The sequence below is a fragment of the Panicum virgatum genome, chromosome 2N (assembly GCF_016808335.1).
Source record: "Panicum virgatum strain AP13 chromosome 2N, P.virgatum_v5, whole genome shotgun sequence".
Lineage (NCBI taxonomy): Eukaryota > Viridiplantae > Streptophyta > Magnoliopsida > Poales > Poaceae > Panicum > Panicum virgatum.
The window spans coordinates 52,075,144-52,144,286 of NC_053146.1; the positions used below are offsets into that span (position 1 = coordinate 52,075,144).

The 69,143-nt window shown below is 47.1% G+C and overlaps 6 protein-coding genes and 4 long non-coding RNA genes across 13 annotated transcripts in view; 5 read left to right on the forward strand and 5 right to left on the reverse strand.

Moving 5' to 3' along the window:
* Positions 1-2,664: 2,664 nt before the first annotated feature.
* On the reverse strand, positions 2,665-3,403 carry LOC120662747. Its single transcript, XM_039941828.1, has 3 exons — positions 3,050-3,403; positions 2,747-2,968; positions 2,665-2,673 (listed from the first exon to the last, which is right to left on the reverse strand). The coding sequence occupies exons 1-3, from the start codon at positions 3,401-3,403 to the stop codon at positions 2,665-2,667; spliced, it is 585 nt and encodes a 194-aa protein (XP_039797762.1).
* A 19,599-nt stretch (positions 3,404-23,002) lies between these two features.
* Positions 23,003-24,279, forward strand: LOC120662748 (ricin B-like lectin R40C1). Its single transcript, XM_039941829.1, has 3 exons — positions 23,003-23,164; positions 23,260-23,376; positions 23,890-24,279. Exons 1-3 carry the CDS (start codon positions 23,060-23,062, stop codon positions 24,277-24,279), a joined length of 612 nt encoding a protein of 203 aa, XP_039797763.1. The 5' UTR covers positions 23,003-23,059.
* Positions 24,280-24,367: 88 nt separating this feature from the next.
* Positions 24,368-25,060, forward strand: LOC120658906. The gene is made up of 2 exons (XR_005668878.1): positions 24,368-24,498; positions 24,679-25,060. It is a non-coding gene; the product is annotated as an uncharacterized LOC120658906 (long non-coding RNA).
* Positions 25,061-27,310: 2,250 nt separating this feature from the next.
* Positions 27,311-28,679, reverse strand: LOC120658907. The gene is made up of 3 exons (XR_005668879.1): positions 28,482-28,679; positions 28,011-28,112; positions 27,311-27,480 (listed from the first exon to the last, which is right to left on the reverse strand). It is a non-coding gene; the product is annotated as an uncharacterized LOC120658907 (long non-coding RNA).
* A 107-nt stretch (positions 28,680-28,786) lies between these two features.
* On the reverse strand, positions 28,787-30,256 carry LOC120658908. The gene is made up of 4 exons (XR_005668880.1): positions 30,188-30,256; positions 29,892-29,951; positions 29,761-29,792; positions 28,787-29,077 (listed from the first exon to the last, which is right to left on the reverse strand). It is a non-coding gene; the product is annotated as an uncharacterized LOC120658908 (long non-coding RNA).
* A 2,868-nt stretch (positions 30,257-33,124) lies between these two features.
* Positions 33,125-44,103, forward strand: LOC120661146 (DNA topoisomerase 3-beta). Of its 4 annotated transcripts, XR_005669815.1 has the most exons (16): positions 33,125-33,284; positions 33,409-33,465; positions 34,141-34,244; positions 34,479-34,572; positions 35,686-35,785; positions 36,406-36,649; positions 36,897-37,059; positions 37,135-37,254; positions 39,148-39,227; positions 40,116-40,391; positions 40,661-40,829; positions 40,914-41,042; positions 41,162-41,374; positions 41,673-41,852; positions 42,240-42,998; positions 43,608-44,103. XR_005669815.1 is itself a non-coding variant. In XM_039939868.1 (15 exons), the coding sequence occupies exons 1-15, from the start codon at positions 33,264-33,266 to the stop codon at positions 42,891-42,893; spliced, it is 2,604 nt and encodes an 867-aa protein (XP_039795802.1). In that variant the 5' UTR covers positions 33,125-33,263; the 3' UTR covers positions 42,894-43,270. The 4 variants fall into 4 exon arrangements, 3 of the variants coding, with proteins under 3 accessions (XP_039795802.1, XP_039795804.1, XP_039795803.1); XM_039939868.1 differs by lacking the exon at positions 43,608-44,103 and having other exon boundaries at positions 42,240-43,270; XM_039939870.1 differs by lacking the exon at positions 43,608-44,103 and having other exon boundaries at positions 33,226-33,284; positions 34,484-35,785; positions 42,240-43,270.
* A 6,610-nt stretch (positions 44,104-50,713) lies between these two features.
* Positions 50,714-52,871, reverse strand: LOC120661147 (cytochrome b561 and DOMON domain-containing protein At3g25290-like). The gene is made up of 3 exons (XM_039939871.1): positions 51,719-52,871; positions 51,361-51,615; positions 50,714-51,258 (listed from the first exon to the last, which is right to left on the reverse strand). The coding sequence occupies exons 1-3, from the start codon at positions 52,349-52,351 to the stop codon at positions 50,962-50,964; spliced, it is 1,185 nt and encodes a 394-aa protein (XP_039795805.1). The 5' UTR covers positions 52,352-52,871; the 3' UTR covers positions 50,714-50,961.
* Positions 52,872-56,197: 3,326 nt separating this feature from the next.
* LOC120659147 lies at positions 56,198-58,099 on the reverse strand. Its single transcript, XR_005668916.1, has 3 exons — positions 57,911-58,099; positions 56,432-56,518; positions 56,198-56,323 (listed from the first exon to the last, which is right to left on the reverse strand). It is a non-coding gene; the product is annotated as an uncharacterized LOC120659147 (long non-coding RNA).
* A 7,369-nt stretch (positions 58,100-65,468) lies between these two features.
* On the forward strand, positions 65,469-66,659 carry LOC120658909 (auxin-induced in root cultures protein 12-like). Its single transcript, XM_039937032.1, has one exon. The coding sequence runs from the start codon at positions 65,560-65,562 to the stop codon at positions 66,349-66,351; it is 792 nt and encodes a 263-aa protein (XP_039792966.1). The 5' UTR covers positions 65,469-65,559; the 3' UTR covers positions 66,352-66,659.
* Positions 66,660-68,978: 2,319 nt separating this feature from the next.
* Positions 68,979-69,143, forward strand: part of LOC120661149 (60S ribosomal protein L32-1-like) — an 11,695-nt gene continuing 11,530 nt past the window's right edge. Inside the window, exon 1 of the mRNA XM_039939873.1 lies at positions 68,979-69,131. Within this exon, the coding sequence (XP_039795807.1) occupies positions 69,042-69,131 (90 nt within the window). The 5' untranslated portion in view covers positions 68,979-69,041. The remainder of the gene's footprint in view (positions 69,132-69,143) is intronic.

Genomic DNA, 69,143 nt, shown 5'->3' on the forward strand with positions numbered 1-69,143 from the left:
CATGGACAATGATGCTTCATTCTCAGCCCATTTGTTAACAAGCCCATTTTGGAAGTGGGCCACTATATTGGCTATTTTTAAGCCTACTGTTCTAAACTAATATACACAACATATTAAAAAAAATTCCACCAAAAAATTTGGACCAATTTTCCAGCCCATTAATTAGAATAGCCAATTCAGCCCAAAAACCATACACAATATTTAGACAATTTTTTTTGACGCCTCTCATCTGGGTACAGCTGTAGTATCTGTTCATACATGTAGACACACCCACCCTACACACGCACACCTCACTCACACCACTATACACGTACAAACAGCCCTACAACTACACACAGAACCGAAGACCGCGTCCTTCTCGAGATCACCGGATGACTCTGTAGGCGACGGGCGCGTCGCACTCCCTTTGTGGCTCCACACATGTGAGGCTGTGGATTTAAACAAGGGAACACAGTTCCCGGGTGCGAACCCGCACCGAGCAGCACTCGAACGCGGGCGGCAGGCGCTCCACTGAGCAACCTTGCCAACGCGCTACGCGCGCTTTCGCCAATATTTAGACAATTTATCAGAATTACAACATCAAAACTGATACTCTCCCACGTCTAAATAACAAAAAGGCAATTTCTAAAATCCCAGATCCACAATTCACCCAGGCTGAGGTGGGCGCCTCTTATCCCGATTACTAGTTCGAATCCTTGTCCTCTCAATTTTTTTTATTTTCCCGTCTGCTACGCGAGGCACTCACCACAGCTTCGCAGGTGGGCCGGCTCGATCGCCAGTGACGCAATGAGCGTGGGCTGCCAAGGCGCTTGGTACCCTCCAATTTTTCTTTTCCTTTTTTTCCAATAGCTCTGAAAATATAAGCTATATGGTAAAAATGCCCAAATTTATTGCAAAGACGTAGGTAGTATAGTTGTAAAATTTTTACCTCGTTAAGGGAGTTAGAATATTCTCATGCAAACAAAATATTATGTAGCAACTTAGATATGCATATGTGCACTCAGGATCTTACGCTAATGCGTGGACTCATGTTTACTATAACTTATTTTCTTTATCACCATTATATTGTGGTTTGAACATGATATCAAATCCGTGATGATTTTTATTTTCATTTTATGACGTTTTCAAAGGTTTGTCATAGAAACTGGGCTCAAATTAGAGCCCATATGGGTTATTTGCAAATCTGTGACGAAAATTCGTAAATTGTCATAGATCTTTTATGTTTATGACAGTTTCTATAAATGTCACCGAAAATTCGTCATAGATCAAAGAATTTCTTGTAGTGTCCGCAGGTCGTCCACCAGTCCAGTTTGGGTCTCTCTGGATCGGTTGGTAATCAACATGGTGAATGTTATAGTTTAGGACCGACAATGGAATCTCGTGGGTGTGGTTCATTGAACTGGTTCGGGATTAGTAGATCTTGCATATAGAGGGTAACTAATGATGGCAAACATGCTTTTTTGACCAGTAGATTAGGTTCGTAAATCTGTTAATAATAAGTACCTCCCACTCGTGGTCTAACTCGGTGTATATGGCACTCATTGTGGTTTTTTTCAGATGCTAAAATTACAGTTTCCATGGGAGAGAAGTTGTGCAATAATGAAGCGGAGGAACTAGAAATTTTAATTTGTACATACCACTAACATTATAACATAAGCGAACTTGATAGTAACTACATTTGCAAAAAGCAGTGCAATGCAATATAGTTGTTTGCCCCCTACATGCATAAAAATATGGTTAGGAAAGAGAATATATAGCTGAATAGGATGCCACACAGGTCATCACACTACTGGATTCATTGGTTTTGCCGAGTGCCGGTTACACTCGGCAAAGGCCAGTTTGCACTCGGCAAACGCTTTGCCGAGTGTAACACTCGGCAAACGCTCGGCAAATGCCACTCGGCAAAACCTCTCACGGCAAAGGGGTCTTTGCCGAGTGTCGGATTTCGGACACTCGGCAAAGACTTTGCCGAGAGCCTTGGCCCTCGACATAGGAGCCACGTGGCGCGACCCTGGGCGGGCTCTTTGCCGAGTGCCTAACGGCAGGCACTCAGCAAAGTACTAACTTTGCCGAGTGTCGGCGCCTGGCACTCGGCAAAGCGGCCGCCCAGGGTCCCGCCACGTGGTCGCTTTGCCGAGTGCTGGGTCCTGGAACTCGGCAAACTTTCAAATCTTTGCCGAGTGCCAGGACTTTAGCACTCGGCAAAGTGGTTGTTCTGCTGACATGTGAAGGCTACTTTGCCGAGTGTTTTTGCATAAGCACTCGGCAAAGTTGCCAAAAAATTTTTATTTCTTTTTTCTCTGTTTTTCGATATAAATACAACAAAAATATATGTAAATGCAGGGACATTATAGGCAGTTATAACAACAAATATATAATTAAAAAATACGAGAATAGCATCGATACAAATAACGAGTCCATCACATATATCACAAGTCCGATAGACAATACATCACATAGAACGAGTCCATCACATATATATAGTCCAATACATAAAATATGTCCACAAGATAATGTCACAAGCTGAGTCCATCGACGCGCCAAGTCCACTAGTGTACAAGCTACGAGCAGGTGTCACTCACGGTCAGGTGGGGGGGGGGGGCAAGATTGCCATGGGGCCGCCGACGAGTTCTGGTCCGGAGGAGGGTCGTTCGATGCGTTCCATTACTGATTCTACAAATAGAAACACATAAATTGAGTAAGAATAACAAAGATATAATAATATCTACAAACAAAGCATACTCACGGGAGTGTCAGAAGGTCCTGCAGGAGAGTAAGCCTGAGCTAGTAAGGCGAAGGGAGGAGGCGGCGTCGCATAGTTCATCGACGCGCCAAGTCCTTGCATCCAGGTGACCATGCTGTGCAACATAACCGACTGCTCCTCCCTCAGCTTCCGCTCCTGCTCCAGCTTGGCCTCGATCTCCATTCGGCGCCTCCTCTCCTCCTCAAACTTTGCCTCCATCTCGGCCTACAAGATTTTAACCTCCATGTTACAATACGAAGCAAAGTTTTATTTTAATCATAGAACGACAACTAAATCTAAACTAACCTGTCTCTGGTGCACGATGGCCACTGAAGTTTCAGGCCGTGGGCGTATGGGCGGGGTCGAGTCGGTGGTACTTGCCCTAAGCTGCGAGAGACTGGGCGTACTCGCCGTGTCGACCAAGCTGTTGGCGATCAAGTACCGCCCGTGCTTCTTCCTTTGTCCCGCCCTCATGATGGCTTCTCCGGAGAGTGGCGCGGTAGCCGCATCCCAAGTCTCCCCGTGGAGCGCCCTTTTCACCTCCGTGTACGCATTGATGCGCGCGTGGATGCTTGGGTTTGTGTAGGCCTCTGGTGGAGCCGCCGGGTTGTAGGCCACGTCCGACGTCGTCCTGCCCATGTGAGACATGGCGTACGCCATGAAGTCGTTGCAAGACTGATCTGGATGAGACTCCGACTGCCAAGAAGTCAACAAGATGATTAGTAAGAATTCAAAATATAACTTTAGAAAGAATGAAGAAATTAGTGAACTTATCCAAGTTTTCTTGTACTCGCCGAGGCTAAGACTCCCTTGATGATGTGCTGTAACATCCCGAAAATTACCTAAAATAAATCGTGCGCTAAAATTTTGCTTCGTCGTTGAGCTCGAGATCCCTCCTTGAAACCCTAACCCCAGTTTTCCGGAATCCTCCCTGTTCCGCCGGGACTCCCGATTCCCCAAAGACCCGACACCCGTATCCAGCACCCTGTTTCCCCTCGACCTGCGCGTCGTGCTCTCGCGCGCCCGGACGCCAAGCGTGGCCGACCGGCTCCGCGATCAGCGCCGTGATCCCGGCGCGGACCTCTCTCCCCCTCTCTTTTTCCCTTCTCTTTCCCCTCCTTTTTCTTTTTCTTTTTCCCAATTTCTTTCTCTTTTCTTTTCTTTTCCTCCTTTTCTTTCTTTTCTTCTCCCCTCTCCTTCCTCCCTTCTCCTCCCTCCTTCCCGAACGCGGCAGAGCACCGGCCCGGCCCCCTTCCCCTGCTCCGCACGGCTCGGCCGCGCCACCACCCCCCTCGCCCCTGCTCCCTCCCTGGGCCGCTCCCCGCTCCCGGCCTGCTCTTCCCGCGCCGTGACTCCGCCTCCCGCTCACCCCGGACCCTCCCTGGCCGACCGACGCGCCGTGCCAAGCCACCCCGAGCCGTGCAACCACCCGCACGCGCTCGCCGCGTTGGGCTGCGCCACGCCGGGGCCATTGGCCGCGCACGCACGCTGCGGCGCCCCGTCACTCGGCCGCACGCGCCGCACGCCGCACGTTTCCCGGCCGCCCCCTATCCCGTGCGCGCGCACACCGCCACGACCATCGTTGACGCCGTACAGGCGGCGGCGACCTCGGCACAGTGACGCCTGCAGCGGTCGCCGCCTGCCTGAGGCGTCACGTCGCCTCGCCGAGCCCCGACCGCCGTTGACGCCGGCCCCCACCGCCATTATTTCGGCCACCGGCCTCCGCCGCATCCCGCCAAGCCGCCACCGCCTCTCCACGGCTATAAAAGCCTCCCCACCGGCGCCGCACCCTCGCACTCAAACCTCCCTGGCCACCACCGCCTCCCCTCCCCAGCGCTAGCGCCGCCGCCCCGCTTCAGTAGCGCCGCTGCCGCCGGCCCGCGTCGCCCCGCCTCTGAGCGCCGCCCCGGCACAAGGTGAGGCCGGGAATCAACCCCGCCGGGCCCCCACCTCCTTTCCCCTCTACCCGGGCCGCCGTCAAGGCCCAGGGCGGCCGAATCGGCCGCCGCCGGCGCGCCCCTACCCCTCCCCTGTTCTGCGTCGGGGGGAGGAGGAAGAAGGGGCAAAATTGCCCCAAGCCCCCTCCTTTCCCTCTTATTTGGTTAAGAGTCCCCCCCCTTTAACCAATTTGCAAAGTAAACCCTGCCTTTTTACCTAATTTCAAAATAAGCCCCCTTCCATATAAATTTAATTACAGATAAACCCTGACTCTTTTAGAATGACCCAAATAATTTCTAAATTATAAACAGAGCCCCTGCCTACTTAATCTTAATTACAACTAGGTCCCTAGACCCCTGTTTAGGGCCTAAACGCTCCCCTGACCTATCATTTTATGTGCCTAACGACCCCGGCTTAACCTAAAATTTTACCCCGCCTCTCCTAACTCAGTTTTGGCCATACCATTCAGAAACCATCCAAAAATAATACTCTATATTCCATGTGTTCCCGTTTCGAGCTCGACGACAAATCTTTGTTTTGATTGTGTGCTTGTTTGTGTGCGCTGTAGACCACGGAGTGAGCGAAGGAGAGCCCGTTGACGAGCAGTGCTGTGAGCAGGTGAACGAGGACCCGTTCCGCGACCCCGAGCCCGAAGGACAGGACCTCCCCGAAGGCTACGAAGACGGCAAGTTCAATCCCAACCTTTGATGCATGTTTCTGTCCTAGTTTTTATAAACACAACCCAATGGCCTGTTTTATAAATTTCATATGTTTTACTTGCATGAAAACACGGTTGGATAGCCACCCCTTGATTTGTGATGACCATTCCTTGACCACCTAGATTAATGTCTGATTTTGTTTGGACGTTAATCGATATTAGAATGCTTAGGACTTTACTCATAAGTCATAATACTATTTGATTTATAAAGAAAACGTGTGCGTGTGGGAAGGGATAAAATGTGGATTTTCGAAAGATGAGTATGGGCGAGATGGACGGCATTTCTGTGTGATTTGCCGATTGGTGTGCTTATGCCTGTGTGGCAGGGCAAAGAAGGGAGATATCCATCTTGTCGTGTCTAAGGACCGAGTTGGTGTGTCATCTCACCTAACTCCTTTATCGTGCAAACCACTCGACCGTTGAATGGGCAACGGCGTAGCATAAATCCCACTAGTTGGTGTGGTAGCCATCAGGAGAGCTGAGAGCAACGGGTAACTAAGGAAAAGGGATAAGCCCCGAGTGACTTATGCCCGGTTATACCTAAGTGAACGGTCAATGACCCCTTGGTGCATCCCGTGATGGCTAGTCAGGCTTAGCTATGGTGGGTAATGGCTATGTTGGGATCTACACCGACACGACGGTGTTCGAGTTGTGGTATCCTACTTGTGGGTAAAGTTGCACACCTCTGCAGAGTTAAGAATCTATTCGAATAGTCCGGGCCCACGGTATTGGGCGAGTTATGGTGTGGTCACATAACTAGTGTTTCTTTGGGATGGGCTAGTGTGAGTTGTTTTGGAATTGTGTCCGGCAGTTGTGCCGTGTGCTACGACGGACGGGGAGTCCGGTAGCAGTTTTAAAACTTGAACTCTGTGCTACTGCAAAAGCTGATTTCTAAAAGGTTTTTCTTTAAAATAAACCCCTGCATAAAATATCGTTGTTTCTGCAAATTAAACCGTAACCTTATCCTTGATTTACCTATGCATATTATTCTGTTATAACCCCCTCCGTGGGTGTGGTTGGACTTGCTGAGTACGTTTGTACTCACCCCACTCTTACTTTTTACAGAAGAAGACCCAGACTTCGTGCCAGACGACGCCGAGTAGGGTTATCGTTCTACACCCAACCTTGCCTGTGGAACCGGCCCTGTTGAGATGCCTCCGCTGTCGTAGTACTCTGAGCCCGTAGTAGACCCTATGTGGTTCGCGGTCTGGTGTTATGTCGTAGCCTGGTTAATTATTATTATCATCTGTATCGAGTGTCCTCCAAGGTTTGTACGGTTTTGAACCATCTGATGTAATAAATGTGGCATCAGCCTCCTGGGACTGGTGTTTTGTATCACATTTAAGTCTTCTCTTATGAGGGGACGCTTCAGGTGGTATCAGAGCCGTAGGTTGGCCGTAGGACGTGACCCTAGGAGCGAAACCCGTTTTCAGGACCTTTCACCTTAGGACTTTTCTATCCTTAATCCTTTCCTCACACAAATACTTACCTTGGGTTCTTGCCCTGTTCCAGATGGCTGACGATGGATGGATCGGCGGAATCTGTTTCGCAGAGCCCGGCCTTCCTAAGTTGTTGATACTCAGCCTGGAACGCATTGGAGTTGTGGATCCGCCGGAGTTTCTTTACCGGGAGTACGACTCCAAGGGCACTCTTCGGTGTGACCTGATGATCTTCATAGCAAGGAGCACCCGCTACCCTGATGTGGACCCCTGGTTCATCTCCACCACTGGATTCCGTTTCCCGGACACCTATCGGAAAGCCGCCCGCAAAGCCCTGCGGCGTCTGCGTGTGATCTACAGGCATCACCTCCAGCGTACTCCTATGGGATTTTTCCCGCCGACTGAAGGAAGAGGACACACATGGATTGCCATAATGAGAGGACTTGGAAGAGAAGAAGAAGACCTGGAAGACACGGTCTCTCACCTATCCATCTATCTCACCGGCCTAGATGAGGTCTATCGCGAGCAAGCAGCACAACTGAAACAGCAGGTCCACAGAGCAAGAAAAAGCAACCCAGGAGATGGAGGAACAACGGTCGAGGACTTTCCATGCCGAGTATTCCCTAGCCGCCCTCCAAGTCCAAATGGATGAAAAAGAAGAAGAACTGGAAGAACAGCGGGCAAGAGCCACACGCGCCGAGGACTCGCTAGCCGCTCTCCAAGCTCGTATGCGGAGGTACGAGGCTCACTGGGGAATAGGTGGATGGATAGAAGAAGACGAAGAAGAAGAACCCGAAGAGGCTCAATGGGATGTAGGCATTCAGGCCGAAGAGGAAGAGCCCATGGAAACCCATTGGGATGTTGGAACTCAAACTGAAGAAGAAAAACCTGAAGAGACCCACTGGGATAAAGGAACTCAGACCGAGGATGACATGATGGATCAGTATCTCCCACTGAAGAAGCGCCCTCTTAGGATCGAGGAAGAGTCTCCATGATAGGAGTTGTCTCCAAGCTAGAACCTTTGCTCTAATAATAATCATGTACCCATGAAGTTGTACCCCCCATGACGCCATAAATAAAAATCATCTACCCCTTTGTGTACCTCAAATAATTGTGCAAGTTTTTCACCATATCTTTGTTTTCAGATGGCTGAGGAAGGATGGACCCAGGGCGACTGCCAAGCTGCACCTGGCTTCCCCAGCCTCTTGATCAACGCCCTGGAGAGCCTTGGCGTCACGGAACGCCCAAGGTACTACAGCAGAGAGTACGAGCATCATGGCACTCTCTGCTGCAGGGTGATCCTAGTCGTCGCCAGAAGTGACCGCTACCCCGACATCCTGTCATGGCGAGTGACTGCTACAGGGTTTAGGCACCAGGACACCTATCCCCTAGCCGTCAGGAAAGCACTTCGTTATCTGTGCCGGATTTTCGAAGGACACCTCACCCCCACACCAATGAGGTTCTTCCCACCAGCCATCAGGACACCGGTTTGGGAAGCTCGAATGAGAAGCCTGGAACGGCGCCGCCATGAAGAAGTCCTCCTGTACCAAGTAGCTAACTACCTAGCCTCCTTGGATCAGCTCTTTGACGAGCAAGCCAACTTGCTGAGGGAACAGACCCATCGAGCCGAGCAAGCAGAGCTCGCGCTAAGATTGCAGCAGATCCGAGCAGTCCAAGCCGAGGCAAGAGCCGCAGCAGCGGTCAGCAGTGAAGCAGTTGCTCAGGAGAGCCTCAGGCAAGCCCGAGACCGGCGTATGCAAGAATGGACTCGTAGTGGAACCCCAGTCCCGGCAATAGGGGAAAACCATGTTCTGCTCGGAACGCCCGTCTTAGGATGGGGACCGCTCGATGGAAACCCACTAGCCCCACCCGAGAACCCTGGGAGGTCTACGGCCGCCGCCGCAAGAGAAGCCACAACGCAACCCCGGGAAAACGGAGGTCTAGAGGATGGCGAACCAGGACCACTCATTTCCCCGGAGGTCGTGAGTTCCTTTCCGAGGGAGGAACCCACTCAAGCCGATGAGTCAGCCTAAAGTGCTAGCGACCGTCAAGGGATGAAGCCGTGTGGTCCGAAGAAGATCTGTGCCCCTTTCCTTTTGTAGTTGTGTACCCGGTCGTGTAGTACGCGTTTGGCCTTGCCCCTTGTTGTACCACCCTTGCTGTAATAAAGTTGCTTGTGCTTGTTGTTTGTGATGATTGCTTGTTGATTGTGTGCTTGCCGGCAGTAAATAGATACTGCCTTTTCAAAAATACGACTTAACCAACTTAAACATCACCTAATCTTAGTCCCAATCCACTCGTTCTGCAGATGGTTTCCCGAAGCATCACAAGGGCCTCCCGAGTCAGGGACCCTGCAGCCGCTGATGCAGGAGTACACCCTGACGGGCAAAACCATCCTTAGGAAGAACAAGAAGTGAGTCAGGGCAGAGGAGAAAATCATGGTGCACAGCTGCCACCACCACCACCACCACCTTTCGTGGACCTGGCACAAGTAATCCATAACCAGACTCTCATACTGGAGACACTGGCCAATGCTCTAGTGAACAGGCAGCCACGAGAGCAGACCTTTAATGACAAGCTGACAGCTTTTCTGAGGGCCAAGCCACCCACTTTTGCCGGATCCAGCAACCCCTTGGATGCAGATGACTGGCTCCGCGTGATCCAGAGGAAGCTCGAACCATTTGGGTGCCCGGATCGAGATAAAGTTCTTCTGGCTGCACATCAACTCACCGGGACTGCCTTAGCCTGGTGGGAGAATTACTGCGCTGCTGCCAGATATGCCTCTACCATCACCTGGAATGAATTCATGAGGGAGTTCCGCCGTTATCACATCCCCTCGGCCACCATGAAGCGCAATGCAGATGAGTTCCGCGCACTTCAGCAGGGGAGTATGTCGGTAGAAGAATATACTCACCAGTTTATGGAGCTGTCTCGATATGCGCCAGATGAAGTGAATGACGACGAGAAGAAGCAGGACATGTTCAAGAAGGGACTAAACCCAGAACTCAGGACCCTGCTCACTCCTCAGATCTATCCTGATTTTAACACCTTGATGAACAAGGCAATCCTCACCGAGAAGGCTAAGATTGATGAAAGGAAAGAGAACAAGCGCAGGTTCCTGGAGAGTAAGTCTCGCCAGCAGGATCGTTTTCAGAAGACCAGAAGTCTCAGCTACAACGCACCAAGGTCCCAAGCCCCAATGCAGTACAAAACTCAGTCTCAAGTGACAGGACCACGGGCCCCTAACACACAGCCCAGAAGCCAGAACACCATGAGGGCCTCACAGAATAATGCAAGCCAGGTCACCAACAACAACAGCAACGTGAGAGCCTGCTTCAACTGCCGTGAGACGGGTCACTTCATCGCCGACTGCCCCTATGCCAAGAACAAGCCTGCTACTTCGGCTTTCTCCAACACAGTGAACGGACCCAAGCCAGTTCTGACCGGTGCCAACCGAGTGCCCCTCCGTGGCAACAGCAACAACAACAACAACCAGCAGAGGCAATCCTAGTAGTCTTTTGGACGAGCCCGTGTCAGCCACATCGACGCACAGGAAGCTCAAGGAGCCCAGGGCGTAGTACTCGGTGAGTACCTAGTCAGCTCAACTCTTGCAACAGTACTGTTTGATTCTGGAGCATTACACTCATTCATATCCTCGAGTTTTGTGGAGAAACATAAAATACCTACAGTACTACTAAAAACACCCCTATTAACCCGGACGCCCGGAGGAGACATCAGGTGTCAACTGGGTTGTCTACGGGTAAGGATCAATTTAAGTGGGGTAGAGTTTTTAGCAGACCTAGTAGTACTTAAGTCAGAAGGGATAGATGTGATCCTTGGAATGGACTGGCTAAGCAAACATAATGGCCTCATAGGTTGTACGGACAAGGTAGTACATCTGACAAACCCAGAGGGAGTCCGAGTGACCTGTCATACCCGGGAAAGTGGAGCAAACCCGATGGTGTTTAGCATGGAAGCCAAGTCCTTGGAAGAAGTCCCAGTAGTGAATGAGTACCCCGATGTCTTTCCCGAAGAACTTCCCGGTATGCCACCAGATAGGGACATAGAATTTGTCATTGATCTTGTCCCTGGAACTGCCCCTATAGCCAAGAGACCTTATAGGATGGCAGCCACCGAATTGGCGGAGTTAAAGAAACAACTAGAGGAGTTGCAACGGATTGGCTTCATCAGGCCAAGTTCGTCTCCTTGGGGAGCCCCGGTTCTATTCGTCAAGAAGAAGGACGGAAGTATGAGGCTATGTGTAGATTACCGGGCACTAAACGAGGTCACTATCAAGAATAAGTACCCCCCTTCCCAGGATCGATGATCTTTTCGATCAATTAAAAGGAGCCAAGTACTTTTCCAAGATTGACCTAAGGTCCGGATATTTTCAGCTCAAGATTAGGGAAAGCGACATTCCGAAGACAGCCTTTGTCACCCGATACGGACAATTTGAGTTCACAGTGATGTCTTTTGGATTGACAAATGCACCGGCCTATTTCATGAACCTCATGAATAAAGTTTTTATGGACGAGCTAGATAAGTTTGTCGTAGTCTTCATTGACGACATACTTATTTACTCGAAGAGCATTCAGGAGCACGAGCAGCACCTGAGGGTAGTTTTGGAAAAACTGAGAGTGCATAGGCTATACGCCAAATTCAGCAAGTGTGAATTTTGGCTGGAGAAAGTAGCCTTCCTTGGTCATATTTTGACCGCAGAAGGAGTGGCAGTAGACCCCGAGAAGGTCGAAGCAGTATCCAACTGGCAGCCGCCGACCAATGTGAGTGAGATCAGGAGTTTTCTTGGATTAGCTGGGTATTATCGGAGATTCATAGAAGGGTTTTCTAAAATAGCCCGGCCCATGACAGAGCTGCTCAAGAAATAAAAGAAGTTCACCTGGACGGAGTCGTGCGAAAGAAGCTTCCAGGAGTTGAAACGAAGATTGACGACAGCCCCAGTGCTAACCCTGCCGGATATTCATCGGGATTTCGTCATCTATTGTGATGCGTCCCGACAAGGATTGGGATGTGTACTGATGCAAGATGGGAAAGTCGTTGCATATGCTTCCCGTCAGCTCAGGACTCATGAGCAAAATTACCCGACCCATGACCTAGAACTTGCAGCCGTAGTGCACGCACTTAAGATCTGGAGGCATTATTTGATTGGAAATAAGTGCGAAATCTTTACCGATCATAAAAGTCTGAAGTATATCTTCACCCAACCAGACCTAAACCTGAGGCAGAGAAGATGGCTGGAATTAGTCAAAGATTATAATTTGGAAATTCATTATCACCCAGGTAAAGCCAATGTAGTAGCCGATGCCCTAAGTCGGAAATCCTACGGGCCCAAGAATGACCATTTACGAGAGGAAATGGCACGATTAAATGTGCACATTGTCCCTCGAGGTTCCAGCCAAGTGCTGAACGTTCAATCCACTCTAGAAGAAAGAATCAGGAAAGCCCAAAAATCGGACAAGGGACTGATGGAAATCCGGAGGCAAACCGGAGAAAATAAGGCCCCAGACTTTCGAGTTGATAATAAGGGAACGTTGTGGTATAAAGACAGAATTTGTGTGCCCCAGAAAGGAGATTTCAGGCAGATGATCATGGATGCAGCCCATAACTCGGCCTACTCAATTCACCCAGGATCCACCAAAATGTATATGGACTTAAAACAGAAGTATTGGTGGAATGGGATGAAGGCAGATATTGCACGATTTGTCGCCCGTTGTGATACTTGCCAGAGAATCAAAGCTGAACACCAGAAGCCGGCAGGATTACTGCAACCCCTACCCATCCCGGTGTGGAAATGGGATGAAGTAGGAATGGACTTTGTGGTGGGCTTGCCCAGAACCCAGAAAGGACATGACTCCATATGGGTAATAGTGGATCGCCTTACTAAATCAGCTCACTTCATACCCGTACGTACCAACTATGACGGGGAGAAGCTAGCTAAGCTCTATATAGAGAACATAGTGAAATTGCATGGTGTGCCCAGCCGAATCGTTTCAGATAGAGGAACCCAGTTCACCTCTAGATTTTGGAAAAGTTTGCATAAAGCTATGGGCACCAAGCTAGACTTTAGCTCTGCTTATCACCCACAGACAGATGGTCAGACAGAAAGGGTGAATCAGATCATGGAGGATATGCTGAGAGCATGTGTCCTCACTTATGGCAAGAATTGGGAGCAGAGTCTACCCTACGCCGAGTTCTCATACAACAACGGGTACCAAGCAAGCTTGGGCATGTCACCGTTTGAAGCTCTCTATGGAAGAAAATGCAGAACCCCTCTGATGTGGTCAGAAGTTGGAGAACGTGCCCTAGTCGGCCCCGCACTCATAAAGGAAGCAGAGGAAAGAGTCGCCGAGATTCGAGAAAAGCTAAAAGCAGCCCAGTCCCGACAAAAGAGCTATGCGGACAAGAAAAGACGGGAAATAAGTTTCAACCCAGGAGATTTCGTGTATCTCAAGGTATCGCCTATTCGAGGAACCCGAAGATTTCAGGTACAAGGAAAATTGGCCCCTCGGTATATTGGACCATACCGAGTTTTGAAGAAAGTTGGAGCAGTAGCATACCGTTTGGAGCTACCAGAAGAAATGTCGGATATCCATCCAGTGTTTCATGTCTCGCAATTAAGAAGGTGTTTGAGGGTACCCGAGGCAGAGTATGTGCCGGTTGAAACAATAGATCTACAGCCAGACTTGCGGTATCAAGAAGTACCGGTCAAGATCCTAGACACCGTCACTAGGAGGACCAGAAACTCCGAAGTACGAATTTGCAGAGTTCAGTGGAGCAGACACGGAGAAAAAGAAGCTACGTGGGAACGCGAAGATGCTCTGAAGAAGGAATTTCCCCACCTGTTTAGGAACCAGTCGAATCTCGAGGACGAGATTCATTTTAAGTGGGGTAGGTTTGCAACATCCCGAAAATTACCTAAAATAAATCGTGCGCTAAAATTTTGCTTCGTCGTTGAGCTCGAGATCCCTCCTTGAAACCCTAACCCCAGTTTTCCGGAATCCTCCCTGTTCCGCCGGGACTCCCGATTCCCCAAAGACCCGACACCCGTATCCAGCACCCTGTTTCCCCTCGACCTGCGCGTCGTGCTCTCGCGCGCCCGGACGCCAAGCGTGGCCGACCGGCTCCGCGATCAGCGCCGTGATCCCGGCGCGGACCTCTCTCCCCCTCTCTTTTTCCCTTCTCTTTCCCCTCCTTTTTCTTTTTCTTTTTCCCAATTTCTTTCTCTTTTCTTTTCTTTTCCTCCTTTTCTTTCTTTTCTTCTCCCCTCTCCTTCCTCCCTTCTCCTCCCTCCTTCCCGAACGCGGCAGAGCACCGGCCCGGCCCCCTTCCCCTGCTCCGCACGGCTCGGCCGCGCCACCACCCCCCTCGCCCCTGCTCCCTCCCTGGGCCGCTCCCCGCTCCCGGCCTGCTCTTCCCGCGCCGTGACTCCGCCTCCCGCTCACCCCGGACCCTCCCTGGCCGACCGACGCGCCGTGCCAAGCCACCCCGAGCCGTGCAACCACCCGCACGCGCTCGCCGCGTTGGGCTGCGCCACGCCGGGGCCATTGGCCGCGCACGCACGCTGCGGCGCCCCGTCACTCGGCCGCACGCGCCGCACGCCGCACGTTTCCCGGCCGCCCCCTATCCCGTGCGCGCGCACACCGCCACGACCATCGTTGACGCCGTACAGGCGGCGGCGACCTCGGCACAATGACGCCTGCAGCGGTCGCCGCCTGCCTGAGGCGTCACGTCGCCTCGCCGAGCCCCGACCGCCGTTGACGCCGGCCCCCACCGCCATTATTTCGGCCACCGGCCTCCGCCGCATCCCGCCAAGCTGCCACCGCCTCTCCACGGCTATAAAAGCCTCCCCACCGGCGCCGCACCCTCGCACTCAAACCTCCCTGGCCACCACCGCCTCCCCTCCCCAGCGCTAGCGCCGCCGCCCCGCTTCAGTAGCGCCGCTGCCGCCGGCCCGCGTCGCCCCGCCTCTGAGCGCCGCCCCGGCACAAGGTGAGGCCGGGAATCAACCCCGCCGGGCCCCCACCTCCTTTCCCCTCTACCCGGGCCGCCGTCAAGGCCCAGGGCGGCCGAATCGGCCGCCGCCGGCGCGCCCCTACCCCTCCCCTGTTCTGCGTCGGGGGGAGGAGGAAGAAGGGGCAAAATTGCCCCAAGCCCCCTCCTTTCCCTCTTATTTGGTTAAGAGTCCCCCCCCCTTTAACCAATTTGCAAAGTAAACCCTGCCTTTTTACCTAATTTCAAAATAAGCCCCCTTCCATATAAATTTAATTACAGATAAACCCTGACTCTTTTAGAATGACCCAAATAATTTCTAAATTATAAACAGAGCCCCTGCCTACTTAATCTTAATTACAACTAGGTCCCTAGACCCCTGTTTAGGGCCTAAACGCTCCCCTGACCTATCATTTTATGTGCCTAACGACCCCGGCTTAACCTAAAATTTTACCCCGCCTCTCCTAACTCAGTTTTGGCCATACCATTCAGAAACCATCCAAAAATAATACTCTATATTCCATGTGTTCCCGTTTCGAGCTCGACGACAAATCTTTGTTTTGATTGTGTGCTTGTTTGTGTGCGCTGTAGACCACGGAGTGAGCGAAGGAGAGCCCGTTGACGAGCAGTGCTGTGAGCAGGTGAACGAGGACCCGTTCCGCGACCCCGAGCCCGAAGGACAGGACCTCCCCGAAGGCTACGAAGACGGCAAGTTCAATCCCAACCTTTGATGCATGTTTCTGTCCTAGTTTTTATAAACACAACCCAATGGCCTGTTTTATAAATTGCATATGTTTTACTTGCATGAAAACACGGTTGGATAGCCACCCCTTGATTTGTGATGACCATTCCTTGACCACCTAGATTAATGTCTGATTTTGTTTGGACGTTAATCGATATTAGAATGCTTAGGACTTTACTCATAAGTCATAATACTATTTGATTTATAAAGAAAATGTGTGCGTGTGGGAAGGGATAAAATGTGGATTTTCGAAAGATGAGTATGGGCGAGATGGACGGCATTTCTGTGTGATTTGCCGATTGGTGTGCTTATGCCTGTGTGGCAGGGCAAAGAAGGGAGATATCCATCTTGTCGTGTCTAAGGACCGAGTTGGTGTGTCATCTCACCTAACTCCTTTATCGTGCAAACCACTCGACCGTTGAATGGGCAACGGCGTAGCATAAATCCCACTAGTTGGTGTGGTAGCCATCAGGAGAGCTGAGAGCAACGGGTAACTAAGGAAAAGGGATAAGCCCCGAGTGACTTATGCCCGGTTATACCTAAGTGAACGGTCAATGACCCCTTGGTGCATCCCGTGATGGCTAGTCAGGCTTAGCTATGGTGGGTAATGGCTATGTTGGGATCTACACCGACACGACGGTGTTCGAGTTGTGGTATCCTACTTGTGGGTAAAGTTGCACACCTCTGCAGAGTTAAGAATCTATTCGAATAGTCCGGGCCCACGGTATTGGGCGAGTTATGGTGTGGTCACATAACTAGTGTTTCTTTGGGATGGGCTAGTGTGAGTTGTTTTGGAATTGTGTCCGGCAGTTGTGCCGTGTGCTACGACGGACGGGGAGTCCGGTAGCAGTTTTAAAACTTGAACTCTGTGCTACTGCAAAAGCTGATTTCTAAAAGGTTTTTCTTTAAAATAAACCCCTGCATAAAATATCGTTGTTTCTGCAAATTAAACCGTAACCTTATCCTTGATTTACCTATGCATATTATTCTGTTATAACCCCCTCCGTGGGTGTGGTTGGACTTGCTGAGTACGTTTGTACTCACCCCACTCTTACTTTTTACAGAAGAAGACCCAGACTTCGTGCCAGACGACGCCGAGTAGGGTTATCGTTCTACACCCAACCTTGCCTGTGGAACCGGCCCTGTTGAGATGCCTCCGCTGTCGCAGTACTCTGAGCCCGTAGTAGACCCTATGTGGTTCGCGGTCTGGTGTTATGTCGTAGCCTGGTTAATTATTATTATCATCTGTATCGAGTGTCCTCCAAGGTTTGTACGGTTTTGAACCATCTGATGTAATAAATGTGGCATCAGCCTCCTAGGACTGGTGTTTTGTATCACATTTAAGTCTTCTCTTATGAGGGGACGCTTCATGTGCCGAACCCGGCATCATCAAGCGGCGCTCCCGGCATAAGGCGTGCTGGCAGACCCATTCCTCGCTGATCCACTTGTCCACCATCATAGACCAGCACTCGGCCTTGTTTGCGCACCAGTTCGGAGGCACCTAAACATAATGAAGTGAATGACATATTGTAATATCAAATACAAGATAAATGAGTAGAGATGGCATTTATTTACCCTTAAGTACTGGTCTCGCGTGAGGAAGATGTCCCTTGCGGCTAGTTTCTTGACGATCCTCTTCTCGAATTTGGCGCAGTACACAACGACGGCCTGGACACGCGCCTCGTAGTGCATGTCCTTCACCAGCTTGTAGCAAGCCTCATGAGCCTGCTCATTCGCCCGGGCCTCATAGCCTTCCTCGCACCTGTAGTGCATATATACCCACAAGATAATTGCAATCAGCATTCAAAAATTTGAAACAGAATGCGATATTTCGACCATTTTAGTGTGAGGATGACTTACCCACAACTCCCCGACCACCCGCCTCGCTTTGGTGGTGAAGTTCCTTCCTTCGCGATCAGTAGCGTCCGGACTAGCCATGTAGTGGTCCCACGTGTATGCCGGCTCCAGGACCCCAGCATGCATCATGAGCCCGAGGAAGTGCAGCCGGCACAAAAGACCCAAGATACCATTGGGCTTCCGTTTGTGCTCACCAGGCTGCACAAAAAACCATCCCCTGCAAGAGTGTTTAAGGTAAAATTTTAGTTAGTATTGTGATTTTAAACATATGTATTGCATAATAAATAAGTACTAACATACTTACTTAGGCTCTAGTGGCCGAATCATCAGGCGTCTCGTTAGAGGTATCGGACGTTGCGGGAGTTGCGACGGTCCACGCAACCACACCATCCGCTCACCTCCTGCCGCCTCCTCCTCGTCCCCCTCCACGTGCTCCTCCTCCTCCTCGCTCCCCTGGTCCTCCACCCTCTCCTTCTCCTCCTCCTCCTCCTCCTCCTCGTCCTCTACAGGAGAAGGGGTCCTCTCCCTCCTCCCCCTCCTCACCTTACCTCCTCCACCACTCCCACTACCTCCTCCTCCACCCCTCCCTCTCCGTCTCCCTTTCCCTCCCCCTTATCCACCACCTTTGCGAACACTACGGCTCCCGGACCCCTCGGGTGCGTCGGACCCACTACCGCCTCCTCCACCACTGCCCCTATACAAGGAGCTCAGCCAAGTCATCTTGTGACCGTCTGGCATCTTTGTTTAGTTACCTGAAATTAAAAGGAGTGAACGAATTAGTCAAGATAAACAATACTTGCAAATAAATAAAAATAAAGAAAATATAACTACAAATTAACATAATATATATTAAATATTGCGAGTCCTACATGTTTTAGAAGTAGTCATCATAATCGGGATTAGCTGGATCATAATCCTCATCATCACTATCAGCTATGTCAACATAACCAGCAGAATTCGAAGGAGGAATGTCGTCGTCACTGTCTCTGAAGTTTTTCTTTATCGCTCGGTCGTACGTTCACACCCCCTCCTCCCATGCTTTGATCAACTCATCGATTAGAGGCTCCATGTAAACACTCATTTTATTCCCTGGGTTCTCAGGAATAATCAACGACACAAATATGGTTTGTCGTTGAAACAGAACACCGGGGGGGGGGGGGAGATTCAAGGGAATAACGAACACGGGCCAACATGAGTACGATGCGGCCATCATACCATAAGGATTGAACCCATCGGTTGCCAGCGCAACACGTACATTACGAGCTTCTTTAGCTTTCTCATGATGAATCTCATCAAAATGAGTCCATGACTCACCGTCGGAGGGATGCACCATCTTATCTGGGTTGTATTGAACACCTTTTTTGTGCCATGTCATCTGTTTCGCGGTTTCCTTGGTCATATAGAGTATTTGGATCCTCTGAATGAACGGAAGGTAACGTACGATTTTCACAGGAATCGTGAGCTGCCTCTTAGGCTGACCGTCACCAGCATCCACCTCCAGGAACCTTGAGGCTTTGTATTTTGGACAGTAAGTTTCAGCCTCGTGCTCTTTCCTAAATAAGATGCACCCATTAGGACAAGAGTGTATCTGTTCATATGGCATCTTCAGTGCACTAAGTATTTTCGTCGCCTGATACATTGTCTTGGGCAGAATGTGATCTTCCGGAAGCATGCTCCCAAAAATGGTCAACATACTATCAAAGGCGTCTTGGCTCAGGTCAAACTAGGACTTTAAGGCCAAAAGGCGTCCAATGCCGTCCAGCTGAGAAACCTTTGTTTGGCCGTGAAGAGGTTTCTGTGCTGCCTCCAACATCTCGTAAAACGACTTTGTGCTTGCCTCTGGCTCCTTCTCCTGCGGTCCTTCACCAAAATGTGCCTCCTCATAGTCGTCTAACGTGTCTCCAATCCCACCAGCAGCATCACATTCATCGATGCGTTGCCTCACGACCTCGTCCCTCATACGATGGGCTTCATCGTGAAAGATCCACCGGGTATAGTCTGGCGTAAATCCATAATTGACAAGATGTTCGCCCAGGACCTTCTTTGTCTTTCGTTTCTGGTTTCCACAACTCTTGTAGGGACACCACATGAATCTCAACCCTTCAGCTTGCGCCCATGCCCCTTCCAAGAACTCGTTTGTCTTCTCAATCCATTCATTGGTCATGCTAGCTCGAGTTACCCGGCCGGTGTACATCCACTCACGGTCATCCATCTTCCAAGATATCAGCGACTACTATCAAAATTCGGCTTAGAGTCTAGTAGGTAAAGATAGGTCCTAATCCCACCCGACCATGCGTAGATGCGGTCAGCTTCCATGATCCACTCCTATCCGAGACAGAATTTTGGCAGCACCTCTCCGCTGTTCTTCAAATACATGTCCCGAAAGGGAGATTGTGTATCCCGAGAACAACAGGAAGGTGATGCCGAAACTCTGACTCGAATCGGCGTGGACCATAGAACCTGACCCCATCTACGCATCCTCGGGCAGTCCAAAGAAGCGTGGACAATTCGAAACAGATACGATTAAAGATATGCAGAAAAAAACTACATATCTCCAGTCGTATCTCTTCCGAACGTGAGACGCCTAACTGGTTTACGCGATCTACGAACATGATTTACTAACTACATATCATTATCCAAATGAACTAAACTCTAATTTAGTTATCAATATTTCGGTTGTAAACTAAAATAAACTAAATAAATATCTAATTCACTAAATAAACAAACAAATTAAAAATATACACTAAGAATATATATAAACTAAATTGTAAATAAACTAAATTCTATATAAACAAACTATAAATAACTATCTAAAAATAAACTAAATAACCTAAATTTGATATAAACAAAATATAAATAACAGTCTAAAAAAACTAAATTCTATATACACTAACAATATAAACAATTAAACTATAAACTAAAAATATTTAAAAAATTACCTTGCCGGCGTGGAGTTGCGGGCCGGTGGCGCTGCGGGCCGGGGGCGGCTCGGCCGGAACGGCGCGGACCCGCGGCCTTGCCGGCGTGGAGGGGCGGCCGGCGGCACGGCGGTCCGGCGGCGGCTCGGCCGGGGCGGCGCGGACCCGTGGCAGCGGCGGCGCAGGCCAGCGTGGCCCCAGGCGGCGACGAGCGGCGGCCCGGCCCGCGGCGGCACGGACCAGCGGCGGCGCCGGCGCAGGCCAGCGTAGCCCCAGGCGGCGATGAGCGGCGGCCCGGCCCGGGGCGGCACGGACCAGCGGCGGCGCCGGCGCGGGCACGGGTGGGGCGGGTCGCCGGGGCGGGGCGGGGCGGGACGATGAGGCCGGGGCGGCAGCGGCGCGGCTCGGGTCGGTGGCGGGGGCGCGGTCTAGGGACGGCGCGGGTCAGCGGCGGGGGCGGGCCGGGGCTCGACGGCGGTGGCGTGGTGCGGAAGGCCAGCAGCGCGGGTCGGTGGCGGGCCGGGGGAGCGGTCCGGCAGGGGGACGGCAGCGGCGCGACGCGGCGGGGAGCCGCCACGGGACGCGAGGGCGGCCGGGGGAGGCGACGTGGAGGCGTACGGCGGCGGGGGGTCATCGGCGCGGCGTATGGCGGCAGGGGAGCGACGGCGAGGAGGCGTCCGGCGGCGGCGGGGCGGGGGCGGTGCGGTGCTGCGGGTCGGGAGCGTGGGCGCGGGGCGGTGTGGGGAGGAAAATGCGATAAGTCTGGGCGCGGGGGGGGGGGGGGGGTTATTGCGGTTTTTTGCCGAGTGTCGCGATCCGGCACTCGGCAAAACCGTATATGCCGAGTGCCAGATCGGCAGCACTCGGCAAAGTATTTAAAAAATATTTGTTTCATTTTTTGTCGAGTGCCGGATCAGGTGGCACTCGACAAACAAATTTGTTACAATAAACTGCAAATTAGAATCCAGATAAACCACGATTTCAAAAAAAAAACATTATTTCATGCATAATTATTTCAAACTCAAATTATAACAAATTGTATTTCAAATTTCTTGATTTTATGCAAGAAAACATATTATTTCATGTGTTTCTAAAGTCAAATTTAATTTATATCAACAAATTCATTTTGATGAGGTATGTAACAAAAATGTAGTGACTATCAACTAAATAATTTGCCAAAATAATTCAACAATTTATGGTTCATGATTTCATGCAAAAAAACCCTATTATTTCATGCGTTTAAAGATCAAGTTGAAACTAAATATATATATTGATTTTCAATGAGTGCCAAATATAATTTTATATATACATAACAAAATAAAAAAATTAACCAAATTTTCAGAGGACACATATTTTGTTGTTATTTCTCTATATAAAAAGTTTCACATTGAAAATCATATGCGACTTTCATTTCAACCTCAAATCCAATCGGATACTACGCATCTCTCTGAAACTTCTTCAGAGATCCTCCGGTTTATAAGCGGCCTACCTTGTAATGTGTCCGAAACGCTGTCAATTTTTCCCACTCTATCCTCGCATGAAACCAAGAGATTTGCACAATTCCCATGATTTTCAGACATTGTATGCTATTTTTGGTTTTTTCCAAACGTCCGTGCACACGCTTGTGATCAAGTTTCTTGATAAAGATGCTTCAACTTTTAAGTTCTTTCATGCATACAGCATCCTTTTTTATTCAGGTACATAAATATCAAATTTCCATTCATTGATTTCGAAATTTCGACACACTTCTAATTTTAAATTAACTTCGACCGATTATTCCCCGCAAACATAAAAATTAAAGGAAAATAGTAAACCAATCAATAAAAATATTTTATGTTACTAGGGATTAGATTATAAAATTTAAGTGGAGACAAAAAAATTTGAAGACCCAAATTTTTTAACCAAGTTTGCCGAGTGCCTGGGCTTCAGCACTCGGCAAAAGAAACTATGCCGAGAGCCAGGCCAACGCACTCGGCAACGTTTCCCCTTTGCCGAGTGCCAGCTGGAGGCACTCGGCAAAGAGTGAGCTTTGCCGAGTGCCAGGTGGAGGCACTCGGCAAAGACTTAACGCCGTCAGCCCCACTGACGGGCGGCGCGCGTGATGGGCACGTTCGCAGGCTTTGCCGAGTGCCGCCTGGCTAGCACTCGGCAAAGGTGACGCGTTGGACAAGCCGTGTGCCGCTTTTTTGCCGAGTGCCCGAGGCCTAGCACTCGGTAAACCACATCTTTGCCGAGTGCCCGTGGTCTGACACTCGGCAAAGGCCTCGACACTCGGCAAATACTCATTTTCCGGTAGTGTCATAAACGTCAGTCTAAGTTTGGATCGGATCTGGAGTGCTGGACATTTGAGTTCCCGCACATGCCAAGACAGGGAATCAACAGGCTCAATGGTGTATGTTATTTTAGGACCGGCAACTAATGTCACGGGTATGGTTCATTGAACCGTCGAGCCTTGCTTCTTGTGCATGTGTCATGATTGTAAAACGAATTAGCAGTTTATTGAACTGAGCTTTACAGGGTGCCGCCTGGCTGTCCAGACAGGGTATCCAATGACCCCTGTCCAGAGCGAGGGGACTCGAGTAATACAAAAGGGCCGGGGGAGGAAGGGGGATGCCTCAAACCGCGCCACTGGAAGTTCAGTACTTAGCGTGCGTAGCCTAAAAGTAGAGGGGCTAGCACCTCGTCGATCGACCTGCCATGGCGGAGATGAAGATACTGTGCAAGGACGGCGACAACTTGTATGTGTCCATTCGTGGCTCTGAGATCGTTCTTGCCCGCGAGGACCCCAACGACAAAACGCAGGTACACGTATAGTACGCGTGCGCAACTGATCGATCTTGCTTGTATGTCTTGCTAATGATGCATGCATGTCCCAAAAACACAAATACTACATGCAGCAATGGTTCATGGACTACTCCAGGGCCAGCCATGTGGCCAACAACAACGGTCAGAGGGCATTTGCATTGGTGAACAAGGCGACGGGACAGGCTTTGGTGAACAAGGATGATAAATTGGTCGACGGTTGTGTCCAGGTATCAGTAGTCTCGTTGAAAATGAAGGTTTTTACTCGGCCTTCCTTCATTAAGAAACATTCATTCACGTACATAGACAGAATTACATTTCTTTTGACAGACTGAGGGAATGAATAAGTCACTAAGAGCAACTTCAGTAGGGTTTCTATTTGATTGACTAAACCCACATTTTAGTCTTTTTGCTCAAATTTTCATCTCCAACAGGGCTTCTATTTGGGTGACTAAAATGAGGGGGTGACTAAATTTCCTCTCCCACCCCCTCAATTTGGTTACCCTCTACTTAGGCTACCAAAACTAGGGCCCACCATTTTTCCCCTTTTAGTCTATTTAGAAGTCTATTTAGTCGGTGCTGCTGGAGTAGAGACTACATTTTGGGTGACTAAACTTGAAAAGTGGGTGACTAAAATGAGTTTTAGTCACTCCACTGGAGTTGCTCTAACTCGCTCTTCTGTTGGCTGCTCTGCTATTTATTTTATGTACATTGCCAACCTGCAGGTGCAACTAGCTCCATACAACGATGATGGAGATGTGGACATCTCAATGTTCTGGACCATGCTCGAGAACGTGTACGGCCATGGATTTCACCAAATAGCAACACTGAGGGATAGTTCTTTGGTCATCGACGGGCTAAAGGGAAATTGCAAGGAGGGAACAATTGTTGGGGTCTATCCTTCACATTTGAAGACTAATGTATATGATAACCAGCTTTGGAAAATCCTCCCTGTCGACGGCTGCGGTAGCTCGATCGATCGACCTGTCATGGCGGAGCTGGCGATGATGAAGATACTGTGCAAGGACGGTGACAAACTGTACGTGTCCATTCGTGGCTCTGAGATCGTTCTTGCCCACGAGGACCCCAACGACAAAACGCAGGTACACGTATAGTACGCGTGCCCAACAGATCGATCTTGCTTGTATGTCTTGCTAATGGTGCATGCATGTCCCAAAACACACACAAACTACTTGCAGCAATGGTTCATGGACTACTCCAGGGCCAGCCATGTGGCCGACGACAACGGTCAGAGGGCATTTGCACTGGTGAACAAGGCGACGGGACAAGCTTTGGTAAACAAGGACAAGAAACGCGCCGACGGTTGTGTCCAGGTATCAGTAGTCTCGTTGAAAATGAAGGTTTTCCTCGGCCTTCCTTCGTTAACAAACATTCGTTCACGTACATAGACAGAATTGCATTTCTTCTGACAGACCGAGGGAACAAATAAGTCGCTAACTCGCTCTTCTGTTGGCTGCTCTATTATTTATTTTATGTACATTGCCAACCTGCAGGTCCAACTAGCACCATACAACGATGATGGATATGTGGACATCTCGATGTTCTGGACCATGCTCGAGGAGGTGTATGGCCAGGGATTTCACCAAATAGCAACAATGAGGGACAGTTCTTTGGTCATCGACGGGCTAAAGGGCAATTGCAAGGAGGGAACAATCGTTGGGGTTGATCCTTCACATTGGACGTATATGGCTAAAGTAAATGATAACCAGCTCTGGAAGATCCTCCCGGTCAGCGGCAGTGGGACCACCACCGTTCCTATGTAGCTCGGTCATTATAGGTTCTTGGAGGCTGACCGGATGGAAAGACCTTCCCCAAATAAAAATGGATTTGTTGTTTTCTTTTCACAATAATAAATTGTCGTTACCCGTGTGCTTCCTTGTTTGTGTTGCCTATGAATCAAGCTTGTTCATGAGTCCTAGTTCCAAGTTTCTTTTTTTTTCTACATGTTAGTTCTGTGCACGAGCTCGTGGTCTGTACGTGTGCCGTGCCTCCTTATTTGTAGTCCAACATCGAGCTTATCTCGCACTGTTTTAAGTTGGAGTCGTGGGCTCGCCCCCGTCGTGCGTTGGACGCGGCCGGCGGGAGCATCGCTCACTCACTGTAAGCTCTGAATAAATGGATCAATAAAGTCAGAAAACGCTGCAACGTTTTGGCAGCACAACTTTCTTGTGTTCGCAGTTCGCGTGTGTGTTTCTGTAATTCTCACCTGTGATCGCCGGAGTTTCGACTGACAATTAGTATCAAAGCTGAGAGAAAGGAACCAGCTACACCATGGCTTCACCCAACGGTCGTGGCTTGTCGCCGCCGCCGTCGAGTAAGGTCGGGATGTTGGGCGACGACAAGATTCCGCCGCACTCGCTGAAGGGGAAGTCTCCAAAGCGCACATCTCCGAGCCACTCGCCTCCACCCCGCTCGCGCACCCGGGACGCACGCCGTCGCCAGGAGCCCAGGAGGTTGTCGTCGAGCGCGTCATCCGTGAGACCGATGGCTTCAGCAACTGGCCGCAGCTGACCAAGATGAACTTTGATTCGTGGCTGCAGCTCATGAAGCTGAAGCTGCAGGCGCGGCACCTCTGGGTAGCCGTTGAGGATGGACGTCCAGTTTCACGACTACCGCACCACGTTGGAGGCGATCTGCAGTGGCGTCCCACCGGAGATGGTTCCCACCCTGGCGACCAAGCCGTCAGCCAAGGCGGCGTGGGACGCGATGCAGATAATTCGCATCGAAGATGAACGGGTGCGGAAGTCTACAGCTTAGAACCTGCGCACGGAGTTTGAACAAATCACATTCTGTGACGGTGAGTCGGTGGAAGACTTCGCCCTTTGCGTGACGAATGTCGTGCAGCTACTGTTGATTCTCGGCGATCTGGAGCCGAAGGCTAAGATTGTGGCCAAGTATCTGCGCGTCGCTCGACCAAGATACAGGCAACTCGTCGTCCTCCTCGACATCGGGCTTGTTTAGATCCAAAAACGCAAAATGTAAAATTTTTATAAATCGCTTGCATGGTGTACTAAATGTAGTCAAAAAATAAATCGCATTACACAAATGGACTGTAAATCATGAGACGAATCTAATGAGCCTAATTATGATGTGATTAGACACTAAATTGCTACAGTAAACATGCTCTAATGATAAATTAATTAAGCTTATTAGATTCGTCTCGTAGTTTACAGACGAAATCTGTAATTAATTTTGTGATTAGTCTACATTTAATACTTCAAATATTAAAGATTTCTTTCTAAACATGCAAAAATATAAAATGCAAAGTGATCTACACACTCGACACACTCTCGCTCGAGGAGGTGACTGAGCGCCTCAAGGCGCTGACTGACAACGAGCCGGCACCGGTGCGCGTGGACAGAAACATCTACCTCACGGAGGAGTAGTGGATGGCGCATCTGCGGCTGCGGGAGCAGGACGGCCGGGGGTCAATATATCTGAACTAGAACCTAACGCGCGCTTCGCGCGCCCTATCATAAGTTGCATATAGTGTTTATGCCAATACAATTTTTTTTATGGAACAACTGCAGTTCTTTGGCATACTGTCTAAATTCTTTATACGGAACAGCTATGTCTCATTTTACAAAGAATTACTTTACTCTATGAAACACACGTTCAACAGATGGGTATTGCAAAGTTGTGTGAGAACGAATGGCATTCCAAACTAATTTTACCTCCCGTCTCGGCACTCTCACACAGCCAAAAACTCACAACAAACAGAAATTTGTGTAAAACTCTATCAAACAGCCCAAAACACACAGCTAAAATAAGAAGCAACCTCTAATCTCGGTGCTCTCACACAGCCAAAAACTGACAACAAACAGAAATCTGTGAAAAACTCCTTCAAACAGCCAAAAACATATAGGTAAAATAAGAAGCAATATGTTGAGTGCCACATGCTGAACCATAATAATATGAAATATCCCATGCAAATATCTTAATAGCTATAATAATGTTCGATAAATGGCATCTGCATCCAGTAGTTTCTCCAAGCCATATATTACATTAGACAATCAACATTAGTAGCTAGCTACCAAACATTTTAGCAGGTAGCTCAAAATACTGATCCAAATAAGAGTGGAGTACTAAGATACTAAAGGAAGGCGGAGATAACATAGCTTGCAATCATGCGATATCCAAAAGAGAGTTCAGTAATGCTGATTGCACAAGCTATAAAACGGCTAAATAGATATCATCAAGCAACAGATTATCAGATGCATGTCAAGGCATGATTGCAACTGTGCAAATACAAAATGAGCTTCGCCCCTTCTTCCTCCTAAGCATCAGCGCTAGAACTGTAAATATAGGTACAACTGTTAGTTGTTGTAGAGATTGTTAATAGTAGCACAAGGTTAGAACAAAGGTAATATTTTTGAAGTGGTGGCAATGGTTGGATCAGGATGCTATTTTGGAAAAAAAAACAGTGAACAGAAGCATCTCTATGGCACTTATGGCTATACAGTCACACGTACTGAAAGAGGCGCATAGAAATTAGCAAATAAAAATTTATTAGAATTGTATAGAATTGTATCTTGACATTCAGCTTGAGCGGAAGGTCCCTACCTAGCTTGGCTAGGCAAACTACATAAGAATCAGGACAAGTACACAAGGTAGGAACATGCAAAATTAGACACATTTCTGCAAGGCTAAGTAGAACAAGATGCTTAGATTAGGATGAAAATGATATGCACTATCAGTGTTATAGATACCATGATCTAGCAAATGTCCAATTTGGTGACAAGTAAAAAAGATAGTGCTTTATGATCAAGTGCACCTATAGTGTGGTATATCTGTTTCTTTGTAGTCTGTAGCAATAAGGAGATACCTAGGCTTTGGACTATCATGTTCATGGCCACTGTCTTCGCTTGCAGTGTCATCCTCAAGCAGTAGCTTCCTGACAATTTTCTTGTTAGGTGAGGGACGGGACCTGGAACATAAACATGTTAGATATCATGTTATTATTTAACATGTTATGAAAAAATGAGTTTGTGTTCATGAGAAGGACATTTTTCTTGTAATAGTCTTTTCTGTTTTGGTTGCAGAATTAGCAGCTTCATCTTTAAATTTGCTAGGATCAGCAGTAAGACTGCAGCATAAAGCAGGAAAATTAAGTAGAAGCATTAATAGATTGTTGTAGCAGCATATGGCCAAATGCTTTATTTGAAAAAAATAGTAATGTCATTTCATATAAGTCATAGTGCAAAATGTCTCAGATTAGATATTAATATCGGGGATTTCCGCGCAAATGAATATATCAAAAGTAGAAGCATTGAATTCATAATTATTAGCAGCTAACCACACAAGGTAGTGTATATGAGGCAGGCCACGCTTTTGGAACTCAACGGTGTACAAAACTGTTAAAAGAAATATTAGAATAAGGTTAAACCAGCAAAGAATAATATAAGCTTGTGATGGTCGTATAAACTACTGACCTGCTCTGATAGGTCCAAATGTTTTTCCTTCTCTAATATCTGCTATAAATTCATCTACTTTCATATGGAAGACCCACACTATTAAATCAGAACGATCACATGGTTGTTGCCCTTGTTCAAAGCGCAACACATCGCCTATTTCTCTCCATTTGGTGTTGCATGTGAAAGTTACAAATATGTTAGGGGGGCATAGACCCTGCAGATGACCATTGCATCTTGGTAATTCATCACAAAATATCTCCTACCAGCAGTAAAACTGGCAGGGATGACTACCTTTCCACCAACTGAATCAGCATTAGTGAGACCTTTATCAATCGCATCAGCTATGCCTTGTACCGACTCACTCCTTAGGTCTTTTTGGTGGTTTTGCATCCATTTAAGTCTACTTGCCTCAATTGTAGAGTACATATCAACACATGACTGGTCACTTAATCTCCCGTAGTAGGTAAGAGAAAAATGCCTGCAGGCAAGACATAGAGATGTAAGATGAGCAGATGAATATATAAGTTAGGGAGAGGCACCTAGAAAGATAAGAAAACAACCACTACATAGGGCCCTTTTGTGCAGTATATAAATGCAACGAAGACAATATTCTAAATAAGCAGATTTACTTTATGAAAATTCAAAAAATAGCTATTTCGACAAAAGAAATGCATGCAGACAAGCTCCCTTATATGAACATTCCAACCTAAGCATACAACAATCCGATTTACAAATATAATTTAAGGGAGAAGGTATTATTTCTACTCTTGAATGAAAGAAGACTGAAATCTAAATAAGCAGATTTACTTTATAAGAAAGAACCAAATATTTCTTTCCACCTAAGAAAGTTAAGGCAGACAAGGTCCCTTATCTTAACATCTCAACTTAGATAACCGTCCCTGTCTAAGCACTGACTTGTGAAATGTGCACTAACCTCATAAGCTTGACTTAAGAAAACAGTAACATTAGCAAGGTTTGCTAAGCATGTTGCTCTGAGCCTCTAAATCTCACGCCATGAAACAATGAGATAGTTGTGCGTGCTTGTATTAAAGAGTACATTTTAAAAACCTACATTTGTCAAATGAACAAAAGAGAGATTATTAAGGTACGCATCAAAGAACTTGGATGCCCAAAAATTCAAAGATGAAGGCACAAACTCACCTTCATATTCTCCTGATCCAACTGACTGCTCACTGCAAGCAGAAGCAAGAAGAGAAGCAGGGTTTAGATCAACCGCACAAGATGAAAAAACTAAGGTGCTTTAAACCTAAAGAATGCAGCAGGCGCCTCACCTTCCTTCCTCAGCGACCACTTCTAGATCTCACGTCACTGACGCCATGAGATGTCTGCACCTGTACAACCACAGCAAAAAATCGCAAATCAGATCAATAGATAGCAGATCCGATGTACGAAAAACTAAATACAATACAATAGAGAACCTAAGCTCACGATTTGCATGGTGTGGTTCGGGATGGGCAGGCAAACAAAGGGAGGAGCAAGAGAAATCACAGATGGTGCTAGGGTTTGGGGCTGGAGCGAGAGGGCACCGAAGCACACGTAGATAAAGGAAGGAGGGGGAAGAACTTACCTGGGCAAGGGCAGCGGCCGTAGGAGCAGGGCTGGTAGCACGCACGCCGCTGCTCCGACGGGACGGCACAACCGGCCTCCCGCGGCGACTCCAATGCGACAGGGCCATATCCGCAAAGAGAGGGAGGAGGTGCTGCACGCGCCTACGGAGGGGAGGAGACAGGAGCGGAGCGAGCGTAGCGGCGCTGCCTGCCCAGTCTGACGGGACGCGTCACCCATCGGTGAGCAGGGAGACAAATCCCAGGAGCAGCGCTCGATTGGATCTCCAGGCTGACCAGGCCCTATTGACTGCTCTCTCTCTCTCTCTCCGTCTCTTTCGTTGTGCACATTCTCAAACTGCTGCTATTTCACTGGTTGTGGGCCTATGTTTGACTAAGGCCCATGCTTCAGCAGCACAGCCACGCACAGAGGAGGACGAGCGGTGCGTGCAAGGGATGAGCACATAGCAAGGAGCGAATCCAGTGGCTTCTACAGCAGCGAGGGAATCCAGCAACTATAGGCTTTTTCAGCGTGCGACTGCAGACTTTGCGCTAGTGCCTCACCTCTCTGACCAGTCTGGTTTGCATGTGCTTGGAGGGCCCCTACTGCAGAGGCACGCAGCTGCACCCCTCCACTCGAAGAACTCCCATAGGCTGAGAAATCCTTGATTGACACGTAACACACGTGGAAGCATATAGGGGAGGCACAGGACGCGTGAAACCCTCTCCAGCCATGGGGAGCAACCTCTGTTTAAGAAACCCGATGTCCTGTTGGGACAACAGTATGCATATCCCTTTTCAAACAACATCTACCTGATGCTTGATGCTCTCTTGCCAAATGAAAAAAAAGGTAGGTAAATTTCAAACTATATTATATGAAATTAGCATCCCTAATTTTCTCTTATGCATCTAATTGCAATTTAGTCTGATACTCCCTCTGATTGTAGATATAAATATCATTGTAAGATTCTTACTCATCAAAGTTTTTTTTTCACTTTGATTCACTTTAAGTATTTACATAATGTAAAGCTCTTTTCCATTTTGATATCATTCTCTTTTAGAAATTCTTATTAAAATTTTAACTCGTACACCATGTCAAATCTATGAAATAGCTTACTTTAATAAAATCTCTAAATGACTTTATTCCCCATTGAAGGGAACAAATAACAAACATAACATGTTTGCATAGACACAACAAGTAAGCAACCACCCACCCCTATGGCGTCTAAGTTTTTCGTAGCAACGTGTCCCCCGCTCCCCCCCCCCCCCAAAAAAAACACCAAAGATAGTAAGGTAGTCACAATTTACTCGAAACTGATCCATAAAACTTTAAAACGGTCCATATACACTGTGAGCTAGTTTTAAAAGTAGTTCATAGGGCTGTCAGAAGTAGCCCTGCTAATGGGTTGGAACCCGCACCATACCCAACCCCACACAAAATTAACATATTTAGATATCCAACCCCACCCAACCCAATTAGTTAATTTCTCAACTCTAACCAACCCGCCCCATTATAAACGGGTAACCCATAAAAACCTATGGGTTCTACTATGCAGAGGAATTTAGTGGTTCTACACTTAATGTGGGGGACCACATATATGTCTAGCCACACTACTTTGCACAGAGTATCTGTCAGTCATATTGACTCATCTCTAAAAATTTCAGTCAATTTCGATAAAATTTTATAGTGTGAACGCGAGATTTTAATTATAGGGTCCGGCTCTTGATGTGGAGCCCACGTGTAGTTCTAGCCACGCTGCTTTGCACATAGTAGCTGCCAGTCATACTGAGTCATCTCCAACAAATTTCAGTCAATTTCGATAAAATTTTATAGTGTGAATGTGAGGTTTTAATTCCAGGATCCGGCTCTTCATGTGGGGCCCACAGGTAGTTCTAGCCACACTGCTTTGCACAAAATAGCTGCCAGTCGTACTGAATCATCTCCAACAAAATTCAGTCAATTTCGATAAAATTTTCTGATATAAACATGTGGTTTTAATTTCAGAGTCCAGCTCTCACGTGAGACCCACATTTATATATAGTTATACTATTTTGTAAAAAATATCCATTTCAACCCACCCCAACCCGCCTCAACCCACATTTATATAGAACCCGCCCCGACCCACCCCATTAATTAATACAACCCATTTTAACTCATCCAAACACACTCCATTTCAAAACCCACCCCATAAAACTCATTTCAACCCAACCCATTAGCAGGCCTAGTCAGAAGCAAAGTCGTCCATAATGCTACTGCCCGCCCACAAGTCTAAAATATTATTTCTATTATTTCTTTCTCTCTCATTTCTCCTCACTAGCCCAGTTTGCACGTATGTGACTACTACATGACTCAATATTGTAGGTGTCTTATTAGCTTGCAATCTACTGATATGGGCCCACCTTAACAACTGGTTGGACTATAAACATTGTCCTCGCTTTTAATGGAAGGTCTCCCACTGCTGCCTAGTCACGAGCTCACTATGGCACCGCACCATCGTTATTTTGACAATATTTGTTTTGATGGACAATTTATTTCTATCTTCTATTCTTTTGAACTGTTTCATATCGGTCAGTTGAATCTTTTCATCTCAAAACGATAGTTAATATTCTCTTGGCAAATTCACTCGCCTAATTCTCTCACACTCTATCTGTCATGCTCGGACTTACCTGAAGCGACGCATGTTCTTGCATTGGTGCTCGATCAGTAAACAGTAATTCTTCTACCTATTGTGCTTACGAGGACTAACGAATGGAAGGACAAAGAGAATTTGTTCTCGCGCAACCAATTGAGCAATAGAATGATAATATTTTATTCCATGTGGGATCACGTTTATAGATAGCACCGATACTGATTTTTTTCCCGAACACTACAGCAATCTTAGTTTGATCTATTTTTTATTCGTGGCACCTAATTTTTGCAAGCATCACTAGTTTTTCTATTCATGGGCATCCAATTTTTGACAAAATCACTAGGACATGTGGTGTGCCATGGTGTAGGGTCTATAACGGCGGGCACGGCGCTTGCTTAAACCCCCTCATCGGCTTCCTCCCACACTGTCCCACTCCCCACTCGCCGTGCTCTTCCACCCGCCGGTCCCCATGGCGCCCAAGGTTCTCATGGTAAGCCGTCACCGTCCCCGCCCCCACCGCAGACGTCGGCTGGGTCTCCGCGGCCCTGCGCCGCCGTCAACCAGAGCTGACCCCAATCTGAACACCTTCTCACTCCTGGTTCGCGCCGCTGCAGGTCGCGGAGAAGCCCAGCATCGCGCTCTCCATCGCCTCCGCCCTCTCCGGCGGCCGCGTAAGTCATCTCCCTCCCTCCTCCGCCACCGAATGCGTGCTGATTTTTTTTGGGGTGTTAAATTCGGGCGTGACACTGACACCTCCTATTCATTTGGGTGGTGTCGACTGTCGAAGAGCCAACCCTAACGGTCGGCGCATCGATGGGTGCTAGTTCTTATCAGCTGTTGGTAGTTTGGTTGCTCGCAGCCTAGTTGTTACCCTAGGAGCCTGAGTTATGCCCTTATTGACTGAATCTGTGTGATGGCTAATTGCGCGCATTCTCCGTTGAGTAGACTTTAGGGATTGGTTGCACTGAAACGATAAAATGAATCCACCCAATTCCGCTGCCATGGTAAACAAATTTGCTAAGCTTCGGCTGATGACCAAAGTTTAATCTCAGTAGTGCTTCTAGAAGAGCCATGGTTAGCCTCCATTCCCCTCTAAAAGCAAATCTTCTGAAAATAATTGTTATAGCAATCCAAAATTGATAACCTATCACAGCACCAAGTGGCTGTGCACAATGTCAATTGCTGTTACAACTCCGCAATGGTTCAGGCTCTTTTTTCCCCTCTTGAAGAACAGTATGAAAGGCCCCAATTGAAATAGTGTTTATAATATGGGCAAGTCTCTAGAATGCAAATGTTTTGATTTAAGAGTTCACTCACATAGTATATTTTTCTCAACACTTGTGCAGATGTCTACAAGGAAGGGAAGCACAGATGTCCATGAGTTTGATGGGATGTTTCAGGGTTCTTATGCAAATTTCAAAGTGACATCAGTCATTGGACATGTCTTAAGGTTGTGTTTTTCTGACAATTTTTTCATTCAAAGCCTACGCATATGAGTTCGTGTAGATGCACATTTCTGTATATGTGCAGACATGATGGACCGATGCAAAATTGATGTGTTGTTTTACTGAAAGTTGAGATTCGTCATTAGGGTCTATGCACAGATGTTCTGTTCATGCTTACAGTATTGAACATAAAAAAATCTTTTGTTTGCCTTTCCTTAATCGCTGTCTGATTTTTCCAGTGTAGATTTCCCCCCTGCATATCAGAACTGGGAAGGAACTGATCCAATGGACCTATTTGAGGCTCCAGTTCTGAGATCTGAATGCAACCCAAAGGTATGTATTCCTCTACAACTCTGATTGAAACAGAATGCAACTCAGCTAACTGTTAAGGGTCAACTCAGATTGTTAGAGAATATGACTCATTTAACTGTTTGGGTGTAACCAAATAAAGTGGTGATAATTTTCCATTATGCAAATATGTTCCACCCATGGATGGTTGACCATATGCAAATTCTCTGATTCTTGAACTTAGGTCCTTTTTCATTTCCTCCATATCTATAATTAACTCTTGAAGTATTCAAATTCTGAAATCTGAATAAACAAATGTCCTGGGTATTGTTTTCCTCTCTCTTTTTTTTTGTCAGGCTCTCAGATACACCAGCAGAACCTGTAAAATTGCCAAATCCAAATGGCAGTTTTGGCTGATGTTATGTTTATCTGTATTTGTGTTATATACGGTGCTGAATGTTGGCCTACAAAAAGGCGACATGTCCAGCAACTGAGTGTAGCAGAGATGCGGATGTTGCGGTGGTTTTGCGGGCACACAAGGAGGGATAGAGTCCGGAACGAAGTTATTCGGGATAGGGTCGGAGTGGCAGCAATTGAGGAGAAACTTACCCAGCATCGGCTGAGATGGTTTGGACATGTCCAACGAAGGCCTTCTGAGGCGCCGGTGCGTAATGGGGTTCTTGAGCGGGACGATAATGTAAAGAGGGGTAGAGGTAGACCTAAACTGACGTGGGATGAGTCGGTTAAGAGAGACCTTAAGGATTGGAATATCTCTAAAGAGATAGCTTTGGATAGGAGCGCTTGGAGACTAGCTATCAATGTGCCTGAACCTTGAACTTATTTCTTTCGGGTTTCATCTCTAGCCTACCCCAACTTGCTTGGGAAAAAAGGCTATGTTGTTGTTGTTGTTGTTGTTGTGTTATATGTTTCAATTCTTTTGAACTTTTGCTAGCCTTTCTCAAAGTCGTTAGGTGGCAACATTTCTCCCTTCCTCCTGAAACCTGCTTCTTTATTCACTTGCAATGCTACATTTTGCGTTATCAAATAAGGGAAATGGGAGACCCTGTTTCGAAAAAAGTGGTGTATGTGTTTTCCCTTTCCCTTGAGGATCACAATGTCCCAGGTTAAATACAACACTTACGTGTAGTTCTGTTGAAGGCTCATATCCGCAGGCATCTAGCTCAAGAAGCTCGGGGCTGCACTTATTTGATACTTTGGCTGGACTGTGACCGAGAAGGAGAAAACATATGCTATGAAGGTACACTAACACCATTCTTTAATAGTTATGCATACTATCCTAGTATCCTTTCAAGTTGGTACTAGAATTTACGGTGGTGCATAGAGAGATATATCTGGAGTTCTCCATTTTACAATCTGGACCCTGAAAGGCAAAAACATAGGTGTATAATCAAAATAAGTTAGACATCATATGGGAAGTTCTCAGCTAAACTGAGTGATGTTAAGGGTATAATAGCCAAGGGTAGTATTGTAATATCCTAGTGTCTAGGGTTTGGATGCGCTCATGTACTATATATATATATATATATATATATATATATATATATATATATATATATATCCCCATTGGGGCTGGTCAATACAATCCAACATTTCAGCCTCCATTCATTCACAAGCGAAACATTGGATCTTTTGAATTTTTTTAGAGTTTGGAAGTTATATATATTTTATTCCTTTTCTCCAAACAGAATGCAGATAATTCTGTAAAAATATAATTTGCAATTATTTTTAAATACTCGAGAATTTATTTGGTCTTGATTGATACCATGTATACATGATCTTCCTTGGTACGGCTTGTTCTATTCTACTTCAGGTATTTAGCTTGATCAATGTAATAACAACGCCAAACATATGTTCCAGTTATAGAGTGCACTGGGATTCCTGAAAATGAGGCTGGAAGAAGAATTTTCCGTGCTAGATTTTCATCTGTTACCAAGAAAGACATACTGAGTGCCATGGATAACCTAGTTCTGCCAAACAAAGATGAAGCATTATCAGTGGATGCTCGCCAAGAAATTGACTTGAAGGTTGGAGTAGCATTTACTCGATTTCAGACCCGATATTTCCAAGGAAAATATGGAAACCTTGATTCAAGAGTGATTTCGTAAGTTCCCCATCTCTTTTCACAATCCAAATTTCTTTGACAATTGCATATTGAATTCTTTTTTATTGGAGAAAGTGCTACCGGGTATCAACAATCTTCTAATACTTTGGGTTTGTGATTTTTTTTTAAAAAAGTTTATTCAAATAATCACACCAAAAAATCTTTTACATGTGCCCTACCTGTCTTTTAATATTATTTCCAGTATTGGTTTAAGATTTTTGTTTTCATTTCATCCTTTGTAAATCAGGTATGGTCCATGCCAGACACCTACTCTCGGATTCTGTGTGCGACGTTATCAGCAAATTACTACATTCAAACCAGAGAAATTCTGGTCCTTGAAAACTTATATTATCAAAGATGGTGATGAAATACAGCTAGAATGGGACCGGAAGAAACTTTTTGATTTTGATGTGAGATCACGTACACAAGTGATTTGACTTTATTCTTCCAAATGTTCTAACCATTTTCCTCAATGAAAAATGCAGGTTACTGTGATGTTTCAGAAGATGGTCACCAGCGATGGGACTCTAAAAATAGCAGATGTTTCAGTGAAGGAAGAGTGCAAAACCCATCCATCTGGCCTTAATACAGTTAATATGCTCAAGGTACCATAGCTGATATCTCTTACTGTTTGATATGGGGTAAAGTCCATTTTTGGCCATCGAACTATTGCCCGAGTTTGGTTTTGGCCATCAAACTCCAAAACCGGGTATCCTTAACCACTCAACTCTCAAAACCGTTCATTTTTAGCCATCGGACGGTTTTGGTGAGTGGTTTTGCTGATGTGGACACCACGTGGCGGTGGGGCCCACATGTCAGCTTAATTTTTTTTCTCTCTTGTTTCTCTCTTTCTTCCCCGCTCTCTCTCTCTTCCCTGCTCTCTCTCCCCGGCGGCGCCGCCCTCCCTGGCTCCCTGCCCGTCCCCACCTCTCTCTCCAAGGCCATCGCGCGCGGAGCAGAAGCCCGCGGGCGGGGGAGCTCCGCGCCGCCGCGGCCCGTGGGCAGGGGAGCTCTGCTGGCGGGCCTCCTCCCCAACTCAACTACAGGGGTGGCGGGGCGCGGCCGCGGCCCCGGCGGTCTGGCGAGAGCACAGCGAACGCGCCCCGGCAGCCGCGCGGTTGAACGGAGGCACAGAGGGAGTAGGCGGAGCACGGCGCGCGCGGGGGCCCGCAGGACGGCGGTGAGTGCGCGGCTCGGCATCGAGAGAGTGGCGCGGCCGCGGCGAGCGCGCGCGGTGCCGCGGGACGGCCGTTCGTCGGGCCATCCTCCCCCGCCGGGCCACCCCTCCTGCTGCGGCGGATCAGGAGCTCGAGCTCCGCCGTGCCTCCCTTGGCGGTCGAGCTCCGTGGAGACTCGGCGGCGATGGCGAGCTCCGCCGGCCTCCCTCCTTCCTCCTCTGTCCTCGTCCCCTCGGGGTGCCGCCGCCGGATCACCTCGCCGCGCCGCAGCTCCCTCCTCGGCGTCGCGCCGCAGCTCTGCTCCCTCTGTCGGCAGGCGGAGCTTGACGCGGCACCAGGAGGCGCCGCGGCCCCTCGTGCGGAGCTCGGTTGCAGCCCCATGGCGGCGCGGCGGGCGGATCTCGGCGCGGACCCAGGCGACGCTATGGACGGAGACCGGGCGGAGCAGGCCGTCATCGTAAGTGCCCATCTCCCCGCCGCCGCCGTACGGCTCGCCGCCGGTGGGAACACGCCGGGCGAGCTCCGCCATGAGCCAGAGCTGCCGGCCGGGTGAGCTGGAGAGGCGTGCGCGGGAAGGGCGGCAGCCGACGCAGGGGTAGCAGAGTTGGATAGGAGAGAGGAGAGGGAGAGGGAGAGAGAAAGAGGAGAGAGGAGGGAGAGGAGGGGCTGACAGGTGGGTCCCACCGCCACGTGGCGTCCAACTCAGCAAAACCACTCAGCAAAACAGCTCGATGGCCAAACATGAACGGTTTTGAGAGTTGGATGACTGCAGATGTCCGGTTTTAGAGTTGCATTGCCAAATCCGGACGCAGTCGATAGTTGGATGGTCAAAAATGGACTTTACTCTTTGATATGTGTTAGTTGTGTATACTTGTATTTTTCCTCTACTTGTAGGGGTTTTCTGCATTTGTACTTTTGTAAACATGCACATCTTGCCCCTTTGGGCTGTGGAATAGATATGTCTTGCTCATTCCTAACACTTACGTCTCAGAATAACCGTATCTTTTCTTTAGCTTTCCCTCAATTATTTTGCCTTGTTATGTATGTGCTTGCCTTAGAGTCTAATGTTTGTTCAGTTTCTCTGTTCTTCTTACAATGTTCTACCATCATGTACTGTTCTTGTAAATTGCTTCATGATGATCTTGCTTGAAATCTGATACCCAAGATTCTCCTGTTGGGTTATGACTTGATGAAAATCTTAGTATTAATATGACAAGTACATCAATTTTATTCTAAAATGGGGGCATTTGGGTTAATTTACACATAATTTAAGGGGAGAGTTGAGTAAATTTCAGTTTACTAAATATTCTTTTATTTCAGGTTGCATCAAGTGCGCTCGGTATTGGTCCTCAGACAGCGATGCACTTGGCGGAGCGGCTTTACACTCAAGGATTCATCAGGTTTCAGAAATGACCTTGAAATAGTACTATGTTTTCCATTGAATCTGGTCATGTTATATGGGAAAGTCTACCATTAGCCTGATTGAAGTCAATGTGGGCTTATTTACCATATGCAATGATGCATGACATTTTATTGTATTCTTTAGTATTTCTTTTACTCCGTCCCAAATTATTAGTCGTTTTGGTTTTTCTAGATTCATAGACTTTGCTATGCACTTAGACATATGTAGATACATAGCAAAAACTATGAATCTATAAAAGCCAAAACTACCAATAATTTAGGACGGAGGGAGTATCATATAAATAGTAGTAATTGTCAAAAATCTGTAGTAGAGGTTATTCTTTTGTTTGCTCAACCAGGTGCATTATGTGTTCTATGAAGTTTAGCAGATCCTATATATATGATTTTTTAGGGGTTACAACTAACGTTGTCCTGAGGCCTTGGTCACTAGGCATGTGTCATGAGTCAATATATGGTTTTACAAATATGCTATAGTAAATGTGTAATTTTATTAGCTTTATTAGCGGACCAGTTTACCCATTCTTCTTGCCATGTCCTCCATGATACCAAGTTCATCATTTAGGTCTTACCACTACGTTTGAGCTTTGCATTACTCCCAATAATGCCATCTTAAGTACATGTGATACTGATTCTAATTGAAGCTATGGTTGAGCTTTGCATTACTCCCGATAATACCGTCTTAAATACACATGATACTGATTCTAATTTAAGCTCAAAATTAAGTAGTCAAACTATAATAATCATTGCTGTTAGTCTATAATTTGGGTGAATTACTAGTGCAGCTGAAAACTCCTTTCATAGGTGATCTTGCTGGCATTGCTTGTTTCATTTTCCTACCGTAAGTACTAAAGGCCATCTTTGCACAGTTATCCACGTACAGAGAGCACTGCATATCCAGCGTCATTTGATTTTCGAAGTGCACTTGCTGTACTAGTACATAATCCTCTATGGTCCAATGATGTCCGGACATTACTGGATGCTGGTTTTGTTAAGCCTCGTCAAGGTCATGATGCTGGAGACCATCCTCCTATTACTCCAATGAGATCAGCGACAGAAGGTCTGGGAACTGATGCTTGGAGGCTGTACCAATACATATGCCAACACTTCATTGGAACTGTTAGCCCTGATTGTAGATATACAAGGTAGTTTGTCCTCTTGTTTCTTTCGTTGCTGGTTAAATAATTCGTGTTTTGTTCTGTCACAAATCACAAGATTCATATAAACTATATAGTATATTGGCTATTGATATTCCCTTGTACTAGCTCCTCATATTGTATATCTAAAGTTCGTTCAGAATGCAAGCATGTCATAGAATTCATTTTTTTTTTGCATTATCCATTTGTATTTAAAACTAATAGTAGCTTATAAAGGAATTCAACAGTAAATAACCCTAAAAAAACATGATTCTCAGGACTACCATTGAGTTTACTTCAGGTGGAGAAACTTTCCACTGTGTTGGCTATCGAGTCACTCATAAAGGTTTTACCTCTATCATGCCATGGCTGGCTGTCAGTGAGAATAGTCTTCCTGCATTTAAAAAGGGAGACTCTGTTAGTATTCATAAGGTTGACATATATGAGGTAAGCTTATCAGTTTGCTCAGACCCCATGTGCTTACCTTTTATCAGGATATGATGCCTGATAAATCATAATTCTTTGTTGAAGGGAAGCACCACACCTCCTGATTATCTGAGTGAAAGTGAATTGATCTCTCTCATGGAGAAGAATGGCATAGGTACAGATGCATCAATTCCTGTACATATAAACAACATTTGCGAACGTAATTATGTTCAGGTTAGTTGAGTTGTTTTTTACTAGACCTATGCTGTGAATTCTTTACACTTGCAAGTGTATGCTTACGTATGTAAATATACCAAAAAAAGCTGTAATTCCTTTACTTATCTTTCTTAAAGGTGAACTCCGGAAGAAGGTTAGTACCGACACCACTGGGGACTACATTGATAAGAGGATATCAGTGTATTGATGCTGATCTCTGCTTGCCAGATATCAGAAGCTTTATTGAGCAACAGATTACTCTAATTGCAAAAGGCAAAGCTGATCATCTTCAAGTTATTCAACATGTTATTCAGCAATTTATGAAAAAGTACTCTTACTTTGTGAAAAAGGTGACTTATTTTGTTCGTAACCTATTGAGTCTATTGCCGTCTTGTTTGCACCGTACTGTATTTGAGAGAATTTATGTCAATGGTCTGTTGGGATGCTTTATCTTCATCTGAAACTGTAACAAGAATGAATCATCCAAATCATTAATATTATTTTGCATATGCAGATATATTTATTCTTACAAAGAGCACATATACATCTAACAAAAATATGTTTTAGATTTCTTGTTCTTAACAACCAAAATTCGTTGATATAATACATCAGTGTACCTCTATAATTCTTTTATGGTGCTGCTTGCAGATTGAAAACATGGATGCTTTGTTCGAAGCACAATTTTCACCTTTAGCAGACTCTGGGCGCCTACTGAGCAAGTGTGGAAAATGTGGTCGGTATATGAAATACATTTCCACGCAGCCAATGAGATTGTACTGTATAACCTGTGAGGATGTCTATTATCTTCCTCAGAATGGTTCGATTAAGGTAATAACTTTACGCTTATTTCTTGGTAAATCAATTGCTTTACTTCCGTGCATGGTTCATGAGAATTGAACCACAACACCATGTGTTGTATTCACAGGACCTTGATAACTATTCATTGGCCAGTATTTCCTTTTAAGGGGGGGAAATGTTCTTGCAGGATAGAGAAAATGTAGTGATCCCGTATGCTGTATTTTTTTAGTCTTCTTTTATTCATTGCCATGATTGTTATACCCTCTTTGTATTCCATTCATCTTTCCCTAATTTTGTGTTTCACTTTGTTTCATGCCATTTTGGATTGTGAAAGCATGTATTCCATTATCCTCTGTGTTTTGTCATGCCAAACTCAGTTGATGTCTACTCTGTGATTAATAATTCTATCCTTTCCAGCTGTACAAGGAAATCATATGCCCTCTTGATGGTTTCGAGTTGCTTCTGTTCTCGATGTTGGGACCTGATGCAAAATCTTTCCCGCTGTGCCCTTTTTGCTATACTAATCCTCCATTTGAAGGCATAGACAAACTCTTTGGTGCTCTCAAGATAGATGACACCGGCAAGGTTGGGAAAGGGGCTGGCATGCCGTGTTCCCTTTGCCCGCACCCAACATGCAAGCAATCTATGATCACTCAAGGAGTTTGTGCATGTCCTGAGTGTAGTGGTACCTTGATTCTTGATCCAGTTAGTGCACCCAAATGGCGGCTTTACTGCAACATGTGTAACTGCATTGTATTGCTCCCACATGCTGCCCATAGGATCACCACTACAGATAAAAAGTGCCTAACATGCGAGTCCACTATCATTGAAGTTGATTTCAACAAGAAAACTACCCCTCTTCAAGATGGAGCTACATTGCATGAGGGTTGTATCTTGTGTGATGATCTGTTGCATTCACTCATTGAAATGAAGCATGGGAAGTCATTCTTCATGCGGAGAGGTAGAGGTAGAGGGAGAGGGAGGGGCCGGGGCAGAGGAAGTAACCGTGGTAGAGGAAGACGTGGGAACTCAAGGTATGATGATCCTAAAATGAGCTTCAGAGATTTTTGAAGATTTTGGGGCTTCTACAGTGGCCAGCTAGTCTGCGAGCCTCCTAAAAATAGCTTCAGAGATTTTTGAAGACTTTGGATTTCAACATTGGTCACTACTCTCTAAGTATGTCAAAAATAGTAGTTGATACTTGTTCTACAATATCACCATTTGTATTTTTCTTTTTTGCATTGCCACATCTTGTTATCAGCCACCTGCCATATATTTCTAGCATAGATTATTAGACTATGTGTAAATGGTGCTAAGTTATTTCTTTATACCAAATGCAAATAGCAACAATGCAGGACTAAATTGACCAGAAACGAGATGCGCCTGAAGCATTTGTTGGTTTGCATTGATTTAGTGAGATGGACAGAAAGATGATTACCACATGTCCACACAGATTTTTGTTGTGTAAAAAGATAAAAAGAGAGGATATGGTACTTTTTATATTGTAGTTAAAAGTACATTTTTTTAGTCTGGATTTTGGAGGAAATAGGGAACTGTTGAAGAAGCATGGAGCTTGTGTTTCTAATTTTACATTCACAATTTCCAATTTGGGACCTTTATTGTCTTTGGCGCATGTATCGTTCATGTATTGATTTCCTACTATATCTAAGTAGAGCTTTAAGTTGAAATAAGTATATGTCATAGCAGCCCTCAGTAGTCATTTGCAGGCCTGCTTTTTTTCTCTTACACTATGACCTTCTAAAATCCTAAACCATGCTTATGCAGGGAAGCTAGCATCTTTTGCACTTGTCTTGCGTTCAGTAAACCCTCGATGGAGCTGCTGTCCTACGTCTTTGTGTATTAAACTACTATTAACACATTCAAGATGGCAGGAGTGTAAACTATGGTTTGATTTCAAGTTCTGGAGAACTAGTTACATAAAGTATGGATGTATAGCTACTTTTACCTTGTTGAACAAAATAAAAGAGCTAGATCAACTCAATTGTTATACTGTTACTAGAACTCAGGATTAGTGTTTTTGTAATACTGAAGGCTGGAACCTAGTACCAATCATTAATAGTAGAGCCAACAGTTCAAGGTTGGTGAGAATTGGGAACTTCTAGCTTAATAGGAATAATGTATTTACCAGCCCTCAAACTGTAATGCAGCTCAACAAACTCATGCACCTTTGTTGGTACCTGATAGCTCATCCCGAGCTGTAGGATTCTTCTAGATGGATTCTGGATGATGATAACAGAAGAAAAGGATGGTTCTATCTGTACTTTTGCTTTCCCCTTACTGCACAAGTATAGTTTCGGAGGTGGCATTCAAATATTTGACACTATGGATTGATTCTGTACTTTTTCGCAATCATGCCTGAACCGTGTTTCATTTTTTTTTGAGCATAAACCGTGTTTCATTAAGAGGAAGGGTTGATGCTGTATTTCAACAGAGTACTGGTGACAAAGTTCTACAGCTTAACTCTCCTTTGACTTTATTACTTCAGGTTGTCTCAAGCCCCTGCACCCACCAATGAAGGTGGCCGCTTAAAAATTCGCTTCGAGTTCAAGGAAAATGAGCAGAGTACAACCCAAACTAACCTTGTGAACCCTAAAGAATGAAGGGTCGTATTCACAGAACCAATTCCTCTATTAGCTCGTTTGCTTTGTAGAGGGAGCAAAGCATTTGATTGGAACCCAAAAACCAGACAGGAAACAGGGAAGGCGTGTCTTGTGGATGACTGCTGATAGGATCAGGTGGGATCTGACACCTTAGTGAGTGAACTCATTGGTGCAAGTTTTACTCGTATTGCCATGTTTAGTTCATAAAAAAATTTCTACAATACTCATCACATCGAACCTTTGGACACATGCATAGAGCATTAAATGCAGTTGAAAAAAATAATTAATTACACAATTTAACTGTAGATGACGAGACGAATCTTTTAAGTCTAATTAGTCCATAATTAGACATTAATTGCAAAATAACAACGAAAGTGTTACAGTACCAAAATCTAAAAAATTTCACAAACTAAACATGGCCATAAGACTTATTTTCACGAACTAAACATGGCCACAAGACTATTAATGTGCTGTAAATCACACTGACAAAATGGGAACAATTTGAACTTAGTTTGATCATAGTTACTGAGAGTTGTTCCAAGAGTATCAACTTTTTGTGACGTTGTGGATCGAGCAGGTCAATTACTGGAAACTATTGAGCAACCGATTCGGGGGAAATTGCTAGGGAACTGGTTGACCTGTCATTTGATTCGGAAGTGGAAGCAAGATGGTCACTTGCCACCATCAGAAAAGGTGTGTATGCTGTGCACCTGAAAGTGGCTTACTAAAGGTAGAAGCTACGGCTTTTAATTTAGCTTTGTTCATTTCTATAATCTATAGGAGGGGGAATCCAGTAGCTGCAAAAATCGTAACGTTAGGGTGCAAAAGGGCTTAAGCTGGTTGAGGGGAAATAAAGGACCAAATATTCTTTGCTTTCGAATTGATAGTAGCAAATATGCTTCCATACTTTTTCCCCCCAAATATCTTCTTAAAGTGATACCAATTCCCATAATTGATAAAAGGACGAGCAATGATGGATTGGACAGCATGAGTTATGCCATTCTCTTCTATCAAAAATCAGTGGCAGATGTTTAAATAAAGCTAGGTGCATTTCTTGTCCCCCGCAGAAAGGAATTTCTGAAGTTGCATAATTGCAGTGGTGTGGCAGGATTGTGCTAGCACGAGCGCAAGATAATGCTGTTGGAAATATGCCTCAGAGACAATTATATTTCCTTGTATTCATGATTAATAAAGTGTTCCTTGAATATCCATGGATGACAACTTGTATTGATTAATGCTTATGTGAAGTATTTGTGAAACTCTTTACTTGTATGGATATTCTAAAGTTTTCTAGTCGGAGTTCATGTGAGGACACACATGAATATTAGACTAGCACATGTATTAGTTGATTGACTACGTTTCACAAGTCATGGACATGGGGATGTCAAACTAATAATGTGGGCTCATGTGAGACATGAGATTGAACGGACCCAACACGAGATGATGACTTCTCATTACACAATATGTACGCTGTGTCCTAAGACCTGAGATCGTCGTATGTACTCAAGATGTGAACCGACTTACTTAGGAGCCATCAAACGCTGCACCGTAACTGGGTAGTTATAAAGGTGGCTTTCGGGTCTGTCAAGAAGCATGCTGTGAGACATGGTCGGTCAAGACGGGATTTGCCCCTCTCTACAAGAGAGATATCTCTGGGCCCCTCGAGTGATTCGGATCAGGAAATGCATGATCATGCTAGGGTTAAGAGTTAACCAAGGATTCCGAATCACTGGATCGAGAAAGAGTGGTCGGCTTCAAGCTAGACCAAATATCATGAGGCAAAGGGAACAACATGTATATGATATTGTGGCGGCTCGTCTAATATGATCTTTGTGTGCGTATAGGAGTTGACATGTCTTGCTAGAGGCCACTGTCTACTATTGGGCCAAGTAAAAGTACTCGGGCCATGTCTATTCGCATGTGAGCCCATAAAGTCACACACTTAAGGGAAAGAAGCCTGATAAGGATGAGATCTGAATTAGACTGGGCTTAAGTGCACTAATGGGCCTTTTAGGCCCAAAAGAGGCCGCCCAAGGTGGGGCCCAAGGCAGCCCACCTAAGGGGCTATATAAATAGAAGGGGGCGCCTAAAAACCCTAACCCTTGCTACTATCCACGCGCATAAACAGTACCCATGAACAGTAGCGCCCCCCTTCCTGTTCCTCCTCCTCGTGCAACGGCCCTAGTTCGTTCTCGCGGATCTAGCAATCCGGAGTGCGAAGCTTCTTCCCGTACGTGTGGACTTCGTGGAGGTGCTGCGCTTGCTACACAAGGACGAGTCGTTCGTGAGGTGGTTCACGCAACTGCATTGCCGGCTTCCATCTGCACTACACCGACGCGCTACAGAAGTTTCGCAACCGCGCATCTAGTGGTAATCCCGTGACCTATAACTGCAGTAATCCTGATTTATGCGGTAGAAAATTTTTGGTTTTGCTACCCCATATTCCTACAGCGGTATCAAGAGCCAGTGCTGTCTCGTTATAAATTCGGATATGTGCATATAGAGATATGCGTAATTTCAGATCGATCTGTGACCTAGTTTCGTAAACTTGCTGCGAAAGTTGTGCAACGACATACTCCTACCGGTCGGTTTTCCGCCATCGGAGCTAAGTGATGCCCATAAACCCGTTCGCTACGGTTGGAGATCAATGTGATTGGTCGAATCGAAACTCAGGGCATAAGCGAACAAGTTTTATGGAGATGGAGATCACCATGAGAACAAGGGTCATACTGATTCACAATTATGTGCTTGCCGTTCTTAACGTTTTACAACTACAAGCGTCATAGTAGAAGTATAACGATCCCTCATTAATTTCGAGCAATCATGCCCTACCAACTAAACCTTGCACTGTCTCATGTCTTGTACGATTGATGGTGAGTCTATGAAATTAGGGCGCCACTGATTTTTCCTTGACTAGACAGGCTGTATCGGATACATGCACGCATAAAGGGTTGGTGAGCTTGACAAGGTTATCTTAACGATTAAGGACCTTGGGGCATAAAGGTTGGGAGCCAGATGCATGAGATGCATAGGGCAGTAGATTGGATCTACTGTGAATTCCGTTTTGTTGCAAAAGTGTGTTTTACAGTAAAACAGTCATAACTTTTGCATACGAACTCGGATTGAGACAAATTTTATATCGATTTGTATCTACATAAAAAGTTAGACTTGGTTCAGAACAGCTTTGCTGTTTTTGCGAAATTTAGATTTGCAAAATTCGGCCTGGAAGATAGAGTTTTCGGCATTTTAAGTTCGGATATCAGAATCGCATAATTCTGTTTTGCAGGTTTTGTGCTCGGTATGGCCCCTATGTGTATGTGATGCATGTGTGTAATTATTTCATGACCTGTGTGTCGTGACTATGAAAATTCGACCGGAGCCATATGAATTGTTGCATTTGATGTAATGGCCTGCGTGCCAACCTGTGATGATCCAAGTCGTGAATGTAATTTGAATTACTAGCTATTAGGTGTATTAGTAAGTTCTAGTTCTTGGAGTTTTCATCACATGAAAGATGGTGCACAAGTTCCATGAAGATAGAGATCTACATAGCGAACAAGTTTTATGGAGATGGAGATCACCATGAGAACAAGGGTCATACTGATTCAAAATTATGTGCTTGCCGTTCTTAACGTTTTACAACTACAAGCGTCATAGTAGAAGTATAACGATCCCTCATTAATTTCGAGCAATCATGCCCTACCAACTAAACCTTGCACTGTCCCATGTCTTGTACGATTGGTGGTGGGTCTATGAAATTAGGGCGCCACTGATTTTTCCTTGACTAGACAGGCTGTATCGGATACATGCACGCATAAAGGGTTGGTGAGCTTGACAAGGTTATCTTAACGATTAAGGACCTTGGGGCATAAAGGTTGGGAGCGAGACATGGAGATGTCACCCAACAACAAGAGTCATATGAGATATGATTAGCAAAGAGTTGCTTACCGATCTATCTATTCTTCTAGCGGTGATGCTAAAGCTCACTAGTCGACTTGATAGTTGTGGGTCTTGAATCGCTAAGAATCAATAGAGGGATATTGATTTTAGTGGGAGTAAATTCTATGAAATTGTTTAATGTCGTTTACTCCATCATGAATATTTTGTCTTAGTATTTTGCATTTATTTGTTGTAGATCAATGGCCCAAAACCAACCTTTTTCTTTACGTTCCGTACTTGAATGAGACAAACTATGTGGATTGGATCTGCAACCTGAGAATGAGACAAACTACGTGGATTGGATCTGCAACCTGAGAATTGTTCTCAGGGCAGCTAACAAGGAAGATGTTCTAGATAATCCACTGCCAGAGGAGCCTGCTGCAGATGCCCCTGCTGTTGAGAGGAATGCTTATAGGAGAGCGGTTGATAAAGACCGTGAAGTGAGTTGTCTCATGCTAGCTTGCATGGAACCTGAGCTGCAGATGCAGTTTGAGAATAACCATGCGACGCACGATATGATCGTGGCGCTACGAGACATGTTCCAGACTCAGGCCAGGATTGAAAGGTTCAATGTGTCCAAGGCCTTTGCTGAAACTAAGCTAGCAGAAGAAGCACCAGTAGGGCCGCATGTAATCAAGATGGTTGGTTACACACAGAGGTTGGAGAAGCTGGGCTTCCCACTTGGCCAAGAGTTGGCTACTGTCTTCATTCTTGCCTTTTTGCCTCCAAGCTATGTAAACTTCGTCTCAAACTACCACATGCACGGGGCTGAGAAGGGCTTGAATGAGCTGTGCGGCATGCTCAAAACGGCAGAGAGTGACATCAAGAAAAGCACAGGTGACGGCCATGTGATGGCTGTCCAGAATAAGCCTCCTTTCAAGAAGAATGGTTCTTCTTGGAAGAAGAAGAAGAAGGGTAAGGCTAAGGTTGCGAACCCCAAGTCAAACCCTACACCCAAGGCTAAACCTGGACCAGCTGCAGACAAGGAGTGCTTTCATTGTCACCAGCCAGGACACTGGAAAAGGAACTGCAAACTGTATCTAGCCTCGTTGAAGAATCGTTCTTCCACTTCAGGTACACTTGTTGTTCATATTACAGAAATATTTCTCGCTGACTCTTATGTTAATTCTTGGGTATTTGATACCGGATCGGTTGCTCATATAAATAATTCGATGCAGGGAATGACAAAGAGTAGAAGCGTTGAAAGAGGAGAAGTTGACTTCCGCGTCGGCAATAATGCAAGAGTTGCTGCTTTGGCCGTCGGGACGATGCAACTTCACCAACCGTCAGGATTTTTCTTGGAGCTTAATAATTGTTATTTTGTTCCTAGTTTGAGTCGAAACATTGTGTCTCCTTCATGTTTGATGATGGATGGTTATTCTTTTGCGAGTGAAAACAATGGTTGTGTGATCTCTAAGAATAATATGTTTGTGGCTTTGGCGTCCATTAAGAATGAGCTATTTATTTTAAATCTTGATGATTCTCTTGTTTGTAATATAAGTGCTAAAAGGCCTCGGCTAAATGATTTGAATCCTACCTACATGTGGCATTGTCGTCTCGGTCATATAAGCGAGAAACGCATGAAGAAGCTCCACGAGGATGGACTTCTAAGTTCGTTTGATTTTGAATCATACGAGACATGCGAAGCTTGTTTGCTGGGCAAGATGACCAAGACGCCGTTCACAGGTTTTCCAGAGAGAGCATCGGGTTTGCTGGAAATCATACATACTGATGTGTGTGGACCAATGAGCTCGACTGCTAGAAGAGGATTCCAATACTTCATTACTTTTACTGATGACTTCGTGGAGGTGCTGCGCTTGCTACACAAGGACGAGTCGTTCGTGAGGTGGTTCACACAACTGCACTGCCGGATTCCATTTGCACTACACCGACGCGCTACAGAAGTTCCGCAACCGCGCGTCTAGTGGTAATCCCGTGATCTATAACTGCAGTAATCCTGATTTATACGGTAGAAATTTTTTATTTTTGCTACCCTATATTCCTACAAATGCAGCACAAGACTGTACTACAGAATCAATGAGTACAAGGTAGCCGCATGGGCCATTCTCTCAGAGCCTCAGGCTCAGGCAGGAGCAGGACACCCTCAGACGACAGCGATGCGTTCTCATCCCAGAAACCTTTTCAGCTTCACCAACCATCATGGTTTGCGCAACTTCAGCAAAAAAGTGGCGCCCGGCATGGGTCCTGAATGCCGAGTGCATGATCGGCGCGAATCCTCCCAGACAAGGACGCCCGAGAGCCATGCGTTGCAGTTGGCAGTTGACATACTGCACGCCCGTTCTAGAAAAGAAGCTCTCCAAACAAGCAAGGTGCTGGAAAGACAAGAATACACACCACAAAAACAAAACAAATTTGTACAATACAAATGCTCATTCTACAGCTGAAAATACAAACTTCAGCACGATGCAGACATATACAAACCGTACAAAAAAAACAGGCATACAGGCAGGCCAAAATCACGGGATCTCTCTACGCCTACCGACCTATACTGCCCGTAGTTGCACGCCACTGACGATGGAAGAAGCAGGTGCCTGAGCATTGTCACACGGGGCGATCGATCAGCGCGGCAGGTGGCCGTTGGCGGGGGCGCTGCTGAAGGTCTTGCCCTCGGCCTTGCGCCGGCGGACGACGACGCCCCAGGTGACGGCCTCCAGCGCCGCGGCGGCGACGGCCAGCACGCAGACGGCGGCGATGTAGGCGGTCCTCCACCGCTGCTCCACGCCCAGGATGCCCATGCCCTTGAAGATGTTGACGACGCCCAGCACGATCACCGTGTACCCCACCGAGTGGTGGTACATGTTCCAGTACGCGCGGTACTTGTGCTCCTTCTTCGGCCGCAGGAACAGCGCAAGGACCTTTACGCAGCATTTGAGCAGCAGATCAGTCGAAGAAAGATCGGCAGTTTTGGCATGATCGATATAGCAATTTGAAAGATTAATTGTATTGATGGAAATCACTTGAAGGGTGCCGAGCGCAAAGACGGCGATGCCGATGTTGCGGTGGTCGGTGTAGGTGACGCCCTTGGACTCCTTGCCGAGGTTGATGCCGGTGGCCCAGCCGGAGACGCCGACGCCGTAGCCGACCAGCTGGCAGGTGACGTGGAGGTAGAACCACGCGGGGTCCGCCGACTTGAACGTCTTGAGGTACCTCGCGAAGATGGCGCCCGTCGGCAGCAGCACGCCCCAGCTCACGGCGTTCAGGACTCCGTGGATCTGTGTCGCGTCCGGAATACGACGACCGCGAACGAGTTAGCTGGTGAGGTGCTTGGTTACACTACAAAATCTCAGCGATATGATGCCCTTGGTGGCGACTCACATTGCGCTTCCGGGTGGCGCTGTCGGCTCCGGCGGCGGCGGCGGTGGACCTGAGCAGGTCCAGCTTGGCCTTGGCGGCGAGGTTGTCCGCCCCCATGGCGTGCGGCGCGGGGGCCCCGCCGGTGACGGCGGCGCCGACCTGCCACACCTGGTTCAGCACGCCCGCGCCGTAGGGTCCCAGCTTGAGCCTCCCGTAGAGCCTGGCGCGCCCGTCCGCGCCGAGCTCGGCGGCGAGGTCGGACGCCGGGAATGCGATGGGCCCGGGGTCCCCGAGCGCGTACCCGGAGACGTTGTACGTGCGGACGGACCACGCAGGCGCGGCGCCCCCACCGCCGTCGGGGAACGGGCCCGCGACGAGCGCCTGCGCGCCCGGCATGCCGTCGCCCGACGGGTTGAGCGCCCACGCCACCCAGCCGCCGGGCGCGGCGGGCGCGGCGACGAAGGCCACGGACAGGTCCCCCGACGCGCGGTCGTAGGTCCAGTGCACGGACGCGCCGAGGCGGGGCAGGTCGCTGCACGCCGCGTACGCACGGTTCGCCGAGAAGGACTCGCCCGCGCACCGCCCGCCCCCCGCCGCGTGCGCCGGCGGCGGAGCCGCCAGGAGCGCGAGAACGAGCGCGAGGACGACGGCCATGGCTAGTGGCCTGTGAAGGAGTTCAGAGCGCGCGGCGAAATGGTTGCGTACCTGATCCGTTGGGTGGAGTGAGATGAGTTGGTGGGCGTGGTGGCAGTGCGGAGTGGGAGCCGGCTGCCGGCGGATGGGGGCGGAGCGCGCGGCGGCCACCCGGCTTGGACGCTGGTGTGATGGACTGATGGAGTGGGCGCGCCGCAAGATTGGGCTCCGGTTAATAAGGAGCGGAGGCGGATTAGAGTTGGGAGTGGCGGTTGATTGGCAGCGAGGGGGACGGGCGAGCGGCCGGTGGGGCTGGCAGCAGCCAGCAGTGGCAGACAGGATCGAGCTCGGTTGTTGGAGACTAGACGAGGTCTCTCAGTCTCTGCCTCAAGACTCTGGTCTCGGCCGGTTGGGGTGGGTGGGCGGCGCTGGGGCGCGCAAGCGGCAAGCCATCCGGCGTGACGCGGCCGGCCGTGAAGAGGAAGGGCTCGCTCAAGCTGCCCATCCTAGGCTGACGGCTGCTGATTGGAACTGAGCTCCATCTCCATAAGCTACTTACTGGAGTTGGTCCGGTGTCACGGCGGTTGGTGAGGGCCGTGGTTGGTGCACGGCACTGCATTCGTTGGTTGGGCGGAACTGCATCGTCGTCGTCAGTTTGCAGGTGCACTGTGATCAACAGTCGACCAGTGAGGTGCCGAATCGGGTTCATCGAACGCATCATCATTGGCAGAGTTCCACCGCCGCTTGAGCCCGTCCGATCCCAGCAAGATGAAGATGGTGTTGGTGATGGCGAGGCAAAAGGGTGGAAAATCATGTTGTGGCAGGTTGAGAGGACATCGCCGTGCGTAGTAGGGCACTATAACCTGCCCACCGGAAAGGATAGTGGATCCTGGAAGGGCTCAACGCAAACCACCCGACACGCGCGCCACGACAGCAAAGGATTACTAGGAGCATAGGACGTCGTTCCTGCCTAAATAGACTCAGTGCAAGATGGTCGACAATCAATTAATCATAAGCAAAAGCATGGGCCGGAGCGTTCCGGCACAACTCTGAGGCCTTATTTGGTTGTTTTGGAATGGATCCAGGTGGGAAAGAATATGTAGAACAAAAAATTTATGATAGATACAACAAAAGATCGGAATTTATTTCGGATCGAGAACTAATTGCAACAATAAGAGACCGAGAATCAATCCATGAGTAGAGAGAGAGGTGTGGAATCAATCTGGGTCTTTGTTGTACCTATTTTGAGTCTACTTTGTTGCATTTAGTTATCGACCCGGAATAAATCATAGTCTTTTGTTGTATCTATTATGAATCTCTTATTCTATATATGATTCCCGACCTGGATCCAATCCACAATAACCGAATGAGCCCTGAATCAGTTTGTTCTTGGTGTTACGCACGGCAACAAGTATACAAGCGCAAGCGAATCAGAGTTTCTTGCTGCACATACATTATAGGATTTAGGAGGTGACGATTTACTCGCTGGTGTTCCAAAAGGTTCTTTGTAGCTCCAGCACAAGCTTATGTACTGAGGTGATGGTATTATTACAACAGATTTCATTTCTCCATTCTCCTTTTCTTCTTTCCTTTTATGGCTACAAAAAGTTACATATAAGAGTATAAATCAACTAAGCGAAACTAGAACAAGAGTAGTTTTGATGATGGATACAGGCCGCCCATGCAGGTTGGCAGGGTGGACCCAATGGGTGGGCCGGAAATTTAGGTATGCCAAGCTCATACGCACCACGCATGCATCCCTCCCCTCCCATCGCCTAGCTCTTCACCTCCCTTCCGACACCGCGAGACTCCCGTCGCCCATACCGTCGCCTCCCTCCGACTCCGAATGCCGGGCCGTCCGCCAGCGCCTACTCCGGTGCGCCACCCCGCCGCCGGAAGGGGACCTCCCCCTCATCTTCCCCTCTGGCGATGCCTCCCTTGGTTTTTCCTCCCTGGCTCCCCAATTCCCCATCGGGCGCCCTAAACCTACAACCGCCGGCCATGGCCCCTCTCTGATGCCGCTCCTCCTTGTAGGAGTTTGCTGCCCCTGGCTACCCTGCAGGTTGGCTGCTGGTGGGTGGGAGGCCGGCGGCCGGTGCCCCCTGCTCCCTGATGGGCAGTACCATTTGCGTTGTTCGCCTATTTGTTGAGTGCTAGCGATCTGTTCAGGACTCAGGCACCGGATGTGGTAGTACTTGTACATGCAAAGAGAGTGGCCACAGATCAGGAACCTCTTGCCCTTCTCTTCAGGTTCTTTACACACCTTGCAAAGGCCTCCAAGAGCAGTCTCCGTCAGTTTCGGAACCTGGGAGTAGGCCATAGTGCGGGCAACAACAGCTCCCTGGAATTAGCATAATATTTGGTCATTGATGTCAATAGTACAACTCATAGAACTGAATATGAAAATTGATCATCAATGCACATTCATTGAGCGGGATATTTTTTTTAGGTGGATGAAAATGACATAATCAAGACTGTCATGAACATTAGAAATTGTAGACCAAACAAATAGCTTCTTTTATTCATTTTAAACTAGTGTGTTTGAAGTATTTATTTATAATTTATGCAACTTTGGTATTTAACTGTTGAATTTCAGATTTGGAATGTAATTTATGTTTTTGGTAACTGAATTTCTCGGTGAAGTTTAAATTTTGTTACCGAATTATGTATGAATTATACCGAATTGCAAGTGCAAAAAAAATACTGCGGCATACCCTCTTTGAAATCCTAGGTTCGCCACTGCAGGTTGGATCCTGACCTCACGTCTCTTTGAGGCCAACCCCTTGAATAACAAAAATCTGTTGACTCCCATGAGTGAAGATACAAAGCCTTGGATGGTTCCATTGATTTCCTCAAGGATGAGATTGACTACCTCTTCTTCCTTTGCCACTTATATTTGCTTCTTCTTCTTCGCCAGCTCCATTTTTATGTGTCCTTCACCTATGGGCAAGGAGGGCAGTCCATTGTGTGCGCACCGCAAGGAGGGGCAGCTTCCCCTTCCCCTTCCTCTAGATCTGTCTCTAGTGGATTTGGTGCGAGTCAGAGTATGTTCAGATGGTGAAGCTTTACCTAGTAGAGAAGCATAGAAAATGAGAGAATTCTGCATGGACATGCTTCACATGCTTTGATGCATGCTTGGCAAGCTATTGCACTCAAGCTTGTGCTGCTTTGATGCTTAGCTAGCTAGCAGTGCATTCTTCTACTGGTCCATGGTGTCGAACAGCCCCCTTCCCCGATTCATCTCAATTAGGGTGCTGGATTTGCCCCTAGATGTTAAAACTCGTGTGGTTTAGATCAGAACACGCACGTTAACTATGGTTCTAATGTTCCGCCAACAATCATGGTGGTATGATTCAGGAGATTGATAGACCACCTTGAGCTTCTGTGTTGAGCGACAACACTTGTAGCTGAAGGGCCAACCATGCAAAACCATTCATCAATTGGACACTCCTTGTCCGGCCTAGAAAATCCGCGCAGTTTGCCCAGAGAAGCATCAGCTCTATTACCCCAAGATGAGGAGGCAAAAAATTAGAAATACCACTTGAACAAGCAACATCACTTTGTTTCCGGCATCAACAGATGCAAAGGTTTATACATATTTATAGCAAAGGCTAACTGATTTTCATCGTAGTTGTACTACTCTATTTGTATTTGATGTATTATATATGTTTATATGCTACTTGTAAAGGATTTAGGTATGAAAACTTAGGGTGCAAATTGGTGACCCTTAGATGCACCTCCAACTCTCTTAAGTTCACAATTTTGTACTAATTTTCTAAAATAAGATCTGATTTTGGAGTAGTAATATAAAATTTTAAACTAGAGAGTGTTGGAGGTGCACCTAAGGGTCACTAATTAACACCCCTTATGAAAACTGCTTACCGTTTAGTGTCCTCAAATCTTGAGGCAGGTTTAATTTGGCAATGGAGGATGTCTGTTTGTCTGGGTGTTGTTGATCCAATAATGAAGACTGAAACCCCAAGCACACCGCCACTGCAAAAGTAATGTTACCAAACCTAGATGCATTTTCTTGGTGATCGAGTCCAACAAAAAAGGCTAGATTAATTTACGAAGAACATGTTCTTATGGAGGGTTGGTTACCTTTGGGCATAATTCTTCATGTCCATGTGAAAGAATAATTTTTGTTTATAAAGCTGTTGGATTTGTCCATGCGTGCACCAAACAGGCCTAAGAGAGATAGAGGGAGTAAGTGAGACACGTGATTAATTCGAGAAATTAGGCAACATGTGGGCTCTTAGGCCCCTTGAACACCCTCCATGGGCAGTAGCTGGCATGCTAACCTAGGCCTGTGGGGGCGTCTCACTGTTATAGTGTTTGTATTAACCACATGCTTTTGGGGTTTAGTCATTCTATGTGTCGATTGATCAACCTAGAAGTCAAAGGTCGGTCGGTGCATGACCCAAATTATACCATGCCTTCTTTCCCTACACCACCACCAGAAGATCACGCCCTTATAGTAGTGCTCCCACCCGGCCACGCCCACCATTTGACCTCCTCTATCCATAGCCAATGGTGCCTCCATTAGTATTGTGGCCACTAGCTCACTGGTACCTCCCCTTCTACAATGGGGGGGGGGGGGGGCTATTCCCAGCCGAACCCTTGCTGTGGTTGCTCCACCGTGGGCCATCGTGGACCAGCCGCGCTCCCCCACCTCCGCCACTAACGCTAACCCGGTACGCTTCCTCACCCTAGCCTTCTTCTTGCCCTTGCTGTCGGACACTGCCCGTCGGGGATCCAGCCCCGGCTGGCCGATTACGCTCCCACACCGCCTTGCCTCCGCCGCCGCGGTCGAACCACCACCGCCGCTGCCTCCGACCTCCCCTCTATAGCCACCGGCCATGGAAGCCGCACCCACCGGCCCACCCCCAAAACCCAAAAGACAGCTGGTACCAGTGAGCTAGTGGCCACAATACTAATGGAGGCACCATAGGCCTTGACCACTACCCCAGCCGGCGGTGACCTCACCGCCAGCTACTCCCCCCATGTTTCACCCCTGGCGGCCGCTCCACCCCCTCCCCCTTTCCTACCTCGGCGATGCGGTGGGCGGCGGTGATGGTCGTGGGTCGTACCTAGGCCATGTGCGACTCGTTGACTCGCACTCGCACGCGCGACCTGGAATATTTGCACCCACCACTTGCCTCCCTCTATTGTGCCCACTGTCCTCCTTATCCTTCTTGAATCACATCGTGGGCGATTCGTCTACCCTAACCCTCCCCAGCAGTTGTCACCTGCTACCCAACTAAGCAATACCCCACCATCTCTCCTTGCTCTGCACCCCGCCGATGTCATCGGATGAGCCTCGGTGTCCTTCCTCTAGGTTCTCTAGGGAGAGAAGGCCCCAAACCCAGAAGTCCGCCAGCGAACGCGTCAGGACCGGCGAGCAAACACTTAAGATAAAGACGACAATCGTGCTATGCAACCTTATGGATCAATCGATTTCAGCCCAAAAAATTGATAGGCTGGTCGATAAGATGAGCAATTGTTCCATTATCAAAAATATCATATCTCATATGGTACATGTTAATAAGGTGGAGGAGTGGAATTATTTTTGGTATGTACCTTGGCAATTGTGAAGTAGATCTTATTAGTGGTGGCATCCCATGGATCATGAGTGTGTCAATGACTATAGCCAAGTAAGGCAAAGGTAGGAGACTAGAGAATCCTGTGCAAGATCTACAAGGGAGATGTTCTTCCTGAGTAAAGGCTCTCGTTATATTTAGTAGGAGTGGTGCAAGGCATGACAACCGCAGTTTGAGAATTGGGGAATGGGTTGATCGGGGGAGTGCCGATGCGGTATTTATGGGGTGTATGGAACATTCTGGATCCTCAATCCACCAACAGAACGCATGCGGCTAAACACTGTACCGTTGGATGATAAAAGTGGAATACTTTTATTTGTATCATGACAGAATCACGCGAGATGATGCGAGATACAGATATGCCTAGATAGCGTGGCAATGCCAAAATATCGCAATAATTGTCCACTTTTTACTATTAGCCAGTGACAATAGTTTACATTGAAACAGATGTGAACTATCAATATCATTTCATCTATCGAAAATAGATGCTCAAGTCCTCATTTCTCTAAGAAACTGTACTGAATGAAATAGCTTGAGCTTGATAGGAAAAAAAATTATGGAAGATATAGTGATGAATGGTCATTAAGTTGTAGCCTCCTAAACAATTCAGCAATTTCATCCAGGAAAGCAGGTTTTAACCAAGTATCTATCAAACCAAAAAAAACATGAGATGTACAGGGTAAAAATATTAGGCAAACCGAGACAAGAAAATCATATTGTACCGCTAAAATAAGAAGATATCTCAAGATAAATGTATGCTCGAACATGCATGCATTTTTCCTGTGCGTACATAAAGCATGAGCTGGCTGGCATTTTAACTTATTGGACGCTCTCTGCTGCTGCCTAAATTAAATTTAATTAATCCAATTTCAGTGAGGTTGTTGGTTGCAGATTTTAGCTGCTGCCTAAATTAAATTAAATTAATCCAATGTCAGTGAGGTTGTTGGTTGCAGATTTTATTACCAGCTTTCTGTTTAGAAAAGATAATGCAAAGTGCATGCATTTTTGGCAGTTACGCTGTCGCTTTTGTGCTGTAGCTTAACTCACTGTGCTACTAATTATGGCGCCTAATAAAACAAGAGAAGAATGACCTGGTGCCTTCGCAACACCACGGTCATCACTGGTTTTTGAAGAAAATGTACAAAATTGGTTAAATCTCATCGTAAAAGTTACTTTATTAGTTGCATTGCACTTGCATGCTTTCTGTTGAAACAAGCATGTATCTACGTGCATGAATGGCACATATGGACGTCGACGGCTTAGAGATTTTTGAAGAGCTATCGACGGCTTAGAGATACCTCCGACTTCAACAAACATATCCCTTGTATTGTAGAATGAGTTTTTTGGTCACTGACAGGAAAGGATGACATACAAGTACCTAGTTAGTATTAGCGTAAATTAGTGGAATTAGTGAACTTCAATCAGCCTATAATGGAACAACCATTAGAGGTCGTTTTAGAGGGCTTCTCCTAAAATGGTTTGACCTATGAAATCAAAGCCAGTGAAACCAAAGAAAGTGGTTTCACCTGGCTTCTTGTTTATTTTTACCTTACCTTGCAAAATAGCTTAATGCTATAGTGTTTAGACTTGCATAAAATAGGTGGAGCCGAAATTGATAAAAGCCCTCCTAACAGGCTCCGTTGGGCTACAATTTAGAGCAAATCGGGACCAAGCACTTTTCTCACGTGAGAAGACCATAAAAGCCCAGGGCGCCCAACCAGACAAGAAGCAGTAGCAGTGTTTGGAGCAAACGAAACCTGCGTAAAATTGGTCTGGGCTGGGCTTTCAATCTTCAGCTCAACAACAATGAGCCCACAAAACCCGGATCAAGCAAGGCCCAACACAACACTCGTTGCGTGTGCGTCAAGGAGTGGTTTCCCTTCTCATGTTGTTACTTTGATAAAATCTTGTATCTCCACTCCTGAATTTTCTATTCTGGTCAATGGTCAACCTTCTACCTCCTTCCTTTCGCAGAGAGGAGTTAGACAGGGTTGTCCTCTTTCACCCTACCTTTTTGTCTTGGCTATAAATGAACTAACCATGCAGCTACAAGCTGCTTTGCAATCTAATCAACTTGCAGGAATCAGTCTGGGACCAGGATGTCCACCAATACATTCTCTTCTGTTTGCTGACGATCTCCTCATATGTGGAAAGGCCTCTTTAACAGAAGCGCATCTCATTAGGTCAATTCTTCAAAGTTTCTGCAGATCTCGGGTCAGACTCCAAATTGGTCAAAATCATCGATATTGTTTAGTAAGTGGGTGGATAATCAAACAAGACAACAGGTGCAAAATCTTTTTCCTGTCCCTTTGATGACAAGCCAATGTACTCATCTTGGTCATCCAATAATTTTCTCTTATAAGGATAGAAGCCAAGCTTACAATTTCATTCTCAGCAAATTCAAGGCTAAATTGACAGGTTTAAAGGCAAACAAGTTGAATCACGCAGGTAGAATCACTTACATCAACTCTGTATTAGCTTTTATCCCTATTTATTATATGCAGAATATCATATTCTCAAAAGGCTTTATTGAGAAGATTAACTCTATTTTAAGGCGGTTTTGGTGGCAGGGAGTTCAAGAAGAGAATAGTTCGAATCCTTTCCACTTTCGGGCTTGGGCAGATATCTGCCAACCTAAAAGTGAAGGTGGCCTGGGAATTCGAAATTTGCTTGATGTTAATAAAAGTTTAGTTCTCCACTCGGCCTGGTTAATTGCTTCTAACAAGGATCCTTTTTTGACTGGAGTGTTGAAATCGAAATACTATCCAAGGGACTTCTTTTTGGAAAGCTTCCACTCATGGCACAAAGTCAGCCTTTTGGTCATCTATTTTACAGGTCAAAAAATACTGCACCATAACTCTATTTTACAGATCAATGCAGGTAATAGCAACATCTGGACAGATCCTTGGTTCGAAGGTTGGGAAGACATCCATAGCAGCTTGAATTTATCACATAATACTCAAAATCTGCCTAATCATGTATCTGAGTTGTGGGATCCCCATAATTTCTCTTGGAACGCAGCTATAGTGCTCTCTACCTTTTCTCAACCTGTTGCAAACCAGATCCTTCAAACTAGTAAAGTTCTTTTCGCCTGACCCTAACAATTTATGTTGGAAACTGTAACGAACATGGCACCATTGATGCCATTTCGAGTGATTTTGGTGATCGAATGACAACACAACACTTGGACTAATATGATTGTTAAGATAATCATTCTCAGGCTTTTAGGTTCAAGTGATGACAAAGAGAAAGAGAAGATAGGCGTAGCAAGGCCCGATGGACTGCCCCTACGGGGGTTCCGCTACCCGGTTAGCGGACGGGGGTCGAGGGGGAGCCGCCCCTCGCGGGTCTCAGGGCAGCGCCCTGAAAGCTCTTCGATTCAGGAGCACCGGAAGAACCGACGCCAGGGCATCGGAGCATCCGATGGTAGTCGGAAGAACCGACGCCTTGATACTTTGGTGCAGAAGGGAATCGAAGCCAAGTCAGCCTATAGGCACCGGTTGAACCGACGGTCTAAAATAGGGCATCGGTGCAATGGCCGTCCTTTGTACCAGAGACGATGTCAAGTGCCCAGAAGAAGTTTCTTCAGCACCGGTTCAACCGACGGTGCATCGGTGCATACCACCGGTGTAATGACGTCAGCGTCCAGGAGAAGATTCCTTCAGCACCGGTTGAACCGGTGAGGCATCGGTGCAAAGCATCGGTTCAACCGGTGGTCTCTGCGTCAGCCATCAGGAGTCCAACGGCTACTTCGTGTTATGAGTGACCGGATGAACCGACGCTACCCTGCCAAGAGGCATCGGTTCTTCCGGTGGTACGCAGATTTTCAGCTAACCGTTGGAGCAACGGCTACAAGACTTGGTGGCCTATATATACGCCTCACCCCGGCCATTTGAAGATTGCTGGAGTTGCTGGACATCCCACACACACCCAAGAACATCTCCAAGCCATACAAAAGCATCAAGATCATATCCTTAGCCCTTAGCACACTTTGAGAGTGTTGTGTAAAGGATTAGCTCTTAGTGAGTGAGTTTGCAAGGCTTAGAGCCTTTGTGCTGTGGTTCATTAGTGAACCAAAACAAGAGCTTGGTGCGCCGGCACCTTGGAGCGTGGAGCTCGCCGGCAACGTCATCGACCCTCCGACTTGGTGTGGAGCGGCGACGACACCTTTGTGCGGGGGACGTGGAGACCCCCATCCTTTGTGGAGAAGCTCCTTAGTGGAACCCGGGGCCAAGGTGACCGTGATTGTGTTCACGGAAGAGACTTGGTGGCCGAGTAGCAATACTCTTAGTGAGTGCTACAACAACGTGGATGTAGGTGTGCCTTTGTGGCTAACCGAACCACGGGATAAACACCCGCGTCAAGAGTTTGCTATCTCCTATCCCGCTCTTTAAGCTTCCGCATTTCATTCTAGTAATTTGTATGCCTTTACTTTCATAGAATAGTTTCTTGATAGGAAAGGCTATAAGTTGCTAAACTCTTTTGGGATAGGGGTTTTACACTAGAACAACATAGTTGCACATCTAGATAGCTTGTTTTAGTTTAAGCTTTGTGCAAACTAGTTGGGGCCATAGGTCTAAGTTTTTATTAGTGCCTAATTCACCCCCTCCCCCTCTTAGGCTAGAGCACCCGATCACTTTCAGAAACCTTCAACTCAAGGATCCTGCACGACTAAGGAGGCGTATAAATGTCTGCGCAGCCAAGCAAATCATATTCTCCCTTCCACAGGTCCTAGAAACATTTCTCCACCAGCTCTCCTCATCCTTAACAAAACCTGGAAGCATAAAACTATTCCTCCCAGAATCAAGGCCTTCACTTGGAGACTCCTTAGGCACTCTCTGGCTACAGGTTTACGAGCTGGTCTTCTAAGCAATAACATTGATAAGGCTTGCAAGATGTGTGGTAAGATTGAAAATGATTTCCATCTTTTCTTTGAATGTGATTTTGCCAGATCGGTCTGGTTTTCTGCAGATCCTCCGCTGCGGGCTGATTGTCTAACGTCGGAGAATGATGGCCTTCAAGGAACGCTACACGCTATCCTAACAACCTCCTTTTCCGATTCTCTTTTGCAACAAGTCCTCACAAGATTGTGGTACCTATGGAAAGCTCGCAATGATTTGAGATTTAATAATAAAAAGTGGTCTGTTCACAGGGTGGGCTTTGAGGTGATGGCTGACATAACAGCTTCTTCTCCTCTTGATTCAATTATGACTATGTTCAGGAGTTCGCAAATTCCTGCACCTCAAGCACATAGGATTCAGCCTTTCAGACCTCAACAAGCCTTGTTAACCAGTGTGAATCAAATGAACTCTTTTTCTCTGCCTACGTCTTTTTCTGTGCAGGAGCATCTACAAATAAGGATCATGTCTTTGTCGGCCGCCGGCTGCTCAGACATAGCGATTGATCCAGATAGAGCAGGGGTTGGATCAAAAGTCGCAGGTATGGGAGTGTTCCTGGATCTTAGGAACTCTTCTTATGCTTGCCGTGTTCATATCACGGCAAGGGTGCAGGTCCCAACGGTGATTCTGGGAGAGTTGGAGGCCATCTTTTGGGGAGTCAAATGTACTGCTGACCTGCTTTCAGAACCTTTCTGTTGGGGAACTGATAGCCTTCTGGCTGTTCAGTACATGCAGAAGGATCTACATCAAGTACCTTGGAGGCTCAGAGCCAAGATCTCTCAACTCAAATTGCTTCAAAGGAATCATCCATTCCAGGTGATGAAGGTTTCTAGAAGACAGAATGCAGAAGCTCATTGTTTAGCTAGACAAGCTAAAGCATCTTTATCAACTACTTCTACTTTAGTTGTGTGCAATACTGCTGCTCATGGGCCTTCCTGCCCTGTTATAGCTGTACTCTTGAATGTACTCCGGGGGTCTTTAGATCTCCTGAATGTATGTTGTTCTAATTAATAAATAAGCATGTTGCTTTTCAAAAAAAAAACCAAGACGTGCACATTTGCCACCACTCTCCCGAGCCTTCCCGTTCCTCTCGCTACAGGAAAGGGCGAATCTCGGGCGATCTCCGTTTCTCCGCCGGATTCGCCGGTTTCTTGTCGCCTCCGGTTGCCTTTGGGCTGCCGGTGTGCGGGGGGAGCTGGGAATCCGGTGGGAGATGTACATATCCCCTTCTAATAGAGTACATCTAGATAGGTTAGGGTTAGTTTCTCTCTTGGTGAGGTATTCACCGGGATTCTTTTGGTTTCCCCTTCATATCTTCTCCGCTACTGCTTGTGTCGATGGTGAGCGGGATTTTGATCGGCCCTGGAGTTCACAAGGTGCTTGGCGATGGCTTCTATTGCGGAGGATTCGACACCGATGGGTATGTTACTGTTTCTTTCCTATGCATCGGCAAGCAAATCCTCTGTATGCTTCTTTGTGCCGTCGGAGTCCTTTGCATCAACAGCAACGAAGGTCTCGTAAACTACGACTTAGTGGTAGATGATTGGAGGGGTTCTGGTGGATTTACCGGTGGAGGGTTATTCATCGGAATTTTGTCCCTCCAAGGGTGTCCTAGTGGTCGTGTCAGGACCTTCCTTGTGAGGTTTGCTATCCACCTTCCTGTATATACGGGTTGGTGTACTTGTTCCACCGTCTCTGGTGGTTTACTTCCCCTTCGGGGTTCTTATTGTCCGGCGAGCCGGAGTCGTAGTCTGAGGCGTCTGACTTCCTGGTTCCGGCGATATGATGGCTGCCAGCCATCTCTCCTGGCTTGTTCGTTCATCGTCTTCAAGGTGCGTCGGTTCTCTGATGTGCTGCTCATGGTGCCTTTCAAACTTTGTTTCCTTCGTCGGTGTGGTGGTCGGCTTCATGGATGGCTCCGATCGTCGGCGACGAGGAAGACCGGGGATTCTTACAAGGATCTGGATGTAACTTCCATTTTCTTTCAAGTTTGTCTTTGTAAGATGAGATGTAAACTACCAGTTTTATTATGAATAAAAATCTCGGTTCCTCTCCAAAAAAAAAGTACCTACTAACCGTCACGTCCTGCGTAAGCCATGACTGCCGGCCGGCGACCTTCCTCCGGGGCTCGCCGTGGTTTACGGGTCAACTCCTCCATCGGCAGGCCCGGAGCTCTCTCTAAAACGTTCCACGCCTGATACATACCATCTGAATCCTGCGCGTGGGTGCACGCACGTCAGTCGTCAGGTGTGCCGTGTAATAACATGCCATTTTTCCTCCACTCCGATCCCCCGGCCGGCATGATTGGGCGGCCTCACGTTGTACCATGTGTGGAGCCTCGCAAACAAAGCAACGTGACATTTGCTGCGAGAGGTTCGAGTGAAATCTATCGCCAGTTCCTTGTGGACGTTGCACATCACATGCGAGCCGAGCACACAATGCAACTTGTCTGAAATGGTCGTATAGTGAAACGAAATCTCCCAAATTAAGCAGCCAGATACACTGCACCATGCGCTTGCAGCCTCACATGGCGCCGGCCACCCAAACTATCTCGAGCGAGTCGTCGTCGTTCCGATCCCTCCCCTCGCAGCTATATATAAACCCTCGCGCACACGCTCTTCCTCCAGCACTCACCGCTAGCCGGCCAGCTCCCGATTAAATATTAACCTTCTCCGCCTAGACCGGTAGACCCTAGCTCACGGCGGCTCACGCTTTCACGCCGTCCGAGAAGATGGCCTCCGCGACGCAGCAGCAGCAGCATCGGCGCGCCATGGCCGTCGTCCTCGCCGTCCTCCTCACGGCCATGCCAATGCGCGCCGCCTCGGGCGGGTGCGAGGGCGACAAGTTCCCCGCGGGCCGGAGCTACGCGCACTGCGCGGCGCTCCCCAAGCTCGGCGCCAGGCTGCACTGGACCCACGACGCGAGGACGGGGTCCCTGTCCGTGGCGTTCGTGGCGAGGCCGGCGGGCGCGGGCGGCGCCGGGTGGGCAGCGTGGGCGATCAACCCGGCGGGGGACGGCATGAAGGGCGCGCAGGCGCTGGTGGCGTTCCGGCCCTCCCCCGCGGCGCCCTACGCCGTCAACACCTACAACATCACCGGGTACAAGCCGTTCGGGGCCAGCTCCACGGCCATCGCGTTCCGGCCCACCGAGCTGGCCGCCGACGACGTGGCAGCCGCCGGGGAGGTGCGGCTCTACGGGAAGCTGCAGCTGGCCCCCGGGACCGAGGTGGTCAACCACCTCTGGCAGGTGGGCTCCGCGGTCACCGCCGGCGCGCCCGCCAAGCACGCCTTCGACAAGGACAACCTCGAGGCCAAGGGCAAGCTCGCGCTCTCCGGCGCCGCGCTGGCGCCCGCGCCCGCGCCGGCCGCCGCCGGTGCAGGTGGCTCGTCGGCGGCTAAGGGCAGCAGCGCGGGAGGAGCCACCACCCCGTCTGGCGCGAAGCCGTCGCCGGCCAAGGCCGCCGCGGCTGCTCCGGTGCTCATGCTTCTCGCCTTAGCGGTGGGTTTCATTGCAACCGTATGATTGGCATACGGCCATACGGGGCAGGCAGCGGTTGTTGCCATTGGTTACAGTTTACCAGTGCACTACACGCTAACACACGATGGTTGTGGTGCGCAAGGATACGGTTAGAGCGAGGAGATGTGTGGTGTGTTCGGGCAGTGAGGGTGCTGTACTAGCACTGTGCGCGCGCGATGTGGTTTCGATCGTCCTTAGCCGCGCGAGAGTTCAGATTTGTTGCTATAGGTGATGCTTGTTTCTCTTTTGCAATTTTGGCTGTATGTTTCGGCATCTGATGATTTACTGTATTGGATTATCTCATTGTTGAATGACTAGAGAACTCTTGTTCTGATTTTTAACTTAAAGAAAAAGATTGTTGTGTTCAAGAGTGGCACAGCTATGGCTTGTGGTGTCTGCATTACCATTGCTATCCTGATCCAGTAGTGCTATGAGGGAGAGACAGAGAGGCACCCTTGGAAATAGGGTACTTGACTATTTTACAACGATTCTAGTGAATTTGCAACAAACTATGTTGAGGTTAATTTTATTATAAAAAGGTAACGGTCGAATTTCTATTGGAGAGTAGAAAAATTGTACTACTGCCTGCCCAACAAAAAATAAAAAATATTTCCTACAAGTGGATGTACTTGTTAACGGTTGACTTTCCATTGATGCTACAAGCGATCGAGGTGAATCTGAGCTGCCTTGTTGATCCAAGATGCTGCGTTTATTCCAAAAAAAAAAAGTTTGCGCAGTACCTGTTACATCGAATTTTCAGACACATACATGGAGCATTAAATGCAGTTGAAAAAATAACTAATTATATAATCTAACTGATTCTTACAGATGAATCTAATGATGCTAATTAATTCATGATTGGACATTAATTATCAAATAACAACGAAATGTGCTACAGTAGCCAAACCCAAACTTTTCCACCAACTAAACACCCCCTAAGAAAACACCAACGAAATGTCCAGGCTAGGCAGCCGGCAGCGTGGCTACAGCGTTCGCTGGTAAAACAAGTATGCGACGCACGTGACCGCCGGCGGTTCGCCCGGCGCTTTTCCTGAGCTTGTGGCTGCTGCCGGTGGCCAATGGCTTACTCCAAGTGGCCGCTCCAAGATCTGTGCCTGGCACGCTGCTGGAGGCAAAACCACCTGCCTATGCTCTGATTTGCCCCCTCCACCTGCAAGCACCAAGCTGGTTGGAACTTGGAACGAACCAGTTTTTTTTGAAAGGTTTGGAACGAACCAGTTGGGCTGTGGACTTTGCGGGCCAGGCCCATGAATACTGTCTGCAAGCCGGGATTTTTTTCATTTTTGTATTTAAAAAAAATAAAATTTCAAAAATATATAGCGGTTTCGAAAAATTTCAAAACTATACCCCTGTCGCCCCTTGGCTGGGCGACTGGGCGACAGGGGGCCTGTCGCCCTCTGGCTGGGTGACAGGACCTAAATGTAAAAAAAAATACATTTAGGTCCTGGCACCCGGGACGCATTAAACAGCGAACTTGTAAAATTAATATAAAATCGTAGAAAAATCGGAAAAATACAAACTCAATTGTTCTGGATTCTATGAAACAAGATATACAACTTTTGTTATATAAAGTTTTTCATTTGATCAATGTATCTTGCTCTATTTTAAATACTAGTTTAATGCACTTTTATTTAAATCTCAAGATCCATCCTTTGGATGCAGGTCACCTTTGGCTAGAGTGTTTCATATGGTGAGCATAGGCTTGTGCAAAATTGGTAGATCTAGAAAACATTTCTAGAATAAGTTTTTAAATTAAATCTTGCAATATGTCTAGTTTAAATGAGTTATTTATCCATGCTGCTATACTGAGTTTTAGAAGCCATAACTTTTACAGTACCATTATTTTATTTCCTAAGAGCTATAAAAAAATTTTGGTAAATTTTAGATAAGCACAACTAGACCAAATGAATTATGACTAAGGTAAATGCACTAAATCAAGAAAAATAGTTCTTGTACCTAGAAAAATTTGAAATAATTCATTTGGTCTAGTTGTGCTTATCTAAAATTTACGAAACTTTTTTTGTAGCTCTTAGGAAATAAAATAATTGTACTGTAAAAGTTATGGCTTCTAAAACTCAGTATAGCAGCATGGATAAATAACTCATTTAAACTAGACATATTGCAAGATTTAATTTAAAAACTTATTCTAGAAATGTTTTCTAGGCCTACCAATTTTGTACAAACCTATGCTTACCATATGCAACACTCTGGCCAAAGATGACATGCATCCAAAGGATGAATCTTGAGATTTAAATAAAAGTGCATTAAACTAGTATTTAAAATAGAGCAAGATACATTGATCAAATGAAAAACTTTATATAACAAAAGTTGTAGATATTGTTTCATAGATTCCAGAACAGTTGAGTTTGTATTTTTCCAATTTTTCTACGATTTTATATCTATTTTACAAGTTTGCTGTTTAATACGTCCCGGGCGCCAGGACCTAAATGTAATTTTTTTTACATTTAGGTCCTGTCGCCCAACCAGAGGGCGACAGGCCCCCTGTCGCCCAGGCAAGGGACGACAGGGGTATAGTTTTGAAATTTTTCGAAACCGCCATATATTTTTGAAATTTTAATTTTTTTAAATACAAAAATGAAAAAAATCCTCTAGTTCCGCATTCGTGGCGTGGCTGCCTGGTGCTTAGTTCCTCGTGTGGCCTCGTACTCCTGCAGATGGCGGTGCCTCTGCTAACGCAGAAGATCGTGAAGAAGCGGGTCAAGCAGTTCAAGAGGCCCCATCTCGACCGCTACAAATGCCTCAAGGTTTGTAAAAGG

Bases quoted from the DNA above. Each gene is read 5' to 3' on its own strand.
- LOC120662747 (XM_039941828.1), bottom strand. From the start codon at position 3,403: ATGGCGTACGCCATGTCTCACATGGGCAGGACGACGTCGGACGTGGCC. The intron at 2,969-3,049 runs GTTAGTTTAGAT...AAAATCTTGTAG, and splicing joins CCATCGTGCACCAGAGACAG to GCCGAGATGGAGGCAAAGTT.
- LOC120662748 (XM_039941829.1), top strand. From the start codon at position 23,060: ATGGCGGAGATGAAGATACTGTGCAAGGACGGCGACAACTTGTATGTG. The intron at 23,165-23,259 runs GTACACGTATAG...TACTACATGCAG, and splicing joins ACCCCAACGACAAAACGCAG to CAATGGTTCATGGACTACTC. The intron at 23,377-23,889 runs GTCGACGGTTGT...GCCAACCTGCAG, and splicing joins TGAACAAGGATGATAAATTG to GTGCAACTAGCTCCATACAA.
- LOC120661146 (XM_039939868.1), top strand. From the start codon at position 33,264: ATGGCGCCCAAGGTTCTCATG. The intron at 39,228-40,115 runs GTTTCAGAAATG...ATCTTTGCACAG, and splicing joins TACACTCAAGGATTCATCAG to TTATCCACGTACAGAGAGCA. The intron at 41,853-42,239 runs GTAATAACTTTA...TATCCTTTCCAG, and splicing joins CTCAGAATGGTTCGATTAAG to CTGTACAAGGAAATCATATG.
- LOC120661147 (XM_039939871.1), bottom strand. From the start codon at position 52,351: ATGGCCGTCGTCCTCGCGCTCGTTCTCGCGCTCCTGGCGGCTCCGCCG. The intron at 51,616-51,718 runs GTGAGTCGCCAC...GACGCGACACAG, and splicing joins GCGCCACCCGGAAGCGCAAT to ATCCACGGAGTCCTGAACGC. The intron at 51,259-51,360 runs GTGATTTCCATC...TGCTGCGTAAAG, and splicing joins TTGCGCTCGGCACCCTTCAA to GTCCTTGCGCTGTTCCTGCG.
- LOC120658909 (XM_039937032.1), top strand. From the start codon at position 65,560: ATGGCCTCCGCGACGCAGCAGCAGCAGCATCGGCGCGCCATGGCCGTC.